Here is a 72,089-nt window from a genome sequence, read left to right as displayed (position 1 = left end):
TAGGAGAATTGATACTGGGAAAAAGTCTTTCGAGAGCATAGCTGTTTCAGTGCGATTGTTTCTTTTCTGAGGATCCATGAATGAACGAAAAAGCATTTTTGATTCCGTGAAAAAGCCAGACGAGCGAAAAATGCCGAAGCATTTTTAAGAGCTTCAATAGCACAGTATCGGCCATAGGAATTCGCAAGCTTTTATCGGCGCGAAAGATCGTCTGTATGCTCAATTCCAGGTAAATTGCTGCATATAATTTTTACAGTATTGCATGACCCGTTCCTTGGATGAACATTTTTGGGAACACTTTCAAAAACGGTAACGCACCTTTTCGAAAAATCGGATGCGATGTTACGATAAGAGATGAAATGGGAAAGGCGTCTTGGGAACGGGTTGAAACAGGAAGCGCCCAAACTGAGAGGGCTATTTGGGAACGGGTTGAAACGGGACTGGTCAAGCGGGAGGCCGTTTTGGGAATGAGTTCAAACGGTACGGGTTCAACCGGGAATGGGTTATTTCGGGATACACCCGAAAGCACAGTTCCCTTGATACGAACTTCGTAGCCCACGACGCCTGACCGACGAAGGACCTTGTAGGCAACAAAGTAACGACGCAATAATTTTTCCCTAGCGCACCTTCGTCCAACAGGGTTCCACAACCAGACGAAATGTTTTTTGCATGAAATTTCGCAGTGTCGCTCATTCTACCACCGGGCATCATTTGCCTCCCTAACTCGAATGCGCAGGCGTGCACGTTGGTGGGTGATCTCTGCGCGCTGCACGATTTCATCAGCGTCCGTGCTTTGGGTAGTGCCGTCGGCCGGCAAAAGCCTGGCATCGAACATTGCGAGGACGTCTCGCACATGAACCAAACGGAAAGAGGTGAATCGTGTGGTTTTCTGAGCCGCGGTACTAGAGGCGAATGTTACATATGGAACTCTGCTTTCAGAGTTTCGGTGGTCCCCGTCGACATACACGGAGAGTATGTCGCCGATAGTCTTGTTAAACGGCTCCTTAAGGTCATTCGCCTGCGGTAGGTAGACGGTCGTCCTTCCGTAACTTGTGCAGCTGAGCTCCAGGATTTCTTGAATAAGTTGCGTTGTGCATTCCGCTCCTCTGTAAATGATGAGTGTTGCCTGGGAACCAGAACGAAGTACAATGTTCTTGGCAAAAAAACTTTGCAATTTCCGCCGCTGTGCTCTCAGGCAGGGCCTTCGTTTTAGAGCAGCGCGTCAAGAAATCCATGGCGAACACAATCCAATTTTTGCCACTTGATGACAGAGGGCAATGGCCCAGCAAATTCATATCGACCCGATAAAATGGTATTTGCGGGGGACGAACCAGTTGGACGTACCGCTTCATCTCACCGTCCAGATTGGGCCAATATTACCGCAGGCGTATGCGTGCAAGAGTATACGGAAAAAGTTAAGATGTCGCGAAGACGGTTGAATGTGACAGGCCTGAAGAATTTGTTCGCGTAGTTGTTTCGTTGCGACGGGGAGGTTTTTAGCTTCTGTAGCATAAAAAATTTCTCGTATAGAACATTCTACCGCAAACAAACTGACGTATGGCTGCTTATGAAAGGTCTAGGCAGTGCGCAGGAGCGTCCTTAAAAGTAATTGATTGCAGGACGAAGCTCGTGATCATAACGCTCTTGTTGCGCAAGATCGTGTGGCAGTACGGGTCCAAGAAAGCATTCGTCATCGCCTGCACCTGTCAAAGTTCTACCGACTGGAGCAGAGGACAGGCAAGCCGCGTCGCTGTGATTGCAACCTGTCTTGTATATGATACTGACATCGAACAATCTTGTAAGTGAAGGCTCTAACGACATAGGAGGCCTGAAGGGTCTTTAAATTCGCCATTCAATAAATGGAGTGATGGTCAGTTACCACTCTGAAACCAAACAAGTATGGTCGAACTATCGTTACGGCCGACACAACTGCTAAGCATTCCTTTTCTGTTATGGAATAGTTAACTTCTGCACGTGACAGAGTGCGGATGGCGTAAGTTACGTTTTTTCTGGATAAGCGCGGATGCTTTTTAAGGTGACAACGTGGCCCAAAAATTTCCACTCTTGGTATCCAAAGTGCACTTCGTTGGTTTGAGTGACAGGCGGGCCGATCGGATGGTATCGAGAACTACACGGAGACGGAGTAGGTGCTCATCGAATGCTTTCAAAAACACCACAACGGCGTTCGGGTATACGAGCCACGTCCACCATTTTAGTGTAGACAAAACGGCATCCATAATTTGTTAGAAAGATGGCGGGGTCGAGCACAATTCGAACGGGACAACTGAAAACTCGTATAGTCCGTCCGGATTAACCAAAGCTGTTTTCTGGCGATTCCTTTCACGAACCTCAATGTGCCAGTAGCCGCTGTGTATAGCTATTCACTAAAAGAACCTGGCATGGATAAACCGAAACTACGAGTAATCGATGCGTGGAAACAAGGAGACGTCTTTTTCAGTCACATTGTTGAGCTGTCTGTAGTTCATACAGAAAAAAATAGAACCATCCTTGTTCTCAACAACGACAGCTGGTGAGGCCCACGGACTTGTCGATTGCTGCATGACGTCGTCTCGGAGCATTTGCTGTACATGGGGGCGAATAGCTCCTCGTTCTTTTGTCGAAAATCTGCAGGGGTGTTTGTGTATGGGTCGTGCGTTTTTGTCAGTGATGATGCAGTGCTTAGTGACGGTTGTTCGTCGCCTGTTCGTGGACAGGCTAAAACAGACGCTAAAGGAGTTGAGAACGCTGGGAAGGAATTGCCGTTGGACGTTGGTAAATGGGAGTTCAAGCCTATTTTACACGTTTTGTGGAGTTCATTCTTGCGGGTAAACGCTGCGAGACTATGTAGCGGGTTTTCTTCTTTAACCGCGTCCAAGTAGGCGACTGCTGTTCCCTGCGATCAGTGTTGGTATTGCCGATTGAAGTTAGTGACAAGCATTTCTGTTCGTCCTGCACTGACATGAACCAGGCCCCGTGCAAAACATACTTGTCGAGAAAGCACCAGTGAGATGTTTCGTTCCGCTGTGCCCCACGTGAACGCTGATTGCTCGCATTCGACAGTGACAAACGCACGGCCCCTTGGAGGTAACGTAACGCTCTCACCGGAAGCAGGTAGCGCGGGTATTGACTGGCGGCTCTGGTCGACGTCGGGCTGCAAAAATATCACAAAAAGTTCTTGAAGGTTCAATACCGCACCGTATACCCCGGGAAAGTCCAATCCGAGTATATGCTGTTTGCAGCCATCTTGCACAACGGCAAAATAGCTGGAATAAGTCTCATCACGTAGTCGAATTCGAGCTCTGCATGCTCCAGTTGGAACCACTAGGGGACCAGAAGCCGTGCGTTATCGTGGCCCAATCCCCGGTGTTGTGACTTTACGTAAGGTGGACACAGGTAACCAGCTGATAACGGAGTAATCAGCGCCAGTGTTAAAAAGAGTAGTTACCAGATGATTGTCCATGAGGACAGGAATTTCGGGAGAAATCAGTTCGTTATGTTCGAAAAATTCCCGATCTCGTGGAACGTCCGGATTTCGTTGTGTCGATGGAGGTTCTTGATGGAAGTTCGCAGCAGCCTCCCCACCAGAGGTCACTGGTTTCACTTTACCCGGCATGGGCTCGGGGAGTGATTCCCGGAAGGTCATTGCGAGGCAAAACGGCTGGGCGACAGGTACCTGCGCGGTGAAGGCGATCTTGTCTGATGCGGTACGATCAAAGCAGGGGACAGCTCGTTCGCGGTATAATATTCTTCGATTTCTCGCGGCTGTTTCCCGTAGCGTGGTTGAGTTGCGCCAGGCGAAAATACGCGGACACTCATTCGACGATAGAAGCGGTTACGAAGTACATGACTGGCTTCCCCGCAATGGTAGCAGAGAGGCCGATTGTCAGACGTGCGCCAAACAGCAGCTCTTTATTCGCGTTTCCTCGGTTCCGACCATGAGGTCGGGTTCAAGGCATGCCTGCATGGCGGTGTCACGGCAGAAGTTAGCTGAGGCAGTGTTGGCCTGCGTAAGCAAAACATCTTATAAGTTCCCACAGGGCGAAGTACTTCAGAAGCCGACGTGGCTAGTCCGTCCGTGTAGGTTGTGATCCGGCGTTGAATTTCGGGTGTCGCAACGGTTGCACACAAGACCAGTGAAGACCTGCTCCTTGACAACGCGCATCAGATGGCGCACTCTATTCGCTTCACTTATGCCAGGATCAGCTCACCTATACGAGCGTGACACGTCCTCGATGAACGTACGAACGCTCTCGTTCGGCTTTTGCACCCTGGACTGCAGAGATTGTTCGGCCATTTTATTTCGCTCAGTACTGTTGCAGAAGTGGAGCAGTTGCGTCCGAAACTCGCTCCAGCTGGCAAATGGACTTTTGTGTTTTTCAAGCCATGTTTGCGAGGCATCTTTGAGAAAAAAGTAAACATTTCCAAGCTTAGGTTCATCAATCCACTACTTACCACGTGGATACACGGTCGAAAAGGTACAACCAGTCCTCAACGTCATAGAAGGTATTGCCGCTGAACGACCATGGTGTGCGCGGCGAGTGGAGGACCGTCGCGGAGGAGGCTCGGCTGTACTGGCTGGTTTGACTAGCCGTCGGGGTTGTTCGGTCACGTGGTGGGACCACGGGACCGAAGTCTGGGTGCAGGCCTCAAACGCGGCGACTTGGCCTGTTCACTTGTGTCGTCTCCAGATGAATGCCGCGTAGGTCAAGTTGCGAAGAGTGGAAGTGCATGAGATTACCGACCACTTACCAAAAATGTGACTAGTGAAGAGTAGGGAGAATGGGGTTTACTGAACGATGCCGGAGTACACATGGCATCTGAACTGGCGGCAAAAGCCGAGCATCCCAAAACCCTGGCGAGCTAACACTTCCGTGTACTCGTGTACACTGGCCCCACTGTTCAGGTATGGGGCATACCCTGGCAAGGGTAATGACCCTGGGTAAGGGTTCGGGCAGAACCCTTGTGGCTATAATATTTTACCTCCTAGAAACCTTCCGGTTGCGCATGAAACGCTCAAGTCACGAATTTTGCGCTTAAGGGTTGAGAAAAATTCTACAATCAAGGAGCTAATGTTTACCTCCGAGAAATAAAACACAGTGAATGTTGCTTTTTAATACCTCGTAGTTAATTTCAGTTACTGTCAACTGCCAAAATGACTGCAGTACAGCGCGCTTTGTCCTTTACATACGGCATAGCTTAACGCCCCTGAAAAGAATCTTGCCATTTTCCCTAGAAATCTTTTGATATTTTATTTGAAATTTTATTCATTTAAAATAATTTAACAGATAGACAGACAATGAACTTTATCGTAGACAATGAACTTTATTGTAGATAATGAACTTTATTGTAGACAATGAACTTTATTGTAGCAGAAATATTTTTTTATTTTAAAAGAAAGGTAATCACGACAGTACGAAACCGCCTGGCACTATCATATTTACTAACAATGTAAACGACCTAAGCAGGTCAAAACACAGTGCAGAAATGTGCATAAACACAAATGAAGAGTCAAGCAAGGACATAAAGGTGCACACTTGTTGTAGTGTCATGGGGCACGTTGACAGAATGTTCATGTAAACAGTCCGCATGCGCTTGCCTGTTTTTCTAAGCAAAACGTGCGGGCACAGTGACCTCAACAAGACAAGGTAGATTGGAACTCAACTACATTCACGACCATTGGGTTCATGCCCTCTAAACAACATTGCTCTTCTGGAGTTCAATGTCAGTAATGTTAGGTGGGCTCAGGATCCCGTACTGCAGATGAGATTGAACCAGTGCCCAATGAATGGGGAAAATGCAATGTGTGACGGAACATTTCGTTCTTCATGAGGCATACGAAGACATCGCAGAGCCTACTCATACTGTGTGACAGACGCCAGAGGGAATTCAGTGCGCAGTGCACTTGAACTCCAAAGCTCCATGACTGAGGTGCATGACCGGTACTTCCACCTTACACCTGACATTTGAACGCAACCAGAAACAGTCCTGTACAATATTTACCTTGCTACGCAATCTGACTGAGAGACAGAGAGAGAGAAAACTTCATCTGGAGCGCCCCATTTCCGGGGTGCCATAAATGGGGTTGAGACTGGTTCTCCGCAGGTGTCAGGATCATACACGTCCCTCCCATGCCGGACGCTTTGAATAAAGTCTTTTCTCTCTCTCTCTCTCTCTCTCTCTCTCGGAAATGTTTCGGGCGAAGCCAGGACAGAGGATCGCTCGAAGATCCGATGTAGGAGTGGCCGAGCTTTCATTGAAAAAAAAAAACAATGCGCAGAAACAAGCAAAAAAGAGGAGAGAAGAACGTACAAAGCAGTCATGAGCAATACACACCAGACGTATGACAGCCAAAATTTTTTATTGTTACAATGGTCGGAATATATAGCGGAATCTAAAGGCTAAGCCACGCAAAGACTAGTAAATGTTATAGAATCGCATTGAAAACACATTTAACAATAACACAATATAGGGGATGGCCATAAAGTAATTGTTAATTATTTACTCGAAGCTTTTCCAAGTATGACTGACATTGCTTCTGTTTAATATTTCAATAGCTTGTCTGTTTCTTACGTTGAAAATGGTTCTAACTGGTGCACAGGACACTGATTTCGGAGTAAGGAAAGCACAAGAGTAAAAGTATACTAACTGATATTATAAACTATATTTCAGGTTGTCGAACCAGAACCAAACCGAACCGAAAACCGCAACTGAACCGGTATTTTGGCCGGAACTGAACCTGAACCGAAACCGTTATTTTTTGAGCACGCTGAACCCGAAACGGAACTGAAGCGAAAAAATATGTAAGGGTGAGCGGTTCATGCCGAAACGGTTCGACGCTCACTTGTTGAAAGTGCGCAGTCAATTCTTTTCAGTCCTTTTTTTCTTTACGTATTATCAACTTCGTACCCGCTTGAGCACTTTCCCCTCCAGACAATTGAACACTATCACGCTCTATGTAACAGCAGGATAAAATGAATGAGCACCAATGTAGCAATGGTCTGTTGCTGCTGGAAGCGCGAGAGTAGTGCAAGCTGACCAAACAAAACTTCATTCTCGACAGCTCTCAGGAGATGCAAAACGACTTTGCCCTTCCCTAGCTGCGAGTTTATGGGAGCAATCAGGCGGCAGGAGTGCTCTACCGCGCAACAGAGAAATTCCACACCTGATGCGTGCAAACGTTTTGCATTTAGAATTTTTTTAAAAGGTGCGACACTTGCTATTGTTAATACTTGATAAGTGTAACCACAGAAGATGCTCAGTGCCTAATCCGTTTGCTGTTTATGCAGTTTGGTCTCCTTCAGATCTGCTTTTTTTCGAATGTGCACTTTTACCAGCAGCCCAACTCGCTACATTACTTCTACTGCTACTCGTTCCGGAGGGAAATACTGCTTTGGATGAATTAAAAAGCGTCTACCCAAAAAAGTACCATCTCATGCACCGTGCGTCAAATTTAACTTTCATTTTGTAACACCATAGTCTCTTTTAAAATTCAGCAGTGTAGAACACGGAACAATGGTCGGGGGTTAGGCGGTACGATGACATACTTATTGTAATGCACCCATCCGGTATAGCTATCGCAAAAGAAATAGCAGTGGTCAGAGCAATAATGCAGTGACTGAGCTTTCCCATTTACTAAAGCCTACTTTTACAAAAGTGTGGCGAACATATTCGATGAGGTGACAGCCAACAAATTATTCCGGGTGACCAAATAATCTAATTCATTGGTAGTATTTATGTGCCTGTTGTATGATTTTTCTATTTTGTTACAAATATAAAATGTGCGCCATTGGTATTAGGCTCTGATATTTGAACATGCCAGTACGCAGGCCTAAATTTAAGGCTTCAAGGTTAGCGTGATGGGCGATTCCATAGCGACGATTGCGATTTCAGCAAAAAAGAAAAGGGCAGAAAATATATCCCACCGTCATATCTCTTGGTGGTGGCTTTATGAAGAGTCGTTAGGACAACAGAAAGTCTGGGCGAGAAGTTACGTGGTAAATCATCGCAACTTCATCTGTTTTTCTAATATCTCGTAATTACTTAGAGTTTTCTTACCAATGGCGCCTTTGCCCTTGGGGAACAGCAGTAATTTTGAATATTTGTGTGTATTTTCATTTGAATGTCGTTTTAAACTAAGAAATGTTTTTTTAAAATCTAATTTCAGTGATAATTCAACTCTTCTAACCTATTCGGTGCGTGATTTTGTCGAACCGGAACTGAACCGGAACGAAATGATTTCGCCTGAACCACAACTGTAACCGAACCAACCGGTATTTTATTCGGTTCTACACACAGCTATAATTATAAACTACAGTAAAATAAAATATGCATTCTCAAAAGTGATTACAGGGTAGTTTCAAAAATTTTACCAACAACGTTAATATAATAAATAACATGCTCCCACTGCGGCTACAATAAACGCACATCAGCAATATATGCTTTAGTAAAACAAAGGAGGATAAGTTTGAAAGCTGTCGGTGTAAAATATTTCATTACTGTTGCATATATCAGATTTTCTAATGCCTTCGATCTCCTTAATCGTGTAACATTGGTAAAAATCTGGAGCTGTATGGAGTACGGTGCATACACGTAGAACGGCTTAGCACCTACATAAAAGTTTGCAGAAACCATGGAACACTCGTATTAGGCATGAAAGGTCCTTTGTACCTTATTTTTGATCTTATCTTTTATATTAACAACAGGATATCAGTGCGAAATTATTACTTCTTATTCAGGCAAACGACGCGAAAATACTGTTCTGAAATTTTGATACTACAGCACTTCAGCTATAAATAAACTGTTTCCCTGAGAAATATTACACCTATACCCAGTAAATGCACTAGAAGCAAATGCAACAATAGAGAAGGAACTCGCTTTTCATCTTCTGTCGCATTAGTTTTGGTGTCCTTTCTTCGCCACAAATCACGACTAACCTAACCACGTAAACCTACACCATTAACATCAACAATACTCTGAAGCTAAGATAATACTATCATTTATTAGGCGGTTTTCCAGAAATGAAAATTAAGATGTCGACACATCAAACTCTTGGCCCAGAAAGTTGGGAAACGCCTAGTATGGGAAAATCCCACGGAGACTAAATGCTTTGCTGTTTTCTTGTGCTAATTAGTTATCCGCAGAAACGGGCACTAGAGACCAAATACTAGACGAGCAAAACAAAGCACATTTTTACCACGACCAACTATACTTCGGACCTGTTCAGCGAGCGCGGAGCAGCACCGCCGTCGCAGGAATAATTTTCGCCGCTATAAGTGGAGTGGCGCTACTTACGCCCTGTCGTTCCTTGCCGGCGCCGCAGCCGCCTCCGCCGCAAGTACGGGTGACAGCCGTGCAGAGCGGCCAGTTACAAACGCAGCATGGAATATGTGTTGCGTCTGCCGAATGCAAAGCACAAACTTTTAGACATGAAAAAAAAAAGCCTATATATACCTCTGAATCGCGTTTTTTTTCTTTCAAGGAGCACGATGGTATACTGTTTGTATTTTATTGTAGATCTGAAGAAAGTACGGTTGCAGATGTTTCGTTTCACGAGTTCCCCGTCACTCGTTCGAGACAAATCGATAACGACAATCTCAAGGAAAAGTGAAAACACGCTTCGTTTTTATTTATTTATTTTTTTGCTTCACAATTGTGTTTTATTGTTCTAACTATATGCTTTATTGTCTCGACAGATCATGCCAGCTTGTGACACATCTGGATCCCACCCAACTTTGCAACAAACCTGGAGAGAGAAAACTACTTCCTTCAAATCTTTGAACAGAAAGTTGTGTGTAACTCGTCCATACTGAGCCCGAGGTCGCGGGTTTGATTCCCGGCCGCGGCGGCCGCTTTTCTGATGGAGGCGAAAAGGAAAAACGCCCGTGTGTACGATATTTTGGCGCACGTTAATGATCCCCGGAGGTCAAAATTAATGCGGAGCCCTCCACTACGGCGCGCCTCATCGCCTGAGTTGCGTCGGCGCGTTACAACCCTACAATCAAATCAAATCAACTCATCCATTCTAGCTCTTTTGCGAGATTCAGCGCTCACAGCTCCTCGAAATATATTGGAAGGCGTTGGCTTCCCTACTGTATCTTTCAGATGCTCTTATGAAGACTCAACAGTCTACTGTTACGTATCAAGCAGCGGACCCAACAAGCGCATCGCACAGCAGAAAATGAAGCAGCTGTGCTTTATTTCTTTCGTTGTTGTTGACTTCTACCAGTTTAATGTTTTTTTTCTGTGCCCAAAGCAATAATTTTTCTGCCCCGTCACAAACGTCTTATTAGTACGTTTTGGAATGTTTGGGAGGCTCACAATGATCGTGTGGTATTTTCTTCAGGTGTATGGCATACATTCCCTTATTCACAAATTGGCTTTCGTTTTGGCTGCGTGCATGGATATCCCCAGCGTGCGTTGTTTATTCACATGCAAATACAACCACAAGGTTCATGCTACGCCACCGTGATTGCGCCCCAGACAATGTTGTACAGAATATTCGGAGGCGGCTTTCGTGCTCCGACTTCCTATCGTAAGCATCGTTATCAAAGCGAACTGACTCTCAACCCAAACAATTATGTCAGGATTACGGTGTTGAAGGCTTGATATACTCGCTAACGAACGCAATAAATAGTATACGTGCACATATTACAATAATCGAAACCGATGAATATTGCCAAGCAGCTCTTTAATATTTTCCAACCGTTGTAGGCGTAAGGAACAAATCCTGTCTACTCGGGATGGCGTTCTATGAATTGAAAAAAAGTACGCTTACTTTCTTTTCCTAGACTGAAGACCCGGCCAACTAATCAGCTAAATTTTACTGCTAAATGAATGTTTATACTGCTCCTCCTACTCCTGCCTCTTGATTGCAGTTTTCCTATAACGCATTTCTGAATATCGGGAAGATATGGCAGTTTTAAATGTAGCGAGATATCCATCCAGGTCTGAAGAAGGAAGTGTTACTCTATTATTACCGTAGACGTGACTCGTTTTGCTCAAAAAACCTCCATACTGGTTAGAAGCCTGGTATAAAACTAGCACGCACCTATACACAGTGGGTTTTTTGGAACTCAATCTGCAGTTTTTGCAACCCATGGTGCATGTTGGTAAAGCGGAAGAGCGATGCAAGGCAGACCGAAGCCATGGCTTCCCGTTACGGGGACGATCACTTTACTGACAGCGGCCTCAACGATGATGATCATGGTCACTAATCGCGCATACCCTGCGGGAGATTTAACATGTTGGCATACTTTCATTGCATGACAACGTAAAGTGATGTGATACAATGCTGTCGAGCGTTCGGCAAGGTTTAAAAAAAATTTTACTTTACCTATATGATCACCGGGCACCGTAATGCCTTCTGCCGAAGCCGACAGCCCCAAATACCTGGAATTCGTTTTCGTCTCGCATTTTCACTATTGTCGGTTACTAGCAGCTGGCTGTACCCTTTGTTCGAGAGATTGCTTAACACAGAAGCTGACGCCTAGCTCTCATTATGACCGGCTAGTGGGAGCTAGGACCTAGGAATGGCTTCGCAAGAGGTGGGGCGATGCCGGCAATGTTTTTTCCATACGGGTATAAACTATACTTTAACTCAGGCCCTCAGCTAGTGTATGCTTTTTTAAGTGTACTATTATGATAAAAATTTATCCACAGGAAAAATCGGACCCGCACAAGCATCTAACGTCAACCGAGCGCAAACAAACAGCAGGGGGAGCGAGCTCGGGTAAGGCAGACGACATTCAAGAATCCCTAAGCCGACTCCAGGGAGGCGCGTTTCGCAGCACCGCCCGTGGTTGCGCTCACCTCCAATAGCCCATCATACTTTTCATCTTCACACCGAATATATTGGTCGTTTTTTTAGGTTATCCTGTTCCAGGCATCAAGGACAGCACACCGGGCCTCATTGCCGGCTTTTTCAGACAACGGTGGAGGAACACTTTACGTGCTCCCTCTGCGTAGAGCGGCTCAACTCGCCTCGCTCATCTAGACCTGCATGGCGGGGATCTTCAATCTTGATCGGGTTGGGCAACCTTTTCTGAGGCTTCAGTTCTGGAATCTGTGCACTGAAAAGAGCGGCCCAAGCATTCGCAGAACTTGCGATATCCCACAAGAAACAGATCGCACTGTTTGTGAAGACGTTGCTGCCTGCTTCACTGGAAAACAAGCTTCAGCCACGAAGGCTCAACTGAGGGTCATACGCGGGAAGTGGTTGAGTTCGTGCTGGAGAAGTTCAGCCGAACTTTTTTTTCAGAAATTTTATTGCGTAGAAAATGGCCAAGCGTGGAAAAGTGAAAAGGATTGCGAAAAAGCCATCCTCCAGAAAAGTGATGAAAGTGTGAGTACTGCGCCGCATTGTTCAAGTGAAGTGTAGAATTGTGAACGAAAATGAAACCTTGACAAAAATGCCAAAGTGGAAAAGATTGTGAATATCCAGCGTTCATTAAGGTTCAGAAAACCTGACTACAGTGTGGCATTGTGTATGTAAACAAAATTAGTATTCAAATAAAATTAGAATAATCTATTTGTTGAGCTAGTGGTGTAGCAGGTCATTTTAGCACTTCACATGCACTCGCAATAAAGAATTTTCAATTTATTCGCAAAAACAGGGCCAAATCATTTTCGTTTATTAGTGCGTGTACGACCGTAACTGCCATCTTCGGTGCTTGAATTTGCATTTTGTTTTCGGAACAGAACCAAGTCCTCCGCTACGTCACAACAAAAAAAACTAGTACAGTTCATGAAGAATTTCAACACAAAGCTTTCTTCTGTTGTATTTTCTATGACAAAAAGTGTTCCTGGGAGGTTTTATGACCTAATGAAGTTTGGTTTGTGCTATGAACTTCCTAATGTACCTCATGTTCGAGAATAACCTTCCCTTTAAGTATGAACTGGTACAATTTGGTTGTTAAATCTCCCGCTGGCTATGCGTCAGTCGTGATCATCATCGTGGATTTTCCCGTGCGAGTAAAGTGATCGTCCCCGCGAAGGGCAGCCATGGCCCAGGTCTCGCTTCTCTCGTTCTTCCGTTAACATTTCTGGTGCCGTTGAACCCGGGAGGATGACCGCACGCCACGACGAAGGAGACCACCTACGTCCCCTCCGGCTTGAGGTTCCTGGAACCCCGTGATTTCGACTGTTCTTCCGCTGATAAGCCCCGCCCTCAGCCGGAGGTTGGCATGGCTGGCCCTGACCGCCCGCCTAGGACTGACTGGAACCTTCAACAGGACGCAGATACACCCCGTCACGTCCAGTGTACCATGCTTGGGAGCAACTGTACTTCCCCCGAGTACCAAGCTGGTAACGACCTGGACGCCCTGCGTTCGTTGAGAAAGGTTCTTGGCGCTGTAGTTACGAGACTGCCTAAGGCAGCGACCGCGCTCCGGCAAGCTCCCTCACCATCTGCATTGGACTTGGAGTTGGCTATCAGCGAGCTCGAATAGAAGGACGCCGAACTCAACAAACTGAACGATATTGTGGGTGAGCTGCTAGAAGGAGACGAGTTCGAACACGATTGCTACGAGATTTTGCACTACCAGGAGAGGATATGCGGGGCCCTCAGTCGGCTGCGATCGACTTTCAACGATCTGCGGGCAGCCGGCATTACGTTTACCGGAAAGGGAACTTCACACCGTCGACACGACCGGTCCCACGTCGGCTCGCACACGTCGACTTCGCCAGTTGTCCTGCCGATGCTGCAGGTTTCAACTTTCAGCGGTGAGACACGTGGGTGCAAGGGGTATCGGTGCCGTGTCGAGACGACGGCCCACAGCCACGTTCCAGCTATTGGCGACGTGGGAGCCAGCCCCGAGTTAACGTCGAGCGTTCCAGGGAAAACCAACTGTGAAGAACGCGAGGCCACACCAACCGCATACAAGGACAACTCAGCTGCTCCCTTCCAAGTAGACGACAGAACACGTGAAGTAAACGACGTGAACAAAAGGATAGAGCCACCACCTTGTGAGCTTCAGTTCGAGTAGCTCTTCTTTCCCGAATTCGTGAAGGGTGAACCGTTACCGGACATTTGTGAAGGCAAGCTAGCACCAATCGTAGACGTAGTCCGGGAGGTTGCATCCAAACGCACAGATGTGTCCTTCGGGGCACCTGAAGACACGAAGGCTGAGCAAGCTTTGCTGACCACTTCTCGTCCTTGTGCCAGGCCTGGTAGAGAAGCAGAGGAACCTCATTGGGAGCTGACGCCTATCAGGAAAATGCGCTGGTCAGGAACGGAGTCAGACAAGAAAACCCTCTGGAGGCTCAAAACCGAGCTAAGAACAGCGTTCGATGCCAAGACATTCCAGGTTGCACGCCGTCATCTTCAGGACAATCGCAGCAAAACACAAGGACATGTCTTTCGGGAAGCAGGGCGCATTATTCGGTTGTCATCCGGGTTTCCTTTTCGACGCTTGGCTGTTCTGAAAGCGGCAAGACGGCGCAAGCACCGCTGGAAGAGAAAGCGGAGACAGGGTTTGCCTAAAGCTTTGCAAGGATTGACCTCCTGGAACGAAACGAAACTTTACGGTTGTGGACCTATTTTTATCTACTAGGAACTACCTTGCCGGCCGGGGGAAATGTTAGATCCCCAGCCAGGTATACGCTGCCCCGCAGGGTAAAGGTTGCAGCGTTCCAAAGACACAAAGAACTGAATCAGTGCGTTCAAGTTGTACCGCAGGGCTGAGGTTTTCAAGACGCGAAGAATGAGCGCGTAGTGATCAGAGCCCACTTGAATCAAGCTTTCAGATTAACTGCGAGACTCCCTGCGCGTACATCATCCTAAGAGACACGTACTAGATGGCTATGAATTGTAATTTGGCCGATACTCAGTTGTGGTTCCAGCTGGAGAAGCTGTCGACTTGCGAGCAAGTACCGTAGCGCGCTTCTAACGAGGCAGACACGAACGTTGCGCGCGCGGAAGGATGTTAAATCTCCCGCTGGCTATGCGCCAGTCATGATCATCATCGTGGATTTTCCCGTGCGAGTAAAGTGATCGTCCCCGCGAAGGGCAGCCATGGCCCAGGTCTCGCTTCTCTCGTTCTTCCGTTAACATTGGTTAGCCAGCCAGTTGTATTGTCGGCACGTGGGGTAATGTAATTCCTTTTTGTCATCACTTCGTAAGCACCATCCCGTCTATGCCCACTGCACGGCAAAGGCCTCTCCAATTAATCTCCAATTACTTCAGTCCTGGGCTAACTGCTACCAATTTATCTCCGAAAACGTCTTGATCTCATCTGCCAATCTAACTTTCTGCCTCCCCCTGCCAGGCTTGCCTTCTCTAGGGATCCAGTCTGTTACCCTTAATGGCCACCGGTTATCTTGCCTTCGCATTACATGCCCTGCCCACGTCCATTTCTCCTTAATTTTTATTATTATGTCCTTAAGACCCGTTTGTTTCTGACCCATCTCGCTCTCTTCTTGTTCCTGACTATTGCACCTGTTAATTTTTGTTAAATTGCGTGCTAAGTTGTCCTCAATTTGAGTTGAAACCTCTTAGTGAGCCTGCAAAATTCTGCCCCGTGAGTAAGTACCGGCAAGATGCAGCTGTCATACAGTTTCTTCTTCAGGGACAATAGTAGGCTGCGGTTCATTATTTGAGAATGCGGGCCGAATGCACTCCACCCCATTCGTATCCTTCAAATTATCTCTTACTCATGGTTGGTATCCGGGGTCACCACTCTGCCTAAGTAGATATGCTCCCTTACCCCTTCCACGGCGTCGCCACCTATCTCAAACCGTTGTGCTGTCCCGAGGTTATTGATCATTAATTTAGTTTTCTGAATATTAATTTTCCGCCCCATGGTTCTACTCTGTTTGTCCAGTGCGGTAAGCATGCTTTTCAATTTTTAAGGCCAATCCTAAACGACAACTGCAACAAAAATTTACCTGCCCCAAATTCTGTTTCAACCTGTGGTATATTCCAATAAAGTCTCGTGTGAATTATTGTAAGCTCCACACGCGCGCAGTATTTTTATTAAACCATTTGAAAACACGCCTCTTCAACCGATTCAGCGCACAGCGGGGCGCCGCCAAAACTGGTCACCACTGCGGCGAAATTCCGGATGTGACGTTCCAGTCAGGACTCCCGAACGGCCGTCGCCTCAGTAACCTCAGCCTCAGTAACCCGTTTACGCGCGGCCTTAGGCGAGTGAGCAGCGTTATTTGTGCATCTTGCATGCGTAATTGCTTTCACACGTTTCCTAATGCGAGCAGCTGAAGAAGCGCTGGGTTTCCAAGACAAAAAGAGCGAATTAGAAGAGTGCCGGGGCCTGTCGACGCGAGGCAATACACCGTCGGCGAACGAGTACGGCAGTAGCATAACGGCTGATTGCGTGGTCGCGACGGCGGCAGCAGGCTCTCGGTCGACTCGACGAGCACGCAAGACGCGTGTACGGCCTACGCGAGGTGATACGCTGTTGGCGCGGCTGGTTGGTGCGTCGGCACGCGAGCGACTACGGCAGCTGTGCGGCGCACTGCAAGCTGTCGGCCGCGCGTCTTTATGAGTGCTCAATACGCAGAACGGCCGACGTGAAAGCCTACGCTGATGGGGCGGCCGGTCGGGGGCGCGAACGAATACGGCAGGTAGCTGTGCGGCCCACGGCACGATCGCGGCCTCCCACACTTCGAGAGCGCGAATGGCGTGAGTATGGTCGACGCGAGGCGATACCTAGTTGTCACAGTTATCGCGCCGGTCGGTACGCGAACAAGTACAGCATGCGGCGCACTGCTCGGAATCGAATTCAAACAACTTCGTAAAAAAATATACAAAAACTAGCCGCTGTTTGCAACAGTTCGCTCCCCGGTTAGAAAAAAATATAAACGGGGACACATTTGGCTGCATATTGCCTTGAGTCTCGGGAAAGTTACTGTTTCACGATGCAGTGCTTGCAGCGCTTTCGTCGCTGCATGACATCACTATCTAAGGACTTCGCCCGGACACCCTGTTAACAGGAACAAAACTTTCCGTGTAAACAAAAAAGTAAGATTCTGGATTTAAACTTTGATAACATATGCGCTGAAACCGAACTACAGCTGATTTCGCTGCGTTTTTTCTACTGCCATTTTCTTTGTGGTCTAATACGTTCCTTCGTAAACAACACCCGATGGTTAATAATTGGCGTGGTTGGTGAGTATAGCTGCCGTTATATTGTGGCGATATCTTGTCGATTCGCGCAGTTGTTTTCCATCCTTATCGGTCTGCGGGTGAAAAGGTGTGTGTTGGCAGCTTCGGCTGCGTCGACCCACTTTCTGCGGTGATTTGGTTCAGTTCGGAATCTTTTCTCAACCAACTCAAAACAAAGTGAAGCAGACACGTAGTGCTTCCGTTTTTCTCCACTAATAGCGCATGGGCGAATATACTTACGTGTGAACAGCGAGTGCGACCGGCAACCCGGCACGCAAATGTTAGGCATCTTGTAAACCACTGAAGCCACTAATAGACGTCAAGTGAGATTAGACAGTTTTAGTTTCACGAGTGTACAGAGTTCATGTACGCAAAGGTGGAAAGCGTACATAGTCCACGCGCATGTAGTTTTAACTCGTGCGCGACACTCGTCGCCCGTAGGGTGCCTGGATTCCTGGCCACTTCACGTTGGTAGGTGCGACTTGAAGGGTACATTAGTTTGGCGTGTCGCCAAAGAGGCGAAATAAACGTTGAAGAGCTCCGCATAGGGCAAACCAGAAATAATCTTATCATCCTTCACAATTTCAAGTGGTTGGACTCCAGTTTTTCTGGTGTTTAAAAGACTATTCACTGTACGCCACATTTTGTCACGGCTAGCATTTTGTTTTGCGAATAGATCATGATAGTAGGCACACTTTGCGTCACGGATGTGGCCTGTAAGAATGTTTCGATATTTTTTGTACCTATTTATATGTTCTACACTTCGGCACTTCAGAAATGTTGCATATATGTTAAACTTCTTACGTATAATTTTCAAACACTACTGCTTCATCAATGGTTTATGTGTCTTTTTGATTTATTAATTATTTTGGGCTAGACGTTTTCTTTGAAAAACTTAGTAAATACAGACATGAAGGTACTGTACGTATCGTTTGCGCATTGGCTATCAAATACCGGTTTCCAATCAACCATTGAAAGTTTCAGTTTAAAATTCTCGAGCGTGCGGCACGTAATGTTGTCCACAAAGAAAGATTTCTGCGTACGTTGTTCTATGCGTTCACTTGTGTTGATTACCATTTATATGAGTAGGTGATCACTAACTGTAATGTCAACAACGACACACTCGACGTCAATATGGGCGTGTGTTATGAACACATCAAGAATACTTTCCGATTCCGGTGTGACGCGAGTGGGTTATGTAATTACACTTTTGAAATTGTTTGATTCGCTAATTAACAAGAGCACCTTAGAGGTACTTCTTCGTTGCACAGTATTCACATTAAGATCGCCTCCTATAACCAGTGTCAGTTTGTTGTCGACTGAGAAGGACATGGTACTTTCCAAAAACGAGAGAAAACTGTCGACATTTCCACTGGGTGGGCGATACAAAACCATAAACATGTTGCTTCCACACTGAACCGCTAAATCTTCGTAATCTACGCTTCAGATACTAAACAGGGGTGGTATATTTGCGCGAACGTCGTTTCCAATGAGCAATAATACGCCCCCTCTCCGCTTATTTTGTCGGTTCAGAAAAGAGCTTGAGTATCCAGGCAAGTTAAGCACATTGTACTCTGATTGATACGAAGTTTCGGTGATTAGGTTTCGGTGATCAAGTAAATAAATATAGTGCATAACATTTGGGTAGACATGCATCTAATACTTCAAACATTTTTTGCCGAACCTTTTGTTGTATTGCTGTTTTGTGTTTTGTGCTGCGATTTCCCGACTGCTGATTCCTTTTTTTCTTTGTTCGGGCCTTGTATCAGTTTTGACCGTCAATCCCGGCCGAGGAATTTTGTTTAGCTGGCATTCACTGAACGTGTGTACCCTTGCAAAGTTTTTTCCTGTATATTTAAAGGCGTTTTTGTTGTGAATTCGTAGGAATTTTTGCGTAAATTACATTTAAATAGCGTTTTATTTTCTGCAGTCACCTCTTCTGCTACCCCGAATAATGGCTGCTACGTTGCATTTACTCATCGAGGGTCCCGTCGAAGTCCTTGGACTTTGGGACCCTTGCCTGCAAAACATAACCCCCTGTATTCTTTTGTTTAAATAATAAACTTCATTTGATTTGATTTGAACCACCTGCTGGCTGAAGATATTGTTTTTGAGACATAGGAACAGATATGCATCACAGCGATGCACGCAGTTCCGTAAAATGGCATTATCAGTAGTTGAATTTCCCTTCTGGTTCCCGCTCTTGATTATATATATATATAAAAACGCGCAACTGACGGGATTTAAACGCACACCGAGGCGGGATGTCCCATTTACAAGGTTTTTGATAGCGAAGTCTTCCCAGCCCTGACAGGTTATTCGCCGTGGTGGCGGCTAGGAGAATTAGTACTGGAAAAAGGTCTTTCGAGAGCATAACTGTTTCAGCGCGATTGTTTCTTTTCTGGGAATCCATGAATGAACGAAAAAATTTATTGACTCCGTGAAGAACCCAGACGAACAAAAAATGCGGAAGCATTTTTAAAAGCTTCAAGAGCAAAGTATCGGCTTCAGGAATTCGCCAACTTTTATCGGCCCGAAAGATCGCCCGTATGCTCAATTCCAGATAAATTGCTGCATAGAACTTTTTACAGTATTGCATGGCCCGATCCTAGGATGCACAGTTTGGGGAACACTTTCGAAATGGTAACGCATAATTTGGAAAATCGATTGGGATGTAACGATAAGAGATGAAATGGGAAAGGCGTTTTGGGAACGTGTTGAAACAGGAACGACCAAACGGGGAGGGCGTTTTGGGAACGGGCTCAAACGGGACTGGTCAAACGGGGAGGGCGTTTTGGAATGGCTTCAAAGGGTACGGGTTAAACCGCAAATCGGTTGTTTCGGGCTACACCCGAAATCACAGTTCCCTTGATACGAACTTTGTAACCGACGTCGCCTGACCGACGAAGGACCTTGTAGGCAACAAAGTAGCGACACATTAATTTTTCCGTAGGGCACCTTCGTCGAACAGGGTTGCACACCCAAACGAAATGTTGATTTGCATGAAACCTGTCAGTGTCGCATGCTGTACCGCCGGGCGTCATTTGCCTGCTGAAGTCGAATGCGGAGGCGTGCACGTTGGCGGGTGATCTCTGCGCGCTGCACGATTTCATCAGCGTCCGTGCTTTGGGTAGTGCCGTCGGCCGGCAAAAGCCTGGCATCGAACATTGCGAGGACGTCTCGCACATGAACCAAACGGAAAGAGGTGAATCGTGTGGTTTTCTGAGCCGCGGTACTAGAGGCGAAAGTTACATATGGAACTCTGCTGTCAGAGTTTCGGTGGTCCCCGTCGACATACACGGAGAATATGTCGCCGATAGTCTTGTTAAACGGCTCCTTAAGGTCATTCGCCTGCGGTAGGTAGACGGTCGTCCTTCCGTAACTTGTGCAGCTGAGCTCCAGGATGTCTTGAATAAGTTGCGTTGTGCATTCCGCTCCTCTGTAAATGATGAGTGTTGCCTGGGAACCAGAACGAAGTACAATGTTCTTGGCAAAAAAACTTTGCAATTTCCGCCGTGGTGCTCTGAGGCAGGGCCTTCGTTTTAGAGCAGCGCGTCAAGAAATCCGTGGCGAACACAATCCAATTTTTGCCACTTGATGACAGAGGGAAATGGCCCAGCAAATTCATATCGACCCGATAAAATGGTATTTGCGGGGGACGAACCAGTTGGACGTACCGCTTCATCTCACCGTCCAGATTGGGCCAATATTACCGCAGGCGTATGCGTGCAAGAGTATACGGAAAAAGTGAAGATGTCGCGAAGACGGTTGAATGTGACAGGCCTGAAGAATTTGTTCGCGTAGTTGTTTCGTTGCGACGGGGAGGTTTTTAGCTTCTGTAGCATAAAACATTTCTTGTATAGAACATTCTACCGCAAACAAACTGACGTATGGCTGCTTATAAAAGGTCTAAGCAGTGCGGAGGAGCGTCCTTCAAGGTAATTGATTGCAGGACGAAGCTCGTGATCATCACGCTCTTGTTGCGCAAGATCGTGTGGCAGTACGGGTCCAAGAAAGCATTCGTCATCGCCTGCACCTGTAAAAGTTTTACCGACTGGGGTGCTGGACAATGAAGCCACGTCGCTGTTTTTGCAACTTGTCTTGTATATGATACTGACATCGAACAATCTTGTAAGTGAAGGCTCCAACGACATAGGAGGCCTGAAGGGTCTTTGGGGTGATGGTCAGTTCCCACTCTGGAATCATACAAGTATGGTCGAAATATCGTTACGGCCCACACAACTGCGAAGCATTCCTTTTCTGTTTTGGAATAGTTAACTTCTGCACGTGACAGAGTGCGGATGGCGTAAGTTACGCTTTTTCTGGATCAGCGCGGATGTCTTCCAAGGCGACAACGTGGCGAAAAAATTTCAACTCTTGGTATCCAAAGTGCACTTCGTTGGTTTGAGTGACAGGCGGGCCGATCGGATGGTACGAGAACTACACGGAGACGGAGTAGAAGCTCATCGAATGCTTTCAAAAACACCACAACGTCGTTCGGGTATACGAGGAACGTCTACCATTTTAGTCTAGACATAAGGGCGTCAATAATTTGTTGGAAAGATGGCGGGGTCAAGGACAATTCGAACGGGACAACTGGAAACTCGTATAGTCCGTCAGGAGTAACCAAAGCTGTTTTCTGGCGATTCCTTTCACCAACCTCAACTTGCCAGTAGCTACTGCGTATATCTATTGACTAAAAGAACCTGGCATGGCAGAACCGAACCTACGAGTAATCGATGCGGGGAAACAAGGAGACGTCTTTTTCAGTCACTTTGTTGAGCTGTCTGTAGTTCATGCAGCAAAAAATAGAACCATCCTTGTTCTCAACAAGGACAGCTGGTGAGGGTCCCGGACTTGTCGATTGCCGTATGACGTCGTCTCGGAGCATTTCCTGCACATGGTGGCGAATAGCCCCTCGTTCTTTTGTCGAAAATAAACAGGGGTGTTTGTGTATGGGTCGTGCGTTTTCGTCAGTGATGATGCGGACCCGCCGCGCTGGCTCAGTGGCAAAGGCGTTGCGCTGCTGAGCACGAGGTCGCGGGTTCGATGCCGGGCCACGGCGGCCGCTTTACTGATAGAAACGAAAAGCAAAAACGCCCGTGTGTACGAGATTTCGGCGCACGTTAAAGATCCCCAGGTTTTCAAAATTAATCCGGAGCCCTCCACTACGGCGCGCGTCATCGCCTGCGTTGCGTTAGCGCGTTAAACCCTACAATCAAATCAATCAAGTGATGATGCGGTGCTTAGTGACGGTTGTTCGTCGCCTGTTGGTGGACAGGCTAAAACAGACGCTAAAGGAGTTGAGAACGCTGGGAAGGAATTGCCGTTAGACATTGCTAAATGGGAGTTCACGCCTACTGTGGACGTTTTGTGAAGTTCATTCGTGCGGGTAAACGCTGCGAGACTATGTAGCGGGTTTTCTTCTTTTTCCGCGTCCAAGTAGGCGACTACTGTTCCCTGCGATCAGTGTTGGTATTGCCGATTGAAGTTAGTGACAAGCATTTCTGTTGGTCCTGCACTGACATGAACCAGGCCCCGGGCAACACAGACTTGTCGAGAAAGCAGCAGTGAGATGTTTCGTTCCGCTGTGCCCCAGGTGAGCGCTGATTGCTCGCATTCGACAGTGACAAACGCACGGGCCCTTGGAGGTAACATAACGCTCTAACCGGAAGCAGGTAGCGCGGGTATTGACTGGCGGCTGTGGTCGACGTTAGGCTGCAAAAATATCACAAAAAGTTCTTGAAGGTTTATTACTGCACCGTATACGCGGGGAAAGTCCAATCCGAGTATAAGCTGTTTGCAGCCTTCTCGCACCACGGCAAAATAGCTGGAATAAGTCGCATCGCGTAGTCGAATTCGAGCTCTGCATGCTCCAGTTGGAACCACTAGGGGACCAGAAGCCGTGCGTATTCGCGGCCCATTCCCCGGTGTTGTGACTTTACGTAAGTTGGACGCAGGTGACCAGGTGATAATGGAGTAATCAGCGCCAGTGTAAAAAAGAGTAGTTACCAGATGATTGTCCATGAGGACAGGAATTTCGGGAGAAATCGGGTGGTTATGTTTGAAAAATCCCCGATCTCGTGGAACGTCCGGATGTCCTTATGTCCATGGAGGTTCTTGATGGAAGTTCGCCGCGGCCTCCCCACCAGAGGTCACTGGTTTCACTTTACCCGGCATGGGCTCGGGGAGTGATTCCCGGAAGGTCATTGCGAGGCAAAATGGCTGGGCGACAGGTACCTGCGCGGTGAAGGCGATCTCGTCTGATGCGGTATGTTCGAAGCAGGGGACAGCTCGTTCGTAGTATAATAATCTTCGATTTCTCGCGGCTGTTCCCCGTAGCGTGGTTGAGTTGGGCCAGGCGAAAAGACGCGGACACTCATTCGAACGATAGAGGCGGTTACGAAGTACAAGACTGGCTTCCCCGCAATGGTTGCTAGCAGAGAAGCCGATTGTCAGACGTGCGCCAAACAGCAGCTCTTCATTGGGGTTTCCTCGGTTCCGACCGTGAGGCCGGGTTCACGGCATGCCTGCATGGCGGTGTCACGGCAGAAGTTAGCTGAGGCAGTGTTGGCCTGCGTAAGCAAAACATCTTATAAGTTCCCACAGGGCGAAGTACTTCAGAAGCCGACGTGGCTAGTCCGTCCTTGTAGGTTGTGATCCGGCGTTGAATTTCGGGTGTCGCAACGGTTGCACACAAGACCAGTGAAGACCTGCTCCTTGACAACGCGCATCAGATGGCGCACTCTATTCGCTTCACTTATGCCAGGATCAGCTCACCTATACGAGCGTGACACGTCCTCGATGAACGTACGAACGCTCTCGTTCGGCTTTTGCACCCTGGACTGCACAGATTGTTCGGCCATTTTATTTCGCTCAGTACTGTTACAGAAGTGGAGCAGTTGCGTCCGAAACTCGCTCCAGCTGGCAAATGAACTTTTGTGTTTTTCAAGCCATGTTTGCGAGGCATCTTTGAGAAAAAAGTAAACATTTCCAAGCTTAGGTTCATCAATCCACTACTTACCACGTGGATACACGGTCGAAAAGGTACAACCAGTCCTCAACGTCGTAGAAGGTATTGCCGCGGAACGACCATGGTGTGCGCGGCGAGTGGAGGACCGTCGCGGAGGAGGCTCGGCTGTACTGGCTGGTTTGACTAGCCGTCGGGGTTGTTCGGTCGCGTGGTGGGACCACGGGACCGAAGTCTGGGTGCAGGCCTCAAACGCGGCGACTTGGCCTGTTCACTTGTGTCGTCTCCAGATGAATGCCGCGTAGGTCAAGTTGCGAAGAGTGGAAGTGCATGAGATTACCGACCACTTACCAAAAATGTGACTAGTGAAGAGTAGGGAGAATGGGGTTTTCTGAACGATGCCGGAGTACACATGGCATCTGAACTGGCGGCAAAAGCCGAGCATCCCAAAACCCTGGCGAGCTAACACTTCCGTGTACTCGTGTACACTGGCCTCACTGTTCAGGTATGGGGCATACCCTGGCAAGGGTAATGACCCTGGGTAAGGGTTCGGGCAGAACCCTTGTGGCTATAATATTTTACCTCCTAGAAAACTTCCGGTTGCGCATGAAACGCTCAAGTCACGAATTTTGCGCTTAACGGTTAAGAAAAATTCTACAATCAAGGAGCTAATGTTTACCTCCGAGAAATAAAACACAGTGAATTTTGCTTTTTAATACCTCGTAGTTAATTTCAGTTACTGTCAACTGCCAAAATGACTGCAGTACAGCGCGCTTTGTCCTTTACATACGGCATAGCTTAACGCCCCTGAAAAGAATCTTGCCATTTTTCCTAGAAATCTTTTGATATTTTATTTGAAATTTTATTCATTTAAAATAATTTAACAGATAGACAGACAATGAACTTTATCGTAGACAATGAACTTTATTGTAGATAATGAACTTTATTGTAGACAATGAACTTTATTGTAGCAGAAATATTTTTTTATTTTAAAAGAAAGGTAATCACGACAGTACGAAACCGCCTGGCACTCTCATATTTACTAACAATGTAAACGACCTAAGCAGGTCAAAACACAGTGCAGAAATGTGCATAAACACAAATGAAGAGTCAAGCAAGGATATGAAGGTGCACACCTCTTGTAGTGTCATGAGGCACGTTGACAGAATGTTGATGTAAACAGTGCGCATATGCTTGCCTGTTTTTCCAAACGAAACGTGAAGGCGCAGTGACCTCAACAAGACAATGTAGATTGGACCTCAACTACATTCACGACCATTGGGTTCATACCCTCTAAACAATCTTGCTCTGCTCGAGTTCAATGTCAGTAATGTTAGGTGGGCTCAGGATCCCGTACTGCAGATGAGATCGAACCAGTGCCCAATGAATGGTAAAAATGCAATCTTTGACGCAAAACTTACGTTCTTCATGAGACATACGAAGACATCGAAGGGCCTACTCATAATGTGTGACAAACGCCAGTGGGAATTCAGTGCGCAATGCACCTGAACTCCAAAGCTCCATGACTGAGGTGCACGACCGGTACTTCCACCTTACACCTGACATTTGAACGCAACCAGAAACCGTCCTGTACAATATTTACCGTGCTACGCAATCTGACTGAGAGACAGAGAGAGCGAGAGAGAGAAAACTTTATCTGGAGCGCCCCATTTCCGGGGTGCCGTAAATGGGGTTGAGACTGGTTCTCCGCAGGTGTCAGGATCACACACGTCGGAAATGTTGCGGGCGAAGCAAGGCCAGCGGATCGGGAGAAGATCCGATGTAGGAGTGGCCCAGCTTACATTGAAAAAAAACTGCGCAGAAACACGCAAAAAAGAGGAGAGAAGAACGTACAAAGCAGTCATGAGCAATACACACCACACGTAAGATAGCCAAAATTTTTTATTCTTACAATTGTCGGAATATATAGCGGAATCTAAAGGCTAAGCCCCGCAAAGACTAGTAAATGTTATAGAATCGCAGTGAAAACACATTTCAAAATAACACAATATAGTGGATCGCCATAAATGAATTGTTAATTGTTTACTCTAAGCTTTTCCAAGTATGACTGACATTGCTTCTGTTTATTATTTCAATAGCTTGTCTGTTTCTTACGTTGAAAATGGTTCTAACTGGTGCACAGGACACTTATTTCGGAGTAAGAAAAGCCCAAGAGTAAAAGTATACTAACTGATATTATAAACTATATTTCAGGTTGTCGAACCAGAACCAAACCGAACCGAAAACCGCAACTAAACCGGAATTTTTGCCAGAGTTGAACGTGAACCCAAACCGTTATTTCTTGAGCACGCTGAACCTGACCCGGAACGGAAGCGAAAAAAGATGTAAAGGTGAGCTGTTCATGCCGAAACGGTTCGACCCTCCCTTGTTGAAATTGCGCAGTCAATTCTTTTCAGGCATTTTTTTCTTTCACATACCATCAACTTCGTACCCGCTCGAGCACTTTCCCCTCCAGACAATTGAACACTATCACGCTCTATGTAACAACAGGATAAAATGAATGAGCACCAATTTAGCAATTTTCTGTTGCTGCAGGAAGCGCAAGAGTAGTGCAAGCTGACCAAACAAAATTTCATTCTCGACAGCTCTCGGGAGATGCAAAACGACTTTGCCCTTCCCTAGCTGCGACTTTATGGGAGCAATCAGGCTACAGGAGTGCTCTACCGCGCAACAGAGAAAGCCCACACCTGATGCGGGCAAACGTTTTGCAATTAGTATTTTTAAAACTTCCGACACCTGCCTATTGTTAATACTTGATACGTGTGACCGCAGGAGATGCTCAGTGCCTAAGCCGTTTGCTGCCTATGCAGTTTTGTCTCTTTCAGATCTGCTTTTTTTACGAATGTGCACTTTTACTGGCTGCCCAACTCGCTACATTACTTCTACTGGTACTCGTTCCGGAGGGAAGTACTGCTTTGGATGAATTAAAGAGCGTCTACCCAAAAAAGTACCATGCGTCAAATTTCACTTTCATTTTGTAACACCATAGTCTATTATAAAATTCAGCAGTATAGAACACGGCACAATGGTCGGGGGTCAGGCGGTACGATGACATACTTATTGTAATGCACCCATCCGGTATAGCTATCGCAAAAGAAATAGCAGTGGTCAGAGCAATAATGCAGTGACTGAGCGTTCTCATTTAACTAAAGCCTACTTGTAACAAAAGTGTGGCGAACATATTCGATGAGCTGACAGCCAACAAATTATTCCGGGTGAACAAATAATCTAATTCATTGGTAGTATTTATGTGCTTGTTGTATGATTTTTCTTTTTTGTTACAAATATAAAAATGTGCCCATTGGTATTAGGCGCTGATATTTGAACGTGCCAGTACGCAGACATAAATTTAAGGCTTCCAGGTTAGCGTGATGGGCGATTTCATAGCGACGATTGCGATTTCAACAAAAAAGGAAAGGGCAGAAAATATATCCCACCGTCATATCTCTTGGCGGTGGCTTTATGAACAGTCGCTAGGACAACAGAAAGTCTGGGCGAGAAGTTACGTGGTAAATCGTCGTAACTTCATCTGTTTTTTTAATATCTCGTAATTGTTTAGAGTTTTCTTACCAATGGCGCCTTTGCCCTTGGGGAACAGCAGTAATTTTGAATATTTGTGTGTATTTTCATTTGAATGTCATTTTAAACTACGAAATGTTTTTTTTTTCTAATTTCAGTGATAATTCAACGCTTCTAACCTATTCGGTGCGTGATTTTATCGAACCGGCACTGAACCGGAAAGAAATGATTTCGCCTGAACCACAACTGTAACCAAACCGGTATTTTTTTCAGTTCTACACACTGCTATAATTATAAACTACAGTAAAATAAAATATGCATTCTCAAAAGTGATTACAGGTTAGATTCAAAAATTTTACCAACAACGTGAATACAATAAATAATTAGCTACCACTACGGCTACAATAAACGCACATGAGAAATATATGCATTAGTAAAACAAACTAGGATAAGTTAGAAAGCTGTCGGTGTAAAGTATTTCATTACTGTTGCATATATCAGATTTTCTAATGCCTTCGATCTCCTTAATCCAGTAGTTTTGGTAAAAATCTGGAGGTGTATGTAGTACGGTGCATACACGTAGAACGGCTTAGCACCTACATAAAAGTTTGCAGAAACCGTGCAGATAGGTAAATACATTTTCTTTAATAGTGTGAACACTCGTATTCAGGCATGAAAGATCTTTTGTACCTTATTTTTTTATCTTTTATATTAACAAGAGAATATTAGTGCGAAATTATTACTTCTTATTCAGGCAAACGACGCGCAAAATACTGTTCTGAAATTTTGATACTACAGCACTTCACCTATAAATAAACAGTTGCCCTGAGAAAAATTACACCAATAACCAGTAAATGTACTAAAAGCAAATGCAACAAAAGAGAAGGAACTCGCTTTTCATCTCCTGTTGCATTAGTTTTGGTGTCCTTTCTTCGCCACAAATCACGACTAACCTAACCACGTAAACCTACACCATTAACATCAACAATACTCTGAAGCTCAGATAATACTATCATTTATTAAGCTGTTTTGCAGAAATGACAATTAAGATGTCGACACATCAAACTCTTGCCCCAGAAAGTTGGGAAACGCCTAGTATGGGAAAATCCCACGGAGACTAAATGATTTGCTGTTTTCTTGTGCTATTTAGTTATCCGCAGAAACGGGCAATAGATACGAAATACTAGACGAGAAAAACAATGCACATTTTTATCACGACCAACGATACTTCGGACCGGTTCAGCGAGCGCGCAGCAGCGCCGCCGTCGCAGGAATAATTTTCGCCGCTATAAGTGGAGTGGCGCTACTTACGCCCTGTCGTTCCTTGCCTCCGCCGCCGCCGCCTCCGCCGCAAGTACGGGTGACAGCCGTGCAGAAGGGCCAGTTAAAGACGAAGCGTGGAATAGGTGTTGCGTCTGCCGAATGCAAAACACGAACTTTTAGACATGAAAAAAAACAGCTTATATATACCTCTGAATCGAGTTTTTTTCTTTAAAGCAGCACGATGGTATACTGTTTGTATTTTATTGTACATCTGAAGAAAGTAAGGTTGCAAATGTTTCGTTTCACGAGTTCCCCGTCACTCGTTCGAGACAAATCGATAAAGACAATCTCAATGAAAAGTGAAAACACGCTTCGTTTTATTTTTTTTTTTTGCTTCACAATTTTGTTTATTGTTGTAAGTATATGCGTTATTGTCTCGACAGATCATGCCAGCTTGTGACACATCTGGATAATTTCAAGCTGTATCCCCCACAACTTTGCAACACACCTAGAGAGAGAGAACTACATCCTTCAAAGCATCGAACAGATAGTTGTGCGTAACTCGTCCATTCTGAGCCCGAGGTCGCGATTCCCGGCCGCGGCGGCCGCTTTTCCTGTGGAGACGAAAAGCAAAAGCCGTGTGGTCGAGATTTCGGCGCACGTAAAAGAGCCCCAAGTGGTCAAAATTATTGCGGAGCCCTCCACTACGGCGCGCCTCATCGCCTGAGTTGCGTCGGCGAGTTAAACCCCCACAATCAAATCAAATCAACTCGTCCGTTCTAGCTCTTTTGCGAGATTCAGCGCTCACAGCTCCTCGAAAGATATTCAAATGCGTTGGCTTCCCTACTGTACATTTCAGATGCTCTTATGAGACTCAACAGTCCACTGTTACGTATCAAGCAGCGGACTCTACAAACGCATCGCACAGCAGAAAATGAAACAGCTGTGTTTTATTTCTTTCATTGTTGTTGACTTCTATCTGTTTAATGTTTTTTTTTCTGTGCACAAAGCAATAATTTTTCTGCCCCATCACAAACGTCTTATTAGTACGTTTGGAATTTTTGGGAGGCTCACAATGATCGTGCGGTATTTTCTTCAGGTGTATGGCATACATTCCCTTATTCACAAATTGGCTTTCGTTTTGGCTGCGTGCATGGATATCCCCAGCGTGCGTTGTTTATTCACATGCAAATAAAACGAGAAGGTTTATGCTACGCCACAGCGATTGCGCCCCAGACGATGTTGTACAAAATATTCGGAGGCGGCTTTCGTGCTCCGACTTTCTATCGTAACCATCGTTATCAAAGCGAACTGAGTCTCAACCCAAACAATTATGTGAGGATTACGGTGTTGAAGGCTTCATATACTCGCTAACGAACGCAATAAAGAGTATACGTGCATATAATACAATAATCAAGCTTGCCAAGCAGCTCCTTATAATTTTCCAACCGTTGTAGGCGTGAAGAACAAATCCTAGTCTTCTTGGGATGGCGTTCTATGAATTGAAGAAAATTACGCTTACTTTCTTTTCCTAGACTGAAGACCCGGTCAACTAATCAGCTAAATTTTACTGCTAAATAAATGTTTATACTGGTCCTCTCCTCCTCCCTCTTGATTGCAGTTTTCCTATAACGCATTTGTGAATATCGGGAAGATATGGCAGTTGTAAATGTAGCGAGATATCCATCCAGGTCTGAAGAAAGAAGTGTTACTCTATTATTACCGTAGACGTGACTCGTTTTGCTCAAAAAACCTCCATACTGGTTAGAAGCCTGGTATAAAACCAGCACGCACGTATGCACAGTGGGTTAGTTGGAACTCATTCTGCAGTTTTTGCAACCCATAGTGCATGTTGGTATAGCGGAAGAACGATGCAAGGCAGACCGAAGCCATGGCTTCCCGTTACGGGGACGATCACTTTACTGACAGGGGTCGCAACGATGATGATCATGGTCACTAATTACGCATACCCTGCGGGAGATTTAATATGTTAGCATACTTTCATGGCATGACAACGTATAGTGATGTGATACAATGTTGTCGAGCGTTCGGCAAGGTTTCAAAAAAACTTTTACTTTACCTATATGATCACCGGGCACCGTAATGCCTTCTGCCGAAGCCGACAGCCCCAAAGACCTGGAATTTGTTTTCGTCTCGCATTTTCACTATTGTTGGTTACTAGCAGCTGGCTGTTCCCTTTGTTCGAAAGATTGCTTAACACAGAAGCTGACGCCTAGCTCTCATTAGGACCTCATTAGGCTCTTATTAGTGGGAGCTAGGACCTAGGACTGGCTTCGCAAGGGGTGGGGCGGTGCCGGCAATGTTTTTTCCATAGAGGTATCCAAAACTATACTTTAACTCAGGCCCTCAGCTAGTGTATGCTATTTTAAGTCTACTATTATGATAAAAAGTTATGCACCGGAAAATAGGACGCGCACAAGCATCGAACGTCAACCGAGCGCAAACAAACAGCAGGGAGATCGAGCTCGGGTGAGGTAGACGACAAATTCAAGAATCCCTAAGCCGACTCCAGGGAGGCGCGTTTCGCAGCACCGCCCGTGGTTGCGCTCACCTCCAATAGCCCATCATACTTTTCATCTTCACACCGAATATATTGGTCGTTGTTTTAGGTTATCCTGTTCCAGGCATCAAGGACAGCACACCGGGCCTCATTGCCGGCTTTTTCAGACAACGGTCGAGGAACACTTTACGTGCTCCCTCTGCGTAGAGCGGCTCAACGCGCCTCGCTCATCTAGACCTGCATGGCGGGGATCTTCAATCTAGATCGGGTTGGGCAACCTTTTCTGAGGCTTCAGTTCTGGAATTCGTCTGTGCACTGAGAAGAGCGGCCCAAGCATTCGCAGAACTTGCGATATCCCACAAGAAACAGATCGCACTGTTTGTGAAGACGATGCTACCTGCTTCACTGGAAAACAAGCTTCAGCCACGAAGGCTCAACTGAGGGTCATACGCGGGAAGTGGTTGAGCTCGTGCTGGATAAGTTCAGCCGAACTTTTTTTTCAGAAATTTTATTGAGCGGAAAATGGCCAAGCGTGGAAAAGTGAAAAGGATTGCGAAAAAGCCATCCTCCAGAAAAGTGATGAAAGTGTGAGTACTGAGGCGCATTGTTCAAGTGAAGTGTAGAATTGTGAACGAAAATGAAACCTTGACAAAAATGCCAAAGTGGAAAAGATTGTGAAAATCCTGTGTTCATTAAGGTTCAGAAAACCTGACTACAGTGTGGCATTGTGTATGTAAACAAAATTAGTATTCAAATAAAATTAGAATAATCTATTTGTTGAGCTACTGGTGTAGCAGGTCATTTTAGCACTTCACATGCACTCGCAATAAAGAATTTCAATTTATTCACAAAAACAGGGCCAAATCATTTTCGTTTATTAGTGCGTGTAGGACCGTCACTGCCATCTTCGGTGCTTGAATTGGCATTTTGTTTTCGGAACAGAACCAAGTCCTCCGCTACGTCACAACAAAAAAAAAACTAGTACAGTTCATGTGGAATTTCAACACAAAGCTTTCTTCTGTTGTATTTTCTATGACAAAAAGTGTTCCTGGGAGGTTTTATGACCTTATGAAGTTTGGTTTGTGCTATGAACTTCCTAATGTACCTCATGTTCGAGAATAACCTTCCCTTTAAGTATGAACTGGTACAGTTTGGTTGTTAAATCTCCCGCTGGCTATGCGCCAGTCATGATCATCATCGTAGATTTTCCCGTGCGAGTAAAGTGATCGTCCCCGCGAAGGGCAGCCATGGCCCAGGTCTCGCTTCTCTCGTTCTTCCGTTAATATTTCTGGCGCCGTTGAACCCGGGAGGATGACCGCACGCCACGACGAAGGAGACCACCTACGTCCCCTTCGGCTTGAGGTTCCTGGAACCCCGTGATTTCGACTGTTCTTCCGCTGATAAGCCCCGCCCTCAGCTAGAGGTTGGCATGGCTGGCCCTGACCGCCCGCCTAGGACTGACTGGAACCTTCAACAGGACGCAGATACACCCCGTCACTTCCAGTGTACCATGCTTGGGAGCAACTGTACTTCCCCCGAGTACCAAGCTGGTAACGACCTGGACGCCCTGCGTTCGTTGAGAAAGGTTCTTCGCGCTGCAGTTACGAGACTGCCTAAGGCAGCGACCGCGCTCCGGCAAGCTCTCTCACCATCTGCATTGGACTTGGAGCTGGCTATCAGCGAGCTCGAACAGAAGGACGCCGAACTCAACAAGCTGAACGATATTGTGGGTGAGCTGCTAGAAGGAGACGAGTTCGAACACGATTGCTACGAGATTTTGCACTACCAGGAGAGGATATGCGGGGCCCTCAGTCGGCTGCGATCGACTTTGAACGATCTGCGGGCAGCCGGCATTACGTTTACCGGAAAGGGAACTTCACACCGTCCACACGACCGGTCTCGCGTCGGCTCGCACACGTCGACTTCGCCAGTTGTCCTGCCGATGCTGCAGGTTTCAACTTTCAGCGGTGAGCCACGTGGGTGCAAGGGGTATCCGTGCCGTGTCGAGACGACGGCCCACAGCCACGTTCCAGCTATTGGCGACGTGGGAGCCAGCCCCGAGTTAACGTCGAGCGTTCCAGCGAAAACCAACTGTGAAGAACGCGAGGCCACACCAACCGCATACAAGGACAACTCAGCTGCTCCCATCCAAGTAGACGACAGAACACGTGAAGTAAACGACGTGAACAAAAGGATAGAGCCACCACCTTGTGAGCTTCAGTTCGAGTACCTCTTCTTTCCCGAATTCGTGAAGGGTGAACCGTTACCGGACATTTGTGAAGGCAGGCTAGCACCAATCGTAGACGTAGTCCGGGAGGTTGCATCCAAACGCACAGATGTGTCCTTCGGGGCACCTGAAGACACGAAGGCTGAGCAAGCTTTGCTGACCACTTCTCGTCCTTGTGCCAGGCCTGGTAGAGAAGCAGAAGAACCTCACTGGGAGCTGACGCCTATCAGGAAAATGCGCTGGTCAGGAACGGAGTCAGACAAGAAAACCCACGGGAGGCTCAAATCCGAGCTAAGAACAGCGTTCGATGCCAAGACATTCCAGGTTGCACGCCGTCATCTTCAGGACAATCGCAGCAAACCACAAGGACATGATGTCTTTCGGGAAGCAGGGCGCATTATTCGGTTGTCATCCTGGTTTCCTTTTCGACGCTTGGCTGTTCTGAAAGCGGCAAGACGGCGCAAGCACCGCTGGAAGAGCAAGAGGAGACAGGGTTTGCCTAAGCTTTGCAAGGATTGACCTCCTGGAACGAAACGAAACTTTACGGTTGTGGACCTATTTTTATCTACTAGGAACTATCTTGCCGGCCGGGGGAAATGTTAGATCCCCAGCCAGTTATACGCTGCCCCGCAGGGTAAAGGTTGCAGCGTTCCAAAGCCACAAAGAACTGAATCAGTGCGTTCAAGTTGTACCGCAGGGCTGAGGTGTTCAAGACACGAAGAATGAACGCGTAGTGATCAGAGCCACAGAAATGACGCAACATATACGCCTGGCCCGACGCACCCTTCCCCCACCGCACCGACACCTCTCTATCGAGCAGGCACACCACTACCGTGCCTTGCAAACAAACACCTTTCCCCACCCAAAAAGAGTCTGCCACTACTCCGAAGAAATTACGTCCCCTAGCTGCCCCTTCTGTGGAGCAGAGTGTACTCTCTTCCACATGGTTGGTGGATGCCCCTCCCACCCTCTCCCCAAGCCGAATCCTTACAACTCTCCCGAGCTCTGGAGGCGCGCCCTATCCAGCTCATGCCTGTCCGACCAGCTTCGGCTGGTGGAGCGGGCTGTAGCGGCTGGCAAGGCATATGGGGTCCTGGACTGAGGACTTCACCTCCTGAAGAGTCCACGCAACCTTTTCCCTCAATAAAGATGTTTATCCCCCTCCTCCTCAAGCTTTCGGATTAACTGCGAGACTCCCTGCGCGTACATCATCCTAAGAGACACGTACTAGATGGCTATGAATTGTAATTTGGCCGATACGCAGTTGTGGTTCCAGCTGGAGAAGCTGTCGACTGGCGAGCAAGTACCGTAGCGCGCTTCTACAGAGGCGGACACGAACGTTGCGCGCGCGGGAGGATGTTAAATCTCCCGCTGGCTATGCGCCAGTCATGATCATCATCGTGGATTTTCCCGTGCGAGTAAAGTTATCGTCCCCGCGAAGGGCAGCCATGGCCCAGGTCTCGCTTCTCTCGTTCTTCCGTTAACATTGGTTAGCCAGCCAGTTGTATTGTCGGCACGTGGGGTAATTTAATTCCTTTTTGTCATCACTTCATCAGCACCATCCCGTCTATGCCCACTGCACGGCAATGGCCTCTCCCATTAATCTCCAATTACTTCAGTCCTGCGCTAACTGCTACCAATATATCTCCGAAAACTTCTTGATCTCATCGGCCCATCTGACTTTCTGCCGCCCCCTGCCACGCTTGCCTTTCTAGGGATCCAGTCTGTTACCCTTAATGGCTACCGGTTATCTTGCCTTCGCAATACATGCCCTGCCCACGTCCATTTCCCCTTAATTTTAATTATTATGTCCTTAAGACCCGTTTGTTTCTGACCCATCTCGCTCTCTTCTGGTTCCTGACTATTGCACCTGTTAATTTTTGTTACATTGCGTGCTAAGTTGTCCTCAAATTGAGTTGAAACCTCTTAGTGAGCCTGCAAGTTTCTGCCCCGTGAGTAAGTACCGGCAAGATGCAGCTGTCATACACTTTCTTCTTCAGGGACAATAGTAGGCTGCGGTTCATTATTTGAGAATGCGGGCCGCATGCACTCCACCCCATTCTTATCCTTCAAATTATCTCTTCCTCATAGTTGGTATCCGGGGTCACCACTCTGCCTAAGTAAATATGCTCGCTTACCCCTTCCACGGCGTCGCCACCTATCTCAAACCGTTGTGCTGTCCCGAAGTTATTGATCATTAATTTAGTTTTCTGAATATTAATTTTCCGCCCCATGGATCTACTCTGTTTGTGCAGTGCGGTAAGCATGCTTTTAAATTTTTAAGGCCAATCTTAAACGACAACTGCAACAAACATTTACCTGCCCCAAATTCTGTTTCAACGTGTGGTATATTCCAATAAAGTCTCCTGTGAATTATTGTAAGCTCCACACGCGCGCAGTATTTTTATTAAACCATTTGAAAACACGCCTCTTCAGCCGATTCATCACACAGCGGGGCGCCGCCAAAACTGGTCACCACTGCGGCGAAATTCCGGATGTGACGTTCCAGTCAGGACTCCCGAACGGCCGTCGCCTCAGTAACCTCAGCCTCAGTAACCCGTTTACGCGCGGCCTTAGGCGAGTGAGCAGCGTTATTTGTGCATCTTGCATGCCTTATTGCTTTCACATGTTTCCTAATGCGAGCAGCTGAAGAAGCGCTGGGTTTCCAAGACAAAAAGAGCGCATTAGAAGAGTGCCGGAGCCTGTCGACGCGAGGCAATACACCGTCGGCGAGCGAGCACGGCAGTAGCATAACGGCTGATTGCGTGGTCGCGACGGCGGCAGCAGGCTCTCGGTCGACTCGACGAGCACGCAAGACGCGTGTACGGCCTTCGCGAGGCGATACGCTGTTGGCGCGGCTGGTCGGTGCGTCGGCACGCGAGCGACTACGGCAGCTGTGCGGCGCACTGCAAGCTCGCGGCCGCACGTCTTTATGAGTGCTCAATACGCAGAACGGCCGACGCGAAACCCTACGCTGATGGGGCGGACGGTCGGGGCGCGAACGAATACGGCAGGTAGCTGTGCGGCCCACGGCACGATCGCGGCCTCCCCACACTTCGAGAGCGCGAATGGCGTGAGTATGGTCGACGCGAGGCGATACCTAGTTGTCACAGTTATCGCGCCGGTCGGTACGCGAACAAGTACAGCATGCGGCGCACTGCTCGGAATCGAATTCAAACAACTTCGTAAAAAAATATACAAAAACTAGCCGCTGTTTGCAACAGTTCGCTCCCCGGTTAGAAAAAAATATAAACGGGGACACATTTGGCTGCATATTGCCTTGAGTCTCGGGAAAGTTACTGTTTCACGATGCAGTGCTTGCAGTGCTTTCGTCGCTGCATGGCATCACTATCTAAGGACTTCGCCCGGGCATCCTGTTAACAGGAACAAAACTTTCCGTGTAAACAAAAAGCAAGATTCTGGATTTAAAATTTGATAACATATGCGCTGAAACCGAACTACAGCTGATTTCTCTGCGTTTTTTCTACTGCCATTTTCTTTGTGATCTAATGTGTTCCTACGTAAACAACACCCGATGGTTAATAATTTGCGTGGTCGGTGAGTATAGCTGCCGTTATATTGTGGCGATATCTTGTCGGTTCGCGCAGCTGTTTTCCATCCTTATCGGTCTGCGGGTGACAAGGTTTGCGTTGGCAGCTTCGGCTGCGTCGACCCACTTTCTGCGGTGATTTGGTTCAGTTCGGAATCTTTTCTCAACCAACTCCAAACAAAGTGAAGCAGACACGTAGCGCTTCCGTTTTGCTCCACTAATAGCGCATGGGCGAATATACTTACCTGTGAACAGTGAGTGCGACCGGCAACCCGGCACGCAAATGTTAGGCATCTTGTAAACCACTGAAGCCACTTATAGACGTGAAGTGAGATTAGACAGTTTTAGTTTCACGAGTGTACAGAGTTCATGTACGCAAAGGTGGAAAGCGTACGTAGTCCACGCGCATGTAGTTTTAACTCGTGCGCGACAATCGCCGCCTGTAGGGTGCCTGGATTCCTGGCTACTTCACGTTGGTAGGTGCGACTTGAAGGGTACATTAGTTTGGCGTGTCGCCAAAGTGGCGAAATAAACGTTGAAGAGGTCCGCAAAGGGCAAACCAGAAATAATCTTACCATCCTTCACAATTTCAAGTGGTGGGACTCCAGTTTTTCTGGTGTTTAAAAGACTATTCACTGTACGCCACATTTTGTCACGGCTAGCATTTCGTTTTGCGAATAGATCATGATAGTAGGCACACTTTGCGTCACGGATGTGGCCTGTAAGAATGTTTCTATATTTTTTGTACCTATTTATATGTTCTATACTTCGTCACTTCAAAAATGTTGCATATATGTTAAACTTCTTACGTATAATTTTCAAACACTACTGCTTCATCAATGGTTTATGTGTCTTTTTGATTTATTAATTATTTTGGGCTAGACGTTTTCTTTGAAAAACTTGGTAAATACAGACATGAAGGTACTGACGTATCGTTTGCGCATTGGCTATCAAATACCGGTTTCCAATCAACCATTGAAAGTTTCAGTTTAAAATTCTCGAGCGTGCGGCACGTAATGTTGTCCACAAAGAAAGATTTCTGCGTACGTTGTTCTATACGTTCACTTGTGTTGATTACCATGTATATGAGTAGGTGATCACTAACTGTAATGTCAACAACGCCACACTCGACGTCAATATGGGCGGGTGTTATGAACACATCAAGAATACTTTCCGATTCCGGTGTGACGCGAGTGGGTTCTGTAATTACACTTTTGAAATTGTTTGATTCGCTAATTAACAAGAGCACCTTATAGGTACTTCTTCGTTGCACAGTATTCACATTAAGATCGCCTCCTATAACCAGTGTCAGTTTGTTGTCGACTGAGAAGGACATGGTACTTTCCAAAAACGAGAGAAAACTGTCGACATTTCCACTGGGCGGGCGATACAAAACCATAAACATGTTGCTTCCACACTGAACCGCTAAATCTTCGTAATCTACGCTTCAGATACTAAACAGGGGTGGTATATTTGCGCGAACGTCGTTTCCAATGAGCAATAATACGCCCCCTCTCCGCCTATTTTGTCGGTTCAGAAAAAAGCTTGAGTATCCAGGCAAGTTAAGCACATCGTACTCTGATTGGTACGAAGTTTTGGTGATTAGGTTTCGGTGATCAAGTAAATAAATATAGTGCATAACATTTGGGTAGACATACATCTAATACTTCAAACATTGTTTGCCGAATCTTTTGTTGTATTGCTGTTTTGTGTTTTGTGCTGCGATTTCCCCACTGCTGATTCCTTTTTTTCTTTGTTCGGGCCTTGTATCAGTTTTTACTGTTCATCCAGGCCGAGGAATCTTGTTTAGCTGGCATTCACTGAACGTGTGTACCCTTGCAAAGTTTTTTCCTGTATATTTAAAGGCGTTTTAAGTGCGATGCACTTTATAAGCAACCCCAAACCATCCACCGCCGGCGGCGGCGGCGTCCGCAGCCCTGCTCTCCCTAGCAACGGCGCAGAGCGGAGAGGAGCGTCGGTAGCAACGGCGCAGTGACGTCACTCACCACGTGACGCCACGCCCTCACCGCTCCCTCGCGCCGCGGCGGTGTGCGCCGCGCGCATCCCTCTCCTCACCCGCGCCGTGACGTCACGCACCACCTCCTCTCCCGGCAGCTGCCGTGCGCCGCTGCGCGCGTCCCCCTCCCCCTTCGCTCGCTCCTCCTCTCTCCTCGCTGGCTGCAGCTGCGCGCGCACCCCTCTCTCTCGCGCGTCCGCCTTCTCTCTCAGCCACCTGGCTCGGCGCGCTCAGCGCGGCGTACCCCCCTTTATATGCAGCGATAAACCGCCAGACCTCCATGGGTCGGCTCGCGCGCGCTCTCTCGCTAGTCTCCTGCTCGCTCTGCTCCAGTTTAGACCGTTCGCTGGCTGGGCGCCTCTCAAGGCGATGTCAGAATTACTACGCCGTGTACTCTCGGCGCAAGAAATGCATTCGCACTTCCTCACGATTTCCTTCGGGGAGGTGGGGGCAATTTTTTTGTTGTGAATTCGTAGGCATTTTTGCGTAAATTACATTTAAATAGCGTTTTAATTTCTGCAGTCACCTCTTCTGCTACCCCGAATATTGGCTGCTACGTTGCATTTACTCATCGAGGGTCCCGTCGAAGTCCTTGGACTTTGGGACGTTTGCCTGCAAAACATAACCCCCTGTATTCTTTTGTTAAAATAATAAACTTCATTTGATTTGATTTGAACCACCTGGTGGCTGAAGATATTGTTTTTGAGACATAGGAACAGATATGCATCACAGCGATGCACGCAGTTCCGTAAAATGGCACTATCAGTAGTTGCATTTCCCTTCTGGTTCCCGCTCTTGATTATATATATATAAAAACGCGCAACTGACGGGATTTAAACGCACACCGAGGCGGGATGTCCCATTTACAAGGTTTTTGATAGCGAAGTCTTCCCAGCCCTGACAGGTTATTCGCCGTGGTGGCGGCTAGGAGAATTAGTACTGGAAAAAGGTCTTTCGAGAGCATAACTGTTTCAGCGCGATTGTTTCTTTTCTGGGAATCCATGAATGAACGAAAAAATTTATTGACTCCGTGAAGAAGCCAGACGAACAAAAAATGCGGAAGCATTTTTAAAAGCTTCAAGAGCAAAGTATCGGCTTCAGGAATTCGCCAACTTTTATCGGCCCAAAAGATCGCCCGTATGCTCAATTCCAGATAAATTGCTGCATAGAAGTTTTTACAGTATTGCATGGCCCGATCCTAGGATGCACATTTTGGGGAACACTTTCGAAATGGTAACGCATAATTTGGAAAATCGAATGGGATGTAACGATAAGAGATGAAATGTGAAAGGTGTTTTGGGAACGGGTTGAAACAGGAACGACCAAACGGGGAGGGCGTTTTGGGAACGGGCTCAAACGGGACTGGTCAAACGGGAAGGGCGTTTTGGGAATGGCTTCAAAGGGTACGGGTTCAACTGCAAATGGGCTGTTTCGGGCTACACCCGAAATCACAGTTCCCTTTATACGAACTTCGTAACCGACGTCGCCTGACCGACGAAGGACCTTGTAGGTAACAAAGTAGCGACGCATTATTTTTTCCCTTCGTCGACCAGGGTTGCACTCACTGACAAAATGTTTTTTTGCATGAAACCTGGCAGTGTCGCATGCTGTACCGCCGGGCGTCATTTTCCTCCTGAACTCGAATGCGGAGGCGTGCACGTTGGCGGGTGATCTCTGCGCGCTGTGATTTCATCAGCGTCCGTGCTTTGGGTAGTGCCGTCGGCCGGCAAAAGCCTGGCATCGAACATTGCGAGGACGTCTCGCACATGAACCAAACGGAAAGAGGTGAATCGTGTGGTTTTCTGAGCCGTGGTACTACAAGCGAATGTTACATATGGAACTCTGCTGTCAGACTTTCGGTGGTCCCCGTCGACATACACGGAGAATATGTCGCCGATAGTCTTGTTAAACGGCTCCTTAAGGTCATTCGCCTGCGGTAGGTAGACGGTCGTCCTTCCGTAACTTGTGCAGCTGAGCTCCAGGATTTCTTGAATAAGTTGCGTTGTGCATTCCGCTCCTCTGTAAATGATGAGTGTTGCCTGGGAACCAGAACGAAGTACAATGTTCTTGGCAAAAAAACTTTGCAATTTCCGCCGCTGTGCTCTGAGGCAGGGCCTTCGTTTTAGAGCAGCGCGTCAAGAAATCCGTGGCGAACACAATCCAATTTTTGCCACTTGATGACAGAGGGAAATGGCCCAGCAAATTCATATCGACCCGATAAAATGGTATTTGCGGGGGACGAACCAGTTGGACGTACCGCTTCATCTCACCGTCCAGATTGGGCCAATAATACCGCAGCCGTATGCGTGCAAGAGTATACGGAAAAAGTCAAGATGTCGCGAAGACGGTTGAATGTGACAGGCCTGAAGAATTTGTTCGCGTAGTTGTTTCGTTGCGACGGGGAGGTTTTTAGCTTCTGTAGCATAAAAAATCTCTTGTATAGAACATTCTACCGCAAACAAACTGACGTATGGCTGCTTATGAAAGGTCTAGGCAGTGCGGAGGAGCGTCCTTCAAGGTAATTGATTGCAGGACGAAGCTCGTGATCATAACGCTCTTGTTGCGCAAGATCGTGTGGCAGTACGGGTCCAAGAAAGCATTCGTCATCGCCTGCACCTGTAAAAGTTTTACCGACTGGGGCGCTGGACAATGAAGCCACGTCGCTGTTTTTGCAACTTGTCTTGTATATTATACTGACATCGAACAATCTTGTAAGTGAAGGCTCCAACGACATAGGAGGCCTGAAGGGTCTTTAAATTCGCAATCGAATAAAGGGGGTGATGGTCAGTTCCCACTCTGAAATCATACAAGTATGGTCGAAATATCGTTACGGCCCACACAACTGCGAAGCATTTCTTTTCTGTTTTGGAATAGTTAACTTCTGCACGTGACAGAGTGCTGATGGCGTAAGTTACGCTTTTTCTGGATCAGCGCGGATGCCTTCCAAGGCGACAACGTGGCCAAAAAATTTCAACTCTTGGTATCCAAAGTGCACTTCGTTCGTTTGAGTGACAGGCGGGCCGATCGGATGGTACGAGAACTACACGGAGACGGAGTAGGTGCTCTTCGAATGCTTTCAAAAACACCACAACGTCGTTCGGGTATACGAGGAACGTCTACCATTTTAGTCTAGACAAAAGGGCGTCTATAATTTGTTGGAAAGATGGCGGGGTCAAGGACAATTCGAACGGGACAACTGGAAAATCGTTTAGTCCGTCAGGAGTAACGAAAGCTGTTTTCTGGCGATTCCTTTCACCAACCTCAACTTGCCAGTAGCCACTGCGTATATCTATTGACTAAAAGAACCTGGCATGGCAGAACCGAACCTACGAGTAATCGATGCGTGGAAAGAAGGAGACGTCTTTTTCAGTCACTTCGTTGAGCTGTCTGTAGTTCATGCAGAAAAAAATAGAACCATCCTTGTTCTCATAAAGGACACCTGGTGAGGGCCCCGGACTTGTCGATTGCCGTATGACGTCGTCTCGGAGCATTTCCTGCACATGGTGGCGAATAGCCCCTCGTTCTTTTGTCGAAAATAAGCAGGGGTGTTTGTGTATGGGTCGTGCGTTTTCGTCAGTGATGATGCGGACCCGCCGCGCTGGCTCAGTGGCTAAGGCGTTGCGCTGCTGAGCACGAGGTCGCGGGTTCGATTCCGGGCCGCGGCGGCCGCTTTTCTGATAGAGGTGAAAAGCAAAAACGCCCGTGTGTACGAGATTTCGGCGCACGTTAAATATCCCCAGGTTTTCAAAATTAATCCGGAGCCCTCCACTACGGCGCGCGTCATCGCCTGCGTTGCGTTGGCGCGTTAAACCCTACAATCAAATCAATCAAGTGATGATGCGGTGCTTAGTGACGGTTGTTCGTCGCCTGTTGGTGGACAGGCTAAAACAGACGCTAAAGGAGTTGAGAACGCTGGGAAGGAATTGCCGTTAGACGTTGGTAAATGGGAGTTCACGTCTATTGTGGACGTTTTGTGAAGTTCATTCGTGCGGGTAAACGCTGCGAGACTATGTAGCGGGTTTTCTTCTTTTACCGCGTCCAAGTAGGCGACTGCTGTTCCCTGCGATCAGTGTTGGTATTGCCGATTGAAGTTAGTGACAAGCGTTTCTGTTCGTCCTGCACTGACATGAACCAGGCCCCGGGCAACACAGACTTGTCGAGAAAGCAGCAGTGAGATGTTTCGTTCCGCTGTGCCCCAGGTGAACGCTGATTGCTCGCATTCGACAGTGACAAATGCACGGCCCCTTGGAGGTAACGTAACGCTCTCACCGGAAGCAGGTAGCGCGGGTATTGACTGGCGGCTGTGGTCGACGTTAGGCTGCAAAGATATCACAAAAAGTTCTTGAAGGTTTATTACTGCACCGTATACGCGGGGAAAGTCCAATCCGAGTATAAGCTGTTTGCAGCCTTCTCGCACCACGGCAAAATAGCTGTAATAAGTCGCATCGCGTAGTCGAATTCGAGCTCTGCATACTCCAGTTGGAACCACTAGGGGACCAGAAGCCGTGCGTATTCGCGGCCCATTGCCCGGTGTTGTGACTTTACGTAAGTTGGACGCAGGTGACCAGCTGATAATGGAGTAATCAGCGCCAGTGTAAAAAAGAGTAGTTACCAGATGATTGTCCATGAGGACAGGAATTTCGGGAGAAATCGGGTGGTTATGTTTGAAAAATCCCCGATCTCGTGGAACGTCCGGATGTCCTTATGTCCATGGAGGTTCTTGATGGAAGTTCGCCGCGGCCTCCCCACCAGAGGTCACTGGTTTCAGTTTACCTGGCATGGGCTCGGGGAGCGATTCCCGGAAGGTCATTGCGAGGCCAAACGGCTGGGTGACAGGTACCTGCGTGGTGAAGGCGATCTCGTCTGATGCGGTATGTTCGAAGCAGGGGACAGCTCGTTCGTGATATAGTAATCTTCGATTTCTAGCGGCTGTTCCCTGTAGCGTGGTTGAGTTGGGCCAGGCGAAAAGACGCAGACACTCATTCGACGATAGAGGCGGTTACGAAGTACAAGACTGGCTTCCCCGCAATGGTTGCTAGCAGAGCGGCCGATTGTCAGACGTGCGCCAAACAGCAGCTCTTCATTGGGGTTTCCTCGGTTCAGACCGTGAGGCCGGGTTCAAGGCATGCCTTCATGGCGGTGTCACAGCAGAAGTTAGCTGAGGCAGTGTTGGCCGGCGTAAGCAAAACATCTTTAAAAGTTCCCACAGGGCGAAGTACTTCAGAAGCCGACGTGGCTAGCCATCCATGTAGGTTGTGATCCGACGTTGAATTTCGGGTGGCGCAACGGTTGCACACAAGACCAGCGAAGACCTGCTCCTTGACAACGCGCATCAGATGTCGCACTCTATTCGCTTCACTTATGCCAGGATCAGCTCACCTATACGAGCGTGACACTTTCTCGATGAACGTACGAACGCTCTCGTTCAGCTTTTGCACCCTGGACTGCAGAGAAATTTCGGCCATTTTATTTCGCTCAGTACTGTTGCAGAAGTGGAGCAGTTGCGTCCGAAACTCGCTCCAGCTGGCAAATGAACTTTTGTGTTTTTCAAGCCATGTTTGCGAGGCATCTTTGAGAAAAAAGTAAACATTTCCAAGCTTAGGTTCATCAATCCACTACTTACCACGTGGATACACGGTCGAAAAGGTACAACCAGTCCTCAACGTCGTAGAGGGTATTGCCGCGAAACGACCATGGTGTGCGCGGCGAGTGGAGGACCGTCGCGGAGGAGGCTCGGCTGTACTGGCTGGTTTGACTAGCCGTCGGGGTTGTTCGGTCGCGTGGTGGGACCACGGGACCGAAGTCTGGGTGCAGGCCTCAAACGCGGCGACTTGGCCTGTTCACTTGTGTCGTCTCCAGATGAATGCCGCGTAGGTCAAGTTGCGAAGAGTGGAAGTGCATGAGATTACCGACCACTTACCAAAAATGTGACTAGTGAAGAGTAGGGAGAATGGGGTTTACTGAACGATGCCGGAGTACACATGGCATCTGAACTGGCGGCAAAAGCCGAGCATCCCAAAACCCTGGCGAGCTAACACTTCCGTGTACTCGTGTACACTGGCCCCACTGTTCAGGTATGGGGCATACCCTGGCAAGGGTAATGACCCTGGGTAAGGGTTCGGGCAGAACCCTTGTGGCTATACTGTGGCTATACTTTTTTACCTCCTAGAAACCTTCCGGTTGCGCATGAAACGCTCAAGTCACGAATTTTGCACTTAAGGGTTAAGAAAAATTCTACAATCAAGGAGCTAATGTTTACCTCCGAGAAATAAAACACAGTGAATTTTGCTTTTTAATACCTCGTAGTTAATTTCAGTTACTGTCAACTGCCAAAATGACTGCAGTACAGCACGCTTTGCCTTTTACATACGGCCTAGCTTAACGCCCCTGAAAAAAATCTTGCCATTTTTCCTAGAAATCTTTTGATATTTTATTTGAAATTTTATTCATTTAAAATAATTTAACAGATAGACAGACAATGAACTTTATCGTAGACAATGAACTTTATTGTAGATAATGAACTTTATTGTAGACAATGAACTTTATTGTAGCAGAAATATTTTTTTATTTTAAAAGAAAGGTAATCAGGACAGTACGAAACCGCCTGGCACTCTCATATTTACTAACAATGTAAACGACCTAAGCAGGTCAAAACACAGTGCAGAAACGTGCATAAACACAAATGAAGAGTCAAGCAAAGATATGAAGGTGCACACCTGTTGTAGTGTCATGAGGCACGTTGACAGAATGTTGATGTAAACAGTGCGCATATGCTTGCCTGCTTTTCCAAACGAAACGTGAAGGCGCAGTGACCTCAACAAGACAATGTAGATTGGAACTCAACTACATTCATGGCCATTGGGTTCATACCCTCTAAACAATCTTGCTCTCCTCGAGTTCAATGTCAGTAATGTTAGGTGGGCTCAAGATCCCGTACTGCAGATGAGATCGAACCAGTGCCCAATGAATGGTAAAAATGCAATCTTTGACGCAAAACTTACGTTCTTCATGAGACATACGAAGACATCGAAGGGCCTACTCATAGTGTGTGACAAACGCCAGTGGGAATTCAGTGCGCAATGCACCTGAACTCCAAAGCTCCATGACTGAGGTGCACGACCTATACTTCCACCTGACACCTGACATTTGAACGCAACCAGAAACAGTCCTGTACAATATTTACCTTGCTGCGCAATCTGACTGAGAGACAGAGAGAGCGAGAGAGAGAAAACTTTATCGGGAGCGCCGCATTTCCGGGGTGCCGTAAATGGGGTTGAGACTGGTTCTCCGCAGGTGTCAGGATCACACACGTCGGAAATGTTTCGGGCGAAGCCAGGACAGAGGATCACGCGAAGATCCGATGTAGGAGTGGCCGAGCTTTCATTGAAAAAAAAAAAACAATGCGCAGAAACACGCAAAAAAGAGGAGAGAAGAACGTACAAAGCAGTCATGAGCAATACACACCACACGTATGGCAGCCAAATTTTTTTATTGTTACAATTGTCGGAATATATAGCGGAATCTAAAGGCTAAGCCGCGCAAAGACTAGTAAAGGTTATAAAATCGCATTGAAAACATATTTCAAAATAACACAATATAGTGGGTCGCCATAAATAAATTTTTAATTGTTTACTCTAAGCTTTTCCAAGTATGACTAACATTGCTTCTGTTTATTATTTCAATAGCTTGTCTGTTTCTTACGTTGAAAATGGTTCTAACTGGTCCACAGGACACTTATTTCGGAGTAAGAAAAGCACAAGAGTAAAAGTATACTAACTGATATTATAAACTATATTTCAGGTTGTCGAACCAGAACCAAAACGAACCGAAAACCGCAACTAAACCGGAATTTTTGCCAGAACTGAACCTGAACCCAAACCGTTATTTCTTGAGCACGCTGAACCCGACCCGGAACTGAAGCGAAAAAAGATGTAAGGGTGAGCTGTTCATGCCGAAACGGTTCGACCCTCCCTTGTTGAAATTGCGCAGTCAATTCTTTTCAGGGTTTTTTTCTTTCACATACCATCAACTTCGTACCCGCTCGAGCACTTTCCCCTCCTGACAATTGAACACTATCACGCTCTATGTAACAACAGGATAAAATGAATGAGCACCAATGTAGCAATGGTCTGTTGCTGCTGGAAGCGCTAGAATAGTGCAAGCTGACCAAACAAAATTTCATTCTCGACAGCTCTCAGGAGATGCAAAACGACTTTGCCCTTCCGTAGCTGCGACTTTATGGGAGCAATCAGGCTACAGGAGTGCTCTACCGCGCAACAGAGAAATCCCACACCTGATGCGTGCAAACGTTTTGCAATTAGTATTTTTAAAAGGTCCGACACCTGCCTATTGTTAATACTTGATAAGTGTGACCGCAGGAGATGCTCACTGCCTAAGCCGTTTGCTGCCTATGCAGTTTTGTCTCTTTCAGATCTGATGTTTTTACGAATGGGCACTTTTACTGGCTGCCCAACTCGCTACATTACTTTTATTGGTACGCGTTCCGGAGGGAAGTACTGCTTTGGATGAATTAAAGAGCGTCTACCCAAAAAAGTACCATGCGTCAACTTTCACTTTCATTTTGTAACACCATAGTCTGTTATAAAATTCAGCAGTGTAGAACACGGAACAATGGTCGGGGGTCAGGCGGTACGATGACATACTTATTGTAATGCACCCATCCGGTATAGCTATCGCAAAAGAAATAGCAGTGGTCAGAGCAAAAATGCAGTGACTGAGCGTTCTCATTTAACTAAAGCCTACCTTTAACAAAAGTGTGGCGAACATATTCGATGATGTGACAGCCAACAACTTATTCCGGATGACCAAATAATCTAATTCATTGGTAGTATTTATGTGCCTGTTGTATGATTTTTCTTTTTTGTTACAAATATAAAAATGTGCCCATTGGGAATAGGCGCTGATATTTGAACGTGCCAGTACGCAGACCTAAATTTAAGGATTCCAGGTTAGCGTGATGGGCGATTCCATAGCGACGATTGTGATTTCAACAAAAAAGGAAAGGGCAGAAAATATATCCCGCAGTCATATCTCTTGGCGGTGGCTTTATGAACAGTCGCTAGGACAACAGAAAGTCTGGGCGAGAAGTTACGTGGTAAATCGTCGCAACTTCATCTGTTTTTCTAATATCTCGTAATTGTTTAGAGTTTTCTTACCAATGGCGCCTTTGCCTTTGGGGAACAGCAGTAATTTTGAATATTTGTGTGTATTTTCATTTGAATGTCGTTTTAAACTACAAAATGTTTTTTTTTTCTAATTTCAGTTATAATTCAACGCTTCTAACCTATTCGGTGCGTGATTTTATCGAACCGGCACTGAACCGGAAAGAAATGATTTCGCCTGAACCACAACTGTAACCGAACCTGTATTTTTTTCGATTCTACACACTGCTATAATTATAAACTACAGTAAAAAAAGAATATGCATTTTCAAAAGTGACTACAGGTTAGATTCAAAACTTTTACCAACAACGTGAATACAATAAATAACTAGCTACCACTACGGCTACAATAAACGCACATGGGCAATATATGCATTAGTAAAACAAACTAGGATAAGTTAGAAAGCTGTCGGTGTAACATATTTCATTACTGTTGCATATATCAGATTTTCTAATGCCTTCGATCTCCTTAATCGTGTAGTTTTGGTAAAAATCTGGAGGTGTATGCAGTACGGTGCATACACGTAGAACGTCTTAGCACCTATATAAAAGTTTGCAGAAACCGTGCAGATAGGTAAATACATTTTCTTTAATAGTGTGAACACTCGTATTCAGGCATGAAAGATCTTTTGTACCTTATTTTTTATCTTTTATATTAACAAGAGAATATTAGTGCGAAATTATTACTTCTTATTCAGGCAAACGACGCGCAAAATACTGCTCTGAAATTTTGATACTACAGCACTTCCCCTATAAATAAACAGTTGCCCTGAGAAAAATTACACCAATACCCAGTAAATGTACTAGAAGCAAATGCAATAAAAGAGAAGGAACTCGCTTTTCATCTTCTGTCGCATTAGTTTTGGTGTCCTTTCTTCGCCACAAATCACGACTAACCTAACCACGTAAACCTACACCATTAACATCAACAATACTCTGAAGCTAAGATAATACTATCATTTATTAGGCTGTTTTGAAGAAATGACAATTAAGATGTCGACACATCAAACTCTTGGCCCAGAAAGTTGGGAAACGCCTACTATGGAAAAATCCCACGGAGACTAAATGATTTGCTGTTTTCTTGTGCTAAGTAGTTATCCGCAGAAACGGCCACTATAGACAAAATACTAGACGAGCAAAACAATGCACATTTTTATCACGACCAACTATACTTCGGACCTGTTCAGCGAGCGCGCAGCAGCACCGCCGTCGCAGGAATAATTTTCGCCGCTATAAGTGGAGTGGTGCTACTTACGCCCTGTCGTTCCTTGCCTCCGCCGCCGCCTCCGCTGCAAGTACGGGTGACAGCCGTGCAGAAGGGCGAGTTAAAGACGCCGCGTGGAATATGTGTTGCGTCTGCCGAATGCAAAGCACGAACTTTTAGACATGAAAAAAAACAGCTTATATATACCTCTGAATCGAGTTTTTTTCTTTAAAGGAGCACGATGGTATACTGTTTGTATTCTATTGTACATCTGAAGAAAGTAAGGTTGCAAATGTTTCGTTTCACGAGTTCCCCGTCACTCGTTCGAGACAAATCGATAAAGACAATCTCAATGAAAAGTGAAAACACGCTTCGTTTTATTTTTTTTTTGCTTCACAATTGTGTTTTATTGTTGTAAGTATATGCGTTATTGTCTCGACAGATCATGCCAGCTTGTGACACATCTGTATAATTTCAAGCAGTATCCCCCACAACTTTGCAACACTCCTAGAGAGAGAGAACTACTTCCTTCAAATCATCGAACAGAAGGTTGTGTGTAACTCGTCCATTCTGAGCCCGAGGTCGCGGGTTCGATTCCCGGCCGCGGCGGCCGCTTTTCTGATGGAGGCGAAAAGGAAAAAAGCCCGTGTGTACGAGATTTCGGCGCACGTTAATGATCCCCGGTGGTCAAAATAAATGCGGAGCCCTCCACTACGGCGCGCCTCATCGCCTGAGTTGCGTCGGCGCGTTACAACCCCACAATCAAATCAAATCAAATCAACTCATCCATTCTAGCTCTTTTGCTCGATTCAGCGCTCACAGCTCCTCGAAAGATATTGAAATGCGTTGGCTTCAATACTGTATATTTCAGATGCTCTTATGAAGACTCAACAGTCTACTGTTACGTATCAAGCAGCGGACCCTACAAGCGCATCGCACCGCAGAAAGTGAAGCAGCTGTGTTTTATTTCTTTCGTTGTTGTTGACTTCTATCAGTTTAATGTTTTTTTTTCTGTGCCCAAAGCAATAATTTTTCTGCCCCGTCACAAACGTCTTATTAGTACGTTTTGGAATTTTTGGGAGGCTCACAATGATTGTGTGGTATTTTCTTCAGGTGTATGGCAAACATTCCCTTATTCACAAATTGGCTTTCGTTTTGGCAGCGTGCATGGATATCCCCAGCGTGCGTTGTTTATTCACAGGCAAATACAACGACAAGATTCATGCTACGCCACCGTGATTGCGCCCCAGACAATGTGGGACAGAATATTCGGAGGCGGCTTTCGTGCTCCGACTTTCTATCGTAACCGTCGTTATCAAAGCGAACTGTGTCTCAACCCAAACAATTATGTGAGGATTACGGTGTTGAAGGCTTCATATACTCGCTAACGAACGCAATAAAGAGTATACGTGCATATAATACAATAATCAAGATTGCCAAGCAGCTCCTCATAATTTTCCAACCGTTGTAGGCGTAAAGAACAAATCCTGGTCTTCTTGGGATGGCGTTCTATGAATTGAAGAAAATTAAGCTTACTTTCTTTTCCTAGACGGAAGACCCGGTCAACTAATCAGCTCAATTTTACTGCAAAAAAAAAATGTTTATACTGCTCCTCCTCCTCATGCCTCTTGATTGCAGTTTTCCTATAACGCATTTCTGAATATCGGGTAGATATGGCAGTTGTAAATGTAGCGAGATATCCATTCAGGTCTGAAGAAAGAAGTGTTACTCTATTATTACCATAGACGTGACTTGTTTTGCTCAAAAAACCTACATACTGGTTAGAAGCCTGGAATAAAACCAGCACGCACCTATACACAGTGGGGTATTTGGGACTCATTCTGCAGTTTTTGCAACCCATAGTGCATGTTGGTATAGCGGAAGAACGATGCAAGGCAGAACGAAGCCATGGCTTCCCGTTACGGGGACGATCACTTTACTGACAGGGTTCTCAACGATGATGATCATGGTCACTAATTACGCATACCCTGCGGGAGATTTAATATGTTGGCATACTTTCATGGCATGACAACGTAAAGTGATGTGATACAATGTTTTCGAGCGTTCGGCAAGGTTTCAAAAAAACTTTTACTTTACCTATATGATCACCGGGCACCGTAATGCCTTCTGCCGAAGCCGACAGCCCCAAAGACCTGGAATTTGTTTTCGTCTCGCATTTTCGCTATTGTCGCTATTGTCGGTTACTAGCAGCTGGCTGTTCCCTTTGTTCGAAAGATTGCTTAACACAGAAGCTGACGCGTAGCACTCATTAAAACCGGCTAGTGGGAGCTAGGACCTAGGACTGGCTTCGCAAGAGGTGGGGCGGTGCCGGTAGTGTTTTTTCCATAGAGGTATCCAAAACTATACTTTAACTCAGGCCCACAGCTAGTGTATGCTATTTTAAGTCTACTATTATGATAAAAAGTTATGCACAGGAAAAATCGGACGCGCACAAGCATCGAACGTCAACCGAGCGCAAACAAACAGCAGGGAGAGCGAGCTCGGGTGAGGTAGACGACAATTTCAAGAATCCCTAAGCCGACTCCAGGGAGGCGCGTTTCGCAGCACCGTCCATGGTCGCGCTCACCTCTAATAGCCCATCATACTATTCATCTTCACACCGAATTTATTGGTCGATTGTTAGGTTATCCGGTTCCAGGCATCAAGGACAGCACACTGGGCCTCATTGCGGCTTTTTCAGAGAACCGTCGAGGAACACATTACGTGCTCCCTCTGCGCAGAGCGGCTCAACGCGCCTCGCTCATCTAGACCTGCACGTTCGTGATCTTCAATCTAGATCGGGGTGGGCAACCTTATCTGAGGCTTCAGTTCTGAAATTCTTCTCTGCACTCGAACGAGCGGCCCAAGCATTCGCAGAACTTGCGGTACCCTACAAAAAACATATGGCACTGTTTGTGAAGATGATGCTTCCAGCTTCACCGGAAAACAAGCTTCAGCCACGAAGGGCAAAGGAGGGCCATACGCGGGAAGTGGTTGAGCTCGTGCTGGAGAAGAGAATTTCAGCCGACCTTTTTTTTCCACAAATTTTGTTGCGCATAGAATGGCCAAGCGTGGAAAAGTGAAACGGATTGAGGAAAAGCCATCCTCAAGAAAAGTGACGAAAGTGTGAGCAGTGCGCCGCATTGTTCAAGTGAAGTGTAGAATTTTGTACGAAAATGAACCCTTGACAAAAATGCCAAAGTGGAAAAGTTTGTGCAAATCTAGCGTTCATTAAGGTACAGAAAACCTGACTACAGTGTGGCATTGTGTGTGTAAACCGTGGGATTGTGTATGTATATAAAATTAGTATTCAAATAAAATTAGAATGATCTATTTGTTGAGCTAGTGGTGTAGCAGGTCATTTTAGCACTTCACATGCACTAGCAATAAATAATTTTCAATTTATTCGCAAAAACGGGGCCAAATCATCTTCGTTTATTAGTGCGTGTACGACCGTTTCGGAACAGACCCAAGTCCTCCGCTACGTCACAACAAAAAAAAACCTAGTACAGTTCATGAGGAATTTCAACACAAAGCATCCTTCTGTTGTATTTTCTATGACAAAAAGTGTTCCTGCGAGGTTGTTATGACCTAATGAAGTTTGGTTTGTGCTATGAACTTCCTAATGTACCTCATGCTCGAGAATAACCTTCCCTTTAAGTATGAACTGGTACAGTTTGGTTGGCCAGCCAGTTGTGTTGTCGGCACGTGAGGTAAAGTAATTCCTTTTTGTCATCATCATCATCACCACCCCGTCTACGCCCACTGCAAGGCAATGGCCTCTCCCATTATTCTCCAATTACCTCAGTCCTGTGATAACTGCTACCAATTTATCTCCGAAACCTTCTTTGTCTCATCTGCCCATCTAACGTTCTGCCGCCCCCTGCCACGCTTGCCTTCTCTAGGGATCCACTCTGTTACCATTAATGGCCAACGGTTATCTTGCCTTCGCATTACATGCCCTGCCCACGTCCATTTCTTCTTCTTAATTTTTATTATTATGTCCTTAAGACGCATTTTTTTCTGACCCATCTCGCTCTCTTCTTGTTCCTGACTGTTGCACCTGTCATTTTGTGTTACATTGCGTGCTAAGTCGTCCTCAATTTGAGTTGAAACCTCTTAGTGAGCCTGCAAGTTTCTGCCCCGTAAGTACCGGCAAGATGCAGCTGTCATACACTTTCTTCTTCAGGTACAATAGTAGGCTGCGGTTCATCATTTGAGAATGCGGGCCGAATGCACTCCACCCCATTCTTATCCTTCGAATTATCTCTTCCTCATGGTTGGCATCCGGGGTCACCACTCTGCCTAAGTAAATATGCTCGCTTACCCCTTCCATGGCCTCGCCACCTATCTCAAACCGTTGTGCTGTCCTGAGGTTATTGATCATTATTTAGTTTTCTGTATATTAATTTTCAGCCCCACGATTCTACTCTGTTTGTCCAGTGCGGTAAGCATGCTTTTCAATTTTTAAGGCCAATCTTAAATGCCAACTGCAACAAAAATTTACCTGCCCCAAATTCTGTTTCAACGTGTGGTATATACCAAGAAAGTTTCCTGTGAATAATTTTAAGCTCCACGCGCGCAGTATTTTTATTAAACCATTTGAAAACATGCCACTTCAGCCGATTCAGCACACAGCGGGGCACCGCCAAAACTGGTCACCACTGCGGCGAAATTCCCGATGCGACGTTCCAGTCGGGGCTCCCGAGCGGCCGTCGCCTCTCCTCAGTTACCCGTTCACGCGCGGCCTTAGGCGAATGAGTAGCGTTATTTGTGCATATTGCATGCGTAATTGCTTTCACACGTTTCCTAATGCGAGCAGTTGAAGAAGCGCTGGGTTTACAAGACAAAAAGAGCGAATTAGAAGGGTGCCGGGGCCTGTCGATGTGAGGCAATACACGGTCGGCGAGCGAGTACGGCAGTAGCATAACGGCTGATTGCGTGCTCGCGACGGCGGCAGCAGGCTCTCGGTCGACTCGACGACCACTCGAGACCGGTGTACGGCCTACGCGATGCGATACGCTGTTGGCGCGGCTGGTCGGTGCGGCGGCACGCGAGCGACTACGGCAGCTGTGCGGCACACAGCAAGCTCGCGGCCGGACGTCTTTATGAGTGCTCAATACCCAGAACGGCCGACGCGAAACCCTACGCTGATGATTCGGCCGGTCGGGGCGCGAACGAGTACGGCAGGTAGCTATGCGGCCCACGGCACGATCGCGGCCTCCCACACTTCGAGAGCGCGAATGGCGTGAGTATGGTCGACGCGAGGCGATACCTAGTTGTCAAAGTTATCGCGCCGTGGAACGCGAACAAGTACAGCATGCGGCGCACTGCTCGGAATCGAATTCAAACAACTTCGTAAAAAAATATACAAAAACTAGCCGCAGTTTGCAACAGTTCGCTCCCCGGTTAGAAAAAAATATAAAGGCGGACACATTTGGCTGTATTGCCTTGAGTCTCGGGAAAGTTACTGTTTCACGATGCAGTGCTTGCAGCGCTTTCGTCGCTGCATGACATCACTATCTAAGGACTTCGCCCGGACACCCTGTTAACAGGAACAAAACTTTCCGTGTAAACAAAAAAGTAAGATTCTGGATTTAAACTTTGATAACATATGCGCTGAAACCGAACTACAGCTGATTTCGCTGCGTTTTTTCTACTGCCATTTTCTTTGTGGTCTAATACGTTCCTTCGTAAACAACACCCGATGGTTAATAATTGGCGTGGTTGGTGAGTATAGCTGCCGTTATATTGTGGCGATATCTTGTCGATTCGCGCAGTTGTTTTCCATCCTTATCGGTCTGCGGGTGAAAAGGTGTGTGTTGGCAGCTTCGGCTGCGTCGACCCACTTTCTGCGGTGATTTGGTTCAGTTCGGAATCTTTTAAATGCATAGCATTTTAGTAACTCACAATGTCACGCGGCGTTGGCGTGCGCTGTCGTAGTCCGCATGCGCGCCTTGTCGTAGTCCGCGTCCGCAGCCAGGAAGAAATAACAGTTTCCGGCGCCCGGTTTCGAACCCATGACGCCGCGGGCGGAACGCAAGGTGCCCGGCGCACAACCGACCGAGCCACGAAACCGACACAGATTTCGATGCACCGAACGCGCCTTATATCCTTCACTCATTTCTCGTTTGTTTCGAAAGCGCCACAAGTTGTCCCGCGCTTCCAAAAGATGGCGACACGGGTCCCGCGATCAAGAGATACGACTTGCCGGCGCACCCCCTCGGAAATGCTGTGCATTTGATCGTGCCCCTCGCGAGGGGGATGTCTTTTTATTTCTAGAATATATTCCTGGATACGCCAAATTACATGTAGACATGAAAATTTGCACGAAGGAACGGACATGCACTTTCAGATTGACTTCGAGCTTGACGCATTGAGCGTCGTCTGCTAGTCGTAATTAAGTGCGTAAATCCCACACCTGGCATGCCTCGCAAAGTTCGCCTTTACTTTTAAGATTTACCAATCAGAGAAAGTGATTGTGGTTATCTGCGCTTTGCAAGCCGCACCGCAGCAAAACGATAGAAAGCCATGTGCAGCCACGCTGCGCTGACCGCCACCTGCATTCCAGTGACAAGGGGTTCGCCACCGGCGGCGCTGTGCGCTGAAGCGACGGTGGTGCCATACAGTGGCCGCCCGGTCCCTATAGCGCTATTAACAGGGGATAGGGGAAACAGAACAAAGCGTTTACGTAAGCGCACTCTTCTCTTTCTTTTTCTCAACCAACTCAAAACAAAGTGAAGCAGACACGTAGTGCTTCCGTTTTTCTCCACTAATAGCGCATGGGCGAATATACTTACGTGTGAACAGCGAGTGCGACCGGCAACCCGGCACGCAAATGTTAGGCATCTTGTAAACCACTGAAGCCACTAATAGACGTCAAGTGAGATTAGACAGTTTTAGTTTCACGAGTGTACAGAGTTCATGTACGCAAAGGTGGAAAGCGTACATAGTCCACGCGCATGTAGTTTTAACTCGTGCGCGACACTCGTCGCCCGTAGGGTGCCTGGATTCCTGGCCACTTCACGTTGGTAGGTGCGACTTGAAGGGTACATTAGTTTGGCGTGTCGCCAAAGAGGCGAAATAAACGTTGAAGAGCTCCGCATAGGGCAAACCAGAAATAATCTTATCATCCTTCACAATTTCAAGTGGTTGGACTCCAGTTTTTCTGGTGTTTAAAAGACTATTCACTGTACGCCACATTTTGTCACGGCTAGCATTTTGTTTTGCGAATAGATCATGATAGTAGGCACACTTTGCGTCACGGATGTGGCCTGTAAGAATGTTTCGATATTTTTTGTACCTATTTATATGTTCTACACTTCGGCACTTCAGAAATGTTGCATATATGTTAAACTTCTTACGTATAATTTTCAAACACTACTGCTTCATCAATGGTTTATGTGTCTTTTTGATTTATTAATTATTTTGGGCTAGACGTTTTCTTTGTAAAACTTAGTAAATACAGACATGAAGGTACTGCACGTATCGTTTGCGCATTGGCTATCAAATCCCGGTTTCCAATCAACCATTGAAAGTTTCAGTTTAAAATTCTCTTGCGTGCGACACGTAATGTTGTCCACAAAAAAGATTTCTGTGTACGTTGTTCTATACGTTCGCCTGTGTTGATTACCATGTATATGGGTAGGTGATCACTAACTGTAGTGTCAACAATGCCACACTCGACGTCAATATGGGTGGGTGTTATGAACACATCAAGAATACTTTCCGATTCCGGTGTGACGCGAGTGGGTTCTGTAATTACACTTTTGAAATTGTTTGAATCGCTAATTTACAAGAGCACCTTAGAGGTACTTCTTCGTTGCACAGTATTCACATTAAGATCGCCTGCTATAACTAGTGTCAGATTGTTGTCGACTGAGAAGGACATGGTACTTTCCAAAAACGAGATAGAACTGTCGACATTTCCACTGGGTGGGCGATACAAAACCATAAACATGTTGCTTCCACACTGAACCGCTAAATCTTCGTAATCTACGCTTCAGATACTAAACAGGGGTGGTATATTTGCGCGAACGTCGTTTCCAATGAGCAATTATAAGCCCCCTCCCCGCTTATTTTGCCGGTTCAAAACAGAGCTTGAGTAGCCAGGCAAGTTAAGCACATCGTACTCTGATTGGTACGAAGTTTTGTTGATTAAGTTTCGGTGATCAATAAATAAATATAGTGCATAACATTTGTGTAGTCTTCCATCGAATACGTCAAATATTTTTTGCCGAACCTTTTGTTGTTTTGCTGTTTTGTGCTGCGATTGCCCGACTGCTGATTGCTTTTTGTCTTTGTTCGTGCCATGTATCGGTTTTTAATGTTCATCCCGGCCGATAAACTTTGTTTAGCTGGCATTCACTGAATGTGTGCACCCTTGAAAAGTTTTTTTCTATATATTTTGGAGGCGTGTTTGTTGTGAATTCTTAGGCACTTTTGCGTAAATTACATTTAAACAGCGTTTTATTTTCTGCAGTCACCCCTGCTGCTACCCCGCATGTTGACTGCTAGCGTTGCATTTACTCATCGAGGGTCCCGTTCCAGCCCTTGGACTTTGGGACCCTTGTCTGTCTGCTTTTGTTAAAATAATACACTTCATTTGATTTGATTTGATTTGAACCAGCTGGTGGCTTAGGATATTGTTTTAAGTGCGATGCACTTTATAAGCGACCCCAAACCATCCACCGCCGGCGGCGGCGGCGTCCGCAGCCCGGCTCTCCCTAGCAACGGCGCAGAGCGGAGAGGAGCGTCGGTAGCAACGGCGCAGTGACGTCACTCACCACGTGACGCCACGCCCTCACCGCTCCCTCGCGGCGCGGCGGTGTGCGCCGCGCGCATCCCTCTCCTCACCCGGCAGCTGCCATGCGCCGCTGCGCGCGTCCCCCTCCCCCTTCGCTCGCTCCTCCTCTCTCCTCGCTGGCTGCAGCTGCGCGCGCACCCCTCTCTCTCGCGCGCCCGCCTTCTCTCTCAGCCACCTGGCTCGGCGCGCTCAGCGCGACGTACCCCCCTTTATATGCAGCGATAAACCGCCAGACCTCCGTGGGTCGGCTCGCGCGCGCTCTCTCGCTACAGTCTCCTGCTCGCTCTGCTCCAGTTTAGACCGTTCGCTGGCTCGGCGCCTCTCAAGGCGATGTCAGAATTACTACGCCGTGTACTCTCGGCGCAAAAAATGCATTCGCACTTCCTCACGATTCCCTTCGGGGAGGTGGGGGCAATTTTTTTTTAAATGTCGGAACAGATATGCATCAGATGCAATGCACGCAGTTCCGTAAAATGACCCATTACTAGTTGTATTTCTCCTCGGGTTCCCGCGTCTTGATTATATATATATAAAAAAACGCACAACTGATGGTATTTGAACGCACACCGATGCGGGATGTTCCATTCACAAGTTTTTTGATAGCGAAGTCTTCCCCGCCCTGACTGGTTACTTCGCCGTGGTTCCTGCAAGGAGAATTGGTACTGGAAAAAAAGTCTTTCGAGAGCATAACGGTTTCAGCGCGATTGTTTCTTTTCTGAGAATTCATGAATAAAGGAAAAGATTTTTTGATTCCGTGAAGAAGCCAGACGAACGAAAAATGCTTCCGCATTTTAAGAGCTTCAAGAGCAAAGTATCGGCCTCAGGAATTCGCAAACTTTTATGGGCCCGAAAGATCTCCGGTATGCTCAATTCCGGATAACTTGCTGCATAAAAGTTTTTACAGTATTGCATGGCCCGTTCCTTGGATGCACATTTTTGTGGAACATTTTCAAAAAGGGTCACGCATATTTTTGAGAAATCAGATGGGTTGTAACGACACGACATCAAATGGGAAAGGCGTTTTGTGAACGGGTTCAAACGATACGGGTTCAACTGGGAAGGGGTTGTTTCGGGCTACACCCGCAAGCACAGTTCCCTTGATACGAACTTCGTAGCCGACGTCGCCTGACCCCCGCACGAGGCACCTTGAGTATTCATGGTGACGGTGAGCAGTGACTCGGCGGACCCCGAGCTCCCAACATAAGCCGTGTCCAACCGTGGCGAGGTGTTTAAAGGTGAAGGGTAGAAGCCGTAAACGGTGGCCGACGGAGCCTTGGTCAAGCTCCGGCTTATGGGCTCCCTGCCTGTCTACCAGGCAGGGAGCTCCGGGACCTCTTTGACTACCAGGGTAAGGTCAAAGGAGAAAGTACCCCCGTCTCCCTGCTTTTATACTATGCCATATGGTATGTTCAACCCCCCCCCCCCCACAACCGTGATCGGCCCCCTAAAAGGGGCCGCTCCGAAGTGTCGTTTCCCCCATTGCCATCTTTGACATTGCCTGAACCAGATCATTACTCTCGATTTCTTGTCATGGAGTCCCTCAATCCAACCCACCCTCTTGCATCTCAGTCAGTCTTCTTGATCGCCAAGTATCATGAAGCCATAATAGGAAAATCGTATAAGTGCACAAAACAATAGTCTGGTGAACTCCTAATCGAAAAAAATGACAAGCAGCAGTCTGCAAAGCTTCTAGTTTAGACTAGACTGGGTGATCTCTACATCAGGGTCACACCCCATCGGAATCTCAACAGCTCGCAGGGTGTGATATCTGCGACAGATCTCTTGAACGAAAAAGATGCGGATCTCCTTACCAGCTTGAAGGATCGGGGCGTCACTGCCGTGAGACGCGTCACTATCCGGAGAGACGACAAGGAGATTCCCACCAAGCACATTATCTTGAATTTTGACCGCGCAGTACTCCCACAACACATAAACGCAGGTTTTATCCGTTGCTACATCCATCCGTACATCCCGAACGCGCGGCGCTGTTTTAAGTGCCAGCGGTTCGGGCATGGCACAAACTCTTGCCGTGGCCGAACGACGAGTGCGAAATGCGCGGCGCATGATCATCCAAGCGACAATTGTCCATCCGATACCCTGTCTTGTGTGAACTGCGGCGGGCCGCATGCAGCCTACTCCCGCAAGTGTGAAAAGTTCCAACTGGAGAAAAAGATAATCAACATCAAGGTAACTGAGAACATCACCTTCCCGGAAGCGCGAAAGAGGTTCGCCTCTTTCCCCCTGGAGAGGTACGCTGACGCGGCTCGCCGGGGGGCGGAGCGGTGTCTGGTGCCCACAGGGACCCAGTTCAGGAGTCTGACCTGGTCCCGCCCCCGCCCCCCGCTGGGTTGCCTCACGCAGCCCAACCCGGCACCACGCCGCTTGCTGAGGCAGCAGCGGTTGTGGTGCAAACCACTTCTGTTGGGACCGGTGCCGTTCCAGCCTCCGCCTCCGTGTCCTCCAGTGCGTTGGAGGGTACCGAGGTGACGGACACCACGGGCCCCGCATCTGCTCCCACCGCCACCGCACCGCCCCTGCCACTTTTGGCGTCCCCGACACCCGCGGCGGTGGCGGGTCAAACGAAGGGCTCCCGAAGGGGGGCCCAAGTCCGGGGGGCCCGGTTCGTCGGGCACCCCTCGGACATATGACGACGAGATGGATGTTGGGCCGTTCTTGCCTGCAACGCAGCGCAAGGAGCGACCTCCGACGCCCCAGCCAGCAGCAGAAAGGCCCAAAAAGCCAAATCCTAGAGTAACAGCCCCGAAAGACACATGAACACACATACACACAGACTTCAGTAGCTTCTAAATCTCCATAATGGGAAAAGAAAATATTACTCAATGGAACTGTAGAGGCCTCATTAAAAATCTTGATGATGTCCATGAGATATTGCATTTGAACCAGCCAAGTGTGATGTGTCTTCAGGAGACGTATTTGAATCCCAATCACGCAAATTTCTTAAATAGGTACATGGTATTCAGAAAGGATAGGGTTGGCTGCACACACTCTTCGAGCGGTGTAGCCATAATAGCCCGGAAATCCCTAGCATGCCGCCCTATCGCTCTCAACCCCGTCCTTGAGGCTGTAGCAATACGCACAATAATTTTTAATAGGTTGATAACGGTATGCTCAATTTAAATTCGTCCTGATTATGCACTTTCCAGCTCTGACTTCGAGGCGCTGGTCGACCAGCTGCCCGAACCGTACATCCTAACAGGCGACCATAATGCGCACAACTCTCTTTGGGGCTCCTCCAGAACGGATGCCCGAGGTCGCCTGATAGAGAAATTTCTTACATCTTCAGGAGCATGCCTTTTCAACAAAAAGCAGCCTACATACCATAACTTAGGACATAATACATACTCACATTTCGACTTGGCTATTGGTTCTGCAATTCTCTTTCCATGTCTTGAGTGGGGCGTGGGCAGTGACCCATATGGTAGTGACCATTTCCCCACTTCCCTAACATATATAAGTAAAAGGCCCATGCAGTCCATCTTCCCATAACAGGTTTAATAAATCAAAAGCAAACTGGAGTATATTCACAGAAACATCTAAACTACACCACACAACCATAGAACACCTACACGTGGAGGAAGCATCCCAACTCATCACGGCACACATCCGCGCCGCTCCCGAGAAGTCCATTCCCCACGCCTCCAGCGCTCCGCACAACCAAAGGAGGATGTGGTGGAATGAGGACTGTAGGCGGGCGCGAGAGGCCCAGAACCACGCGTGGGATGTCCTTCGCCGGTACCCCACGTCAGATAACTTCATTTCTTTTAAACGGGCAAAGGCTTTTGGGAAGCGAGTGCGTCGTGAGGAGAAAAGGGAGAGTTGGCGCACCATCCTCACTTCCATCAACTCATACACTGACACGCGAAAAGTATGGACACGAATACGTAAACTAAAAGAACAACAGACACACAGCCTGCCCCTGGTTAGTACAACAGGGCACACACTGGAAGACCAGGCTAACACACTCGCACAACACTTACAACATGTGTCCAGTTCAGCGCTCTACACCAACACTTTCATAAAACACAAAACATCCTGTGAGAAGAAGTCCTTGAGAGACAGTAATAAGTCGACGTCATCTTATAACACCCCCTTCTCACTGCATGAGCTGAAGATCACACTTAGTACATGTAAACCTTCAGCTCCAGGGGCAGACAACATTACATACACTATGATTCAACACTTGCACACCGACACACTTGAAACCCTCCTTCACCTCTACAACAAAATATTTCTTTCGGGGCACCTCCCAAGGTCATGGAGGGAGGACATCGTAGTGGCTTTTCTGAAAGAGGGGAAGGACCCTTCCTCTCCCGCAAGTTATCGTCCCATTGCCCTCACAAGCTGCCTGTGTAAGCTGTTCGAGAAGATGATCAATAGGAGATTCATGTACTTCTTAGAGTACAATGGTCTTCTCGACAGCTGCGAGGCTGGCTTCAGGGCTGGGAGATCCACCAACGATAAACTGGTTGCGTTGGAATCGTATGTAAAAGATGCCTTTATCCATAATCAGTTTTGCATAACTGTTTTCTTTGATATGGAAAAGGCCTATGACACTGCCTGGCGGTATGGCATCTTGAGTGACCTCAAGTCGTTTGGTGTCTCCGGAAACATGCTGAACACCCTCGCTAGATATATGTCGGAAAGGACCTTTCGAGTGAGGGTTGGCAGTGCACTTTCCAATGTATATGTGCAGGAAAATGGCGTTCCTCAAGGCGGTGTCCTGAGCTGCACACTATACATTGTTAAGATGAACTCGCTCATGAAGGCATTGCCACCAACCATTTCCTGTTCTGTATATGTAGATGACGTCCAAATATCTTTTAAGTCGTGTAACTTCTGAATTTGTGAACGTTAAGTGCAGCTTGGGGTGAACAAACTTGCTGGCTGGGCTGACACAAACGGTTTTAAACTGAACCCTTTAAAATGTACTTGTGTTGTATTCTCCCGGAAGCGCGGAATTCATGCGGACCCTGATATCTCTATTAATGGTGTAGTAATCCCTGTCAGAGGGGAACAGAAGTTTTTGGGAATAATACTCGACAGTAAACTCACATTTATCCCTCACTTGAAACACCTTAAACACAAATGCCTAAAAACAATGAACATTCTTAAAGTCCTGTCACACCAATCTTATGGTGCTGACAAGCAGCTCCTCCTGCGGCTTTATACTGCAGTGGTAGGATCTCGCTTGGATTATGGCAGTGTTGTTTATGGGTCCGCGACGAAGACGGCGCTAAAAATGCTTGACCCGGAGCTTCATTTGGGGCTTCGTCTTGCCTGTGGTGCCTTTCGCACTAGCCCCGTTGAAAGCCTCTATGCAGAGTGTCACAAATGGTCACTGTATCACCAGAGGACATACACTAACCTGTTGTATGCCTCTAAAATCATGTCTGTGACAAATCATCCTTTTAATTCAACCATTTATGATGCGTCATCAGAGCAGGTCTTTGCAAATCATCCATCTATTTCCATGCCATTCCCTTTCAGAGTGAGAGCAGAAGCTTCTGAGCTGGCTGTGTCATTTTCACACATCCACAACACACCCATTACTGATTTTATTGCGCCGTGGCAACTCCGGGCAGTTTGTTGTGACTTGTCCTTTCTGCAATTTGACAAAAACAGGGCACCAAGGGTAGCCATTATTCAGCATTTCCTCTTCCTGAATGAGAAGTGTCAATGCGCAGAGTATTACTGCGACGCATCAAAGACAGCTACGGCTGTGTCTTGTGCTGCGCATGGGCCGAACATCAACGTGTGTAAAAGAATGAACTCCCACAACAGCATTTTTACGGCTGAAGCTCACGGCATTTTACTTGTTTTACATCACATCGTTCAAAATCAAATTTCAAAGTCCATAGTGTTTACAGATTCTCTTAGTGTTGTACGTGCACTTTTGTCAAGAAAACGATCAAAAAATTATGTAATCAATCTTGTTTTTAAAGCCCTTATGTCGGCATACGCCTCCTCAAGTCTTGGAATAACAATATTTTGGGTTCCTGGCCACTGTGGAATAGCCGGGAATGAAGCCGCAGATCAAATGGCCACTGCTGGTACACTCATAAATACAGTGGACATAGAAACAGTGCCGTACACAGACATAAAGCCACACATTAGACACCAACTTCGCAACGCATGGCAAACACACTGGAGTGAACAGACAGATAACAAGTTACACGTAATAAAACCACACTTGCGAGCATACACTACTGACTCACACAACAGACACATTGATGTTACCTTAGCTAGGTTGCGGATAGGCCATACACATGTAACACACTCACACCTGCTCACTGGCTCTCCAAGACCCATGTGTAGGAGGTGTGGATAGGGCTTATCCCTAGTCCCCATCTTAATTACGTTCAAGGCACTCGACACAACAAGACACAGACATTTCAAGGAACTATACAGACAACACATTCCGCTACACCCTTCCTTGTTTTGGGTGACAATGCCATCGTCTCTGTGCAACGCGTTTTTAAATATTTGTCTGATGTTAACTTTTTAAACCTCATATCCTATCATGCGTAATCAACACTGGCCCTATACACCAGCCATCTCCATTGGTTTTATTTGATTTTACTGTTATTCTGGCTTATGCATTTTAATAGCCACTATTTTCTCTTGTATAATTTTGTTTGGCGCTCTTTGCCCCAGCTGGCCTTGAGCCAAAAAAAAAACCGACCATCATCATCATCACGTCGCCTGACAGACGAAGGACCTTGTAGGTAACAAAGTAGCGACGCATTATTTTTTCCCTAGGGCACCTTCGTCGACCAGGGTTGCACACACTGACAAAATGTTTTTTTGCATGAAACCTGTCAGTGTCGCATGCTGTACCGCCGGGCGTCATTTGCCTGCTGAACTCGAATGCGGAGGCGTGCACGTTGGCGGGTGATCTCTGCGCGCTGCACGATTTCATCAGCGTCCGTGCTTTGGGTAGTGCCGTCGGCCGGCAAAAGCCTGGCATCGAACATTGCGAGGACGTCTCGCACATGAACCAAACGGAAAGAGGTGAATCGTGTGGTTTTCCGAGCCGTGGTACTAGAGGCGAATGTTACATATGGAACTCTGCTGTCAGAGTTTCGGTGGTCCCCGTCGGCATACACGGATAAAATGTCGGCGATAGTCTTGTTAAACGGCTCCTTAAGGTCATTCGCTAGCGGTAGGTAGACGGTCGTCCTTCCGTAACTTGTGCAGCTGAGCTCCAGGATTTCTTGAATAAGTTGCGTTGTGCATTCCGCTCCTCTGTAAATGATGAGTGTTGCCTGGGAACCAGAACGAAGTACAATGTTCTTGGCAAAAAAACTTTGCAATTTCCGCCGCTGTGCTCTGAGGCAGGGCCTTCGTTTTAGAGCAGCGCGTCAAGAAATCCGTGGCGAACACAATCCAATTTTTGCCACTTGTTGACAGAAGGAAAGGGCCCAGAAAATTCATAACGACCCGCTGAAACGGTATTTTCGGGGGACGAACCAGTTGGAGAAACCCAGCTGGCCTTGTAGACAACGTTTTTCGTCTCTGGCAGTCGCGGTGTGTCTGGACGTACCACTTCATCTCACCGGCCAGATTGGGCCAATCATATCGCAGGCGTATGCGCGCAAGAGTATACGGAAAAAGTCCAGATGTCGCGAAGACGGTTGAATGTGACAGGCCTGAAGAATTTCTTCGCGTAGTTGTTTCTTTGCGACGGGGAGGGTTTTAGCTTCTGTAGCATAAAACATTTCTTGTATAGAACATTGTACCGCAAACAAACTGCCGTATGGCTGCTTATGAAAGGTCTAGGCAGTGCGGAGGAGCGTCCTTCAAGGTAATTGATTGTAGGACGAAGCTCGTGATCATCACGCTCTTGTTGCGTAAGATCGTGTGGCAGTACGGGTCCAAGAAAGCATTCGTCATCGCCTGCACCTGTCAACGTTTTACCGACTGGGGCTCTGGACAATCAAGACACGTCGCTGTGTTTGCAACCTGTCTTGTATGTGATACTGACATCGAACAATCTTGTAAGTGAAGGCTCTAACCACTGAGGAGGCCTGAAGGGTCTTTAAATTAGCAATGGAATAAAGGGGGTGATGGTCAGTTCACACTCTGAAACCATACAAGTATGGTCGAAATATCGTTACGGCCCACACAACTGCGCAGCATTCCTTTTCTGTTTTGTGATAGTTAACTTCTGCACGTGACAGAGTGCGGATGGGGTAAGTTACGTTTTTTCTGGATCAGCGCAGACGCCTTCCAAGGTGACAACGTGGCCCAAAAATTTCAATTCTTGATATCCAAAGTGCACTTCGTTGGTTTTATTGACAGGCGGGCTGATCGGATGGTATCGAGAACTGCATGGAGACGAAGTAGGTGCTCATGGAATGCTTTCAAAAACACCTCAACGTCGTTCGGGTATACAAGCCATGTCCACCATTTTAGTCTAGACAAAACGGCGTCCATAATATGTTAGAAAGATGGCGGGGTCGAGCACAATTCGAACGGGACAACTGAAAACTCGTTTAGTCCATCAGGATTAACCAAAGCTATTTTCTGGCGATTTTTTTCACCAACCGCAATTTGCCAGTAGCCGCTGCGTATATCTATTGACTAAAAGAACCTGTCATGGCAGAACCGAACCTACGAGTAATCAATGCGTGGAAACAAGGAGACCTCTTTTTCAGTCACTTGGTTGAGCTGTTTGTAGTTCATGCAGAAAAAAAAGAACCATCCTTGTTCTAAACAAGGACAGCTGGTGAGGCCCACGGACTTGTCTATTGCCCTATAACGTCGTTTCGGAGCATTTCCTGCACATGGTGGCGAATAGCCCCTCGTTCTTTTGTCGAAAATCAGCAGGGGTGTTTGTGTATGGGTCGTGCATTTTCGTCAGTGATGATGCGGTGCTTAGTGACGGTTGTTAGTCGCCTGTTGGTGGACAGGCTAAAACAGCCGCTAAAGGAGTTGAGAACGCTGGGAAGGGCTTGCCGTTGGACGTTGGCAAATGGGAGTTCACGCCTCTTTCAAACATTTTGTGATGATCATTATTGCGTGTAAACGCTGCGAGACTATGTGGCGGGTTTTCTTCTTTTACCACGTCCAAGTAGGCGACTGCTGTTCTCTGCGGTCGGTGTTGGTATTGCCGATTGAAGTTAGTGACAAGCATTTCTGTTCATCCTGCACTGACATGAACCAGGCCCCGGGCAACCAAAACTTTTCGAGAAAGCAGCAGTCAGATGTTTCGTTCCGCTGTGCCCCAGGTGAACGCTGATTGCTCGCATTCGACAGTGACAAACGCACGGGCCCTTGGAGGTAACGTAACGCTCTCACCGGAAGCAGGTAGCGCGGGTATTGACTGGCGGCTGTGGTCGACGTCGGGCTGCAAAAATATCACAAAAAGTCTCGAAGGTTTATCACCGCACCGTATACCCGGGGAAAGTCCAATCCGAGTATAAGCTGTTTGCAGCCTTCTCGCACCACGGCAAAATAGCTGGAATAAGTCGCATCGCGTAGTCGAATTCGAGCTCTGCATGCTCCAGTTGGAACCACTAGGGGACCAGAAGCCGTGCGTATTCGCGGCCCATTCCCCGGTGTTGTGACTTTACGTAAGTTGGACGCAGGTGACCAGGTGATAATGGAGTAATCAGCGCCAGTGTAAAAAAGAGTAGTTACCAGATGATTGTCCATGAGGACAGGAATTTCGGGAGAAATCGGGTGGTTATGTTTGAAAAATCCCCGATCTCGTGGAACGTCCGGATGTCCTTATGTCCATGGAGGTTCTTGATGGAAGTTCGCCGCGGCCTCCCCACCAGAGGTCACTGGTTTCACTTTACCCGGCATGGGCTCGGGGAGTGATTCCCGGAAGGTCATTGCGAGGCAAAATGGCTGGGCGACAGGTACCTGCGCGGTGAAGGCGATCTCGTCTGATGCGGTACGTTCGAAGCACGGGACAGCTAGTTCGTGGTATAATATTCTTCGATTTCTCCCGGCTGTTCCCCGGAGCGCGGTTGCGTTGCGCCAGGCGAAAAGGCGCGGAGACTCATTCGACGATAGAGGCGGTTACCAAGTACATGACTGGCTTCCCCGCAATTGTAGCAGAGAGGCCGATTGTCAGACGTGCGCCAAACAGCCGCTCTTTGTTCGGGTTTCCTCGGTTCAGACCGTGAGGCCGGGCTCAAGGCATGCTTGCATGGCGGTGTCACGGCAGAAGTTAGCTGAGGTAGTGCTTACCTGCGTAAGCAAAACATCTCTAAAAGTTCCCACAGGGCGAAGTACTTCAGAAGCCGACGTCGCTAGCCCATCCGTGTAGGTTGTGATCCGACGCTAAATTTCGGGTGGCGCAAGGGTTGCACACAAGACCTGTGAAGAGCTGCTCCTTGACAACCCGCATCGAATGGCGCCGTTTATTCGCTTCACCTATGCCAGGATCAGCTCACCTTTACGAGCGTGACATGTCCTCGATGAACGTACGAACGCTCTCGTTCGGCTTTTGCACCATGGACTGCACAGATTGTTCGGCCATTTTATTTCACTCAGTACTGTTGCAGAAGTGGAGTAGTTGCGTCCGAAACTCGCTCCAGCTGGCAAATGAACTTTTGTGTTTTTCAAGCCATGTTTGCGAGGCATCTTTGAGAAAAAAGTAAACATTTCGAAGCTTAGGTTCATCATTCCACTAGTTACCACGTGGATACACGGTCGAAATGGTACAGCCAGTCCTCAACGTGTTAGAAGCTTATTGCCGCGGAACGACCATGGTGTGCGCGGCGAGTGGAGGACCGGCGCGGAGGAGGCTCGGCTGTACTGACTGGTTTGACTCGCCGTCGGGGTTGTCATAATACGGGGTGGTGGGACCAGGGGACCGCAGTGTGGGTGCATGCCTCAAACGCGGCGACTTGGTCTGTGCACTTGTGTCGTCTCCAGATGACTGCCGCGTAGGTCAAGTTCCGAAGGGTGGAAGTGCATGAGATTACCGCCCACTTACCAAAAATGTGACGAGTGAAGAGTAGGGAGCATGGGGTTTACTGAACCATGCGGGAGTACACATGACATCTGAAATGTCGGCAAAAGCCGAGCATTCCAAAACCCTGGCGAGCTAACACTTCCGTGTACTCGTGTACACTGACCCCATGATTCAGGTAGGGGGCATTCCCCGGCAAGGGTAATGACCCTGTGTAAGAGTTCGGGCAGAACACTTGTGGCAATATTATTTTACCTCCTAGAAACCTTCCTGTTGCGCATGCAACGCTCTAGTCACGAATTTTTGGCTTAAGGGTTAAGAAAAATTCTACAATCAAGGAGAAAATGTTTACTTCCGAGAAATAAAACACAGTGAATTTTGCTTTTTAAAGGGACACTGAAGTGATATGTAAACATTGCGGGATTACTAGCGCAAATTGTAGTCCGGAGTCCCCAGGCCATGTGTCGACCCCTCTGGGCGCGTTTAAGCGATTTTATTTAGTAGAAAAATTAATTCGAAAATGCAGTCCTCCTCTCTTTACCCTCGCCCATTTTCTGTGGCGTTTTCGTTTGACGTCAGGAGGAACCGAGCTCGCAATTGGCTGCGGTTCTGCACGGCTCCCAGGCCTTCAGACAGATTAAGTCTGCCCAGCGTTTCGTCCACCGGCCGCCGACGGGTCGTCGCTATTCGTTCGCTCAGTTAAAACGAAGCCAGGACACGTTTGTGAATGATAGAATGTGCCTTTCTTTACTTGGTTAGTTTGTACACCGTATCTAGCTCCATGTCAAGGTCGCTTCACACAAGCGCTGCACAAGCGCACATGCGACGCTTCGCTGACTGGTACGCGAGTAGGAAAATATAAGGCCTCTTGAAGGCAGGAGAAGAGTCAGCGAAGTCAATATAGGTGCTAAGGAAATAAAATCAACTGATATTTTTACCGTACAATGGAAAACTAGGGTGCGGGAAGCACATTTTTGCGCTGGGCGAACAAGCACAGCGGCCAGCAGCACGACTACGCATCTGCGAAACGCTTTCCGTCTAAGAAACGCAATTGCTAGACGTGAGATATTGAGGAAACTTGGGGGATGCTTACTGCACGAGCGCAAAACAACAAATAGTCACCTAAGCTGCTTGGAATGCTAAAACCAAAAAGTGTAAACTGGTTATACATTATATACCTTATATTTCCGAGGTAGGCAGCGCTCGCCAGTGGCCGAGTGTTTTGGACTTCCCCCATCATATTCCACGTCCCACACAGTCCTCATTCCTAAGACAGATGAAGCGGAGAAACTTAAATTTGTCAAGTCGTACCGGCCGATATCATTAACAAACGTCGACTACAAAATCTTTATGAAAGTTGTGGCACAAAGGCTTCAAAGTGTTGTCAAACAAATAGTAGGGCCACATCAGACGTGCGGAATTAAGGGTCGCAATATTTTTAAAAATATCCATAAAGCAAGGTGTGTCCTCGAGTGCTGCGACTCCCTGCACACGGGAGTGGCAGTCCTGCAGATTGACTTGGAAAAAGCGTTTTATTGTGTGTCACACAATATATTGTTTTCTATTTTGGACCATGTGAACGTTGGGTTTGTAATTAAAGAGGGAGTCGCCCTGGCGTACCGCAATTGCACTACGCGGCTGATCGTGAACAAAAAGTTGGGAGCCCCAATTGAAGTGCAGCGTTCGGTGCGCCAGGGCTGCCCCCTCAGCCCCCTATTGTTTTGCATATACATCGAAGCCCTGTGTATGAGTATAATCAGAAATAGTGCCATCGAAGGTTTCCGACTGCATGAGTCGGAAGTGAAACTTCTGGCTTACGCAGACGACGTGGCCGTTTTTTGTATGAACGGAAAAAGCGTTCAGTTGGTAGTTGACACTGTCAAAAAATTTTCCCCGCATTTCCCCGTGGGGAAGAATGTGAAAGTGCGAATGCAGGAGTTGAATTTGCGCGGTTCGGTAATGTTCGCGAAAGAGAGATCACAGACACACACACAACTACAAAGAAAGAAAGATGCATTTATTCACAGACACCTATTTGTGTTGTTGTACTTGATTGCTAGAGCAGATCTCAGCTTTGAAATTTCGTGTCAGTACTCCTTTAAGCGGGTGCATTAGCCCTTCTCACGCCCGATTCCTGGCCAATCCCCCACGTGGGTATGTTCCATGCACAGACACCTATTTGTGTTGTCGTTGTACTTAATTGCTAGAGCGGATCTCAGCTTTGAAATTTCGTGTCAGTACTCCTTTAAGCGGGTGCATTAGCCCTTCTCACGCCCGATTCCTGGCCAATCCCCGACGTGGGTATGTGCCATGTCAGCGGCCAGGCAGCGCGCGCCCATCTCCCCCCGTTGCCAAGGAAGACGAGGAGATTCCTGGCCAATCCCCCATGTGGGTATGTGCCATGTCAGCGGCCAGGCAGCGCGCGCCCATCTCCCCCCGTTGCCAAGGAAGACGAGGAGCGCGCGCACCCGCAGCTGTTGCTATGTGGATGGACGGCGGTCACCGGAATTCAGGGTCGCTTATAAAGTGCATTCGCACTTAAAAGTTTGGCATGGTGGCGGGTAGTTTTGTGAACTGGACAAAGTGCCAAGGATTTTGGCATGGGGAATGGTCATCAACACCGGCAACCTTCGTTAATATTAGTTGGGTCACCACTCCAGTGAAGTACTTGGGCGTTGAACTGGAATATTACAGGATAGTGAACCATACTAGCGTAGCCAGACACAGGCGGTGATGGAGACGG

The sequence above is a fragment of the Haemaphysalis longicornis genome, unplaced genomic scaffold, assembly GCF_048455015.1.
Source record: "Haemaphysalis longicornis isolate Haplotype H1 unplaced genomic scaffold, Haemaphysalis longicornis Haplotype H1 scaffold_6, whole genome shotgun sequence".
Classification (NCBI taxonomy): domain Eukaryota; kingdom Metazoa; phylum Arthropoda; class Arachnida; order Ixodida; family Ixodidae; genus Haemaphysalis; species Haemaphysalis longicornis.
Note: the sequence above shows the minus strand (reverse complement) of the source record.